This window comes from Lutra lutra, chromosome 8, assembly GCF_902655055.1.
Source record: "Lutra lutra chromosome 8, mLutLut1.2, whole genome shotgun sequence".
NCBI classification, from domain to species: Eukaryota; Metazoa; Chordata; class Mammalia; order Carnivora; family Mustelidae; genus Lutra; species Lutra lutra.
In genome coordinates this window covers 21,239,153-21,300,100 of record NC_062285.1, presented here as the reverse complement: position 1 = coordinate 21,300,100, position 60,948 = coordinate 21,239,153, and the positions used below count along the sequence as shown (strand labels likewise).

Sequence of the window (60,948 nt, the reverse complement as noted above, 5' to 3'; positions counted from 1 at the left end):
AAAAAAAACAAAAAAAAACCGTGATTAGAAAAATACCTAGATCAGGCATTTCCAAAGGAATTTTTTTTTAAGATTTTATTTATTGATTTGACACTCGAGAGAGATCACAAGTAGGCAGAGAGGCAGGCAGAGAGAGAGGAAGGGAAGCAGGCTTGCAGCTGAGCAGAGAGCCTGTTGTAGAGCTCGATCCCAGGAGACCTGAGCCAAAGGCAGAGGCTTTTTTTTTTTTTAAGATTTTATTTATTTGACAGAGAGATCACAGGTAGGCAGAGAGGCAGGCAGAGGGAGAGGGAGAAGCAGGCTCCCCGCTGAGCAGAGAGTCCGATGTGGGGCTCGATCCCAGGACGCTGAGATCATGACCTGAGCTGAAGGCAGAGGCTTAACCCACTGAGCCACCCAGGTGCCCCTCCAAAGGAATTTTTGCAGCCTCAGCATTTTGCCCATGGCACCAATAATGGTTGGAATCTGTATTTAGGAGAAAAGGGAGAAGAAGGAACAAGTTGGACTACATTGTAAATTCCATGAGGGTAGACTTAATCTCATCATTGCATACCCATTGCCTTAACATGTAATAGGCACTTAAACATTAAATGACTAGGTGAACAGATAGATGGGTATCTATGTGAACTAGAGAAAGAAAGTGCTGATAAAGCATGTATATGCTGGAAATTAGTTCACTAATTAAGCACACATGAAGAGTGCTGAGCACAATTAGACTGTTCTTGTCTAGAACGCTATTGTAGTGACAGTTATGTTGACAAAGAAACCTCTTGGTGTTCCAGGGTTGGGTTCAAGAAAAGTGTATTACAAATCTGAAGTTAGCATAGTGCAAACTGTCCAAACGAAGATTTCTATAGGAATACACCCTATAAGGGTCATTTAGGTTGTATTTTCTCAGTGGAGCGATATGGCCCCCAATGTGGTGGAGCAAAAAAATCTTAGATATAATCTTAAATCTCAGTTTATGGTGCTCCAAAGTTAACCTTATAAAAAAAAATTCCAAAATATTTACTTTCATGAAGAAGGTATGAGAGGATTAGGGAAAAAAGTTCTAGGAAAGATGAAAACCTTCGATCTCAGCTCATCTGGAGACTAAAGTCAAAGTGGAGATAATCTTAAATGCATTGGAGAGTTGGTTTTAAAGAGTAAATTCAGTTCCTAGTTGGCAGAACATGCTGTCCATGGTTCCCTTGGTTCAAGCCATGCAGGCAATTTATCTTAGCTAACAGTAACAAATTGAATTCAATAATTGCTGTAGGCAATTCTTCTAAGTATTTTCAGAGGTCAGTTGATAATTAGTTCCTTCTAAGAAATAGATATAGTTTGTTGTTTTTAATTCCCTAGTTCAATGTTTCATTTTTCCTTGAAATTTTAATTTGTTTTGCTCTAAATACATTACACTTTTATCTTTTTTCTTAAAATATGTTGCATTGGCATTCCATTTTAATTAAAGGAAGTTATTTCCAGTTAACACTTAAGAAAATAAGTTATAATCCCAACACTAGTATTATATTCCTTTTTTATGAATTTTTTCTTATTTCACAAATTCAAAATATATTTATACTCAAGTAGTAACATTTCATAGAACTGCGTTTCCTTCTTTGGATCTTTTGAAATTAGTTTTAAAAAAAATTAAAGGGATGTTTTCAGGAAAAAAAATGAATAGAAGTGTTTTAAGTGCTATATTTAAAAAGTATATTACTCAAAATTCTCTAATTTGATTAAATTCTTAACAAGTGTTCCTACTATACATAATACAAATGTACAATATGAACTAAAGTGTATCTTTTCTAAAAAAATAATTATGGTATATTAGTGTGATTTCTGTTCAGATGATTCACAACTATATTTTGTTAATTATTTTTTTAGTTGTGACTAGTTTTCTTTCCTTCCAGTCAGTAAAAATTTCAAATTCCTAAATCTACAAATAATATTTTCTAATGTAAAAAATATTTTTAAAATAAAGGGGCGCCTGGGTGGCTCAGTGGGTTAAGCCGCTGCCTTCGGCTCAGGTCATGATCCCAGGTCCTGGGTTCGAGCCCCGCATCGGGCTTTCTGCTCAGCGGGGAGCCTGCTTCCTCCTCTCTCTCTGCCTGCCTCTCTGCCTGCTTGTGATTTCTCTCTGTCAAATAAATAAATAAAATCTTTAAAAAAAAAAAATATTACAACAGTCCTGTTGTCAGGTAAATTGTAGAAGAGACGATAAAAATTAGAACAGTTCTTCAACATAAAAGTTTCAAATATTTTGGGGCACCCGGCTGGCTCAGTTGGCAGAGCATACAATTCTTGATCTCGGGGTTGTTAGAGCCCCACATTGGTGTAAGATTTACTTTAAAAAAAAAAAAATGTTTCAGACACTTTTGAAAGAGTAGAATCAATAGAAATATTAAATGTCCTGCTCAAATATATTCATTCCACTGAATTAAAAGTGAAACAATGGGGAACCTCGGTGGCTCAGTCATTAGACATCTGCCTTCGACTCAAGCCCATTGGGCTCTAAGCTCCTCAGGAAACCTGCTTCTCCCTCACCCCCTCCCCCTGCTTGTGTTTCCTCTCTTGCTGTGTCTCTTGCTGTCAAATAAGTAAATAAAATCTTAAAAAAACTAAAAGTGAAAAAATACTTCAAATTTACTTTCTAAAGTATCATTAGACTATCATAAAAATATTTAAGAAATATGTAATTTTTTGGCTTCAAAGATCTGCAAAAAAAAAAAAAACTGCTTTATTTCAGAAACTGTTTATTGGAAATCTGATACCCAGAAAAAAAAAAAAATAGAATGTGGTTTATATTTATGTCTAACAATTGAAGAAGCTAAGTTAGAGAATGTAAAGTTTTTTTTAATATAAATAATGAAACTAGGACTAGAAATGTCCCTTTGAGCCTCTGTTTACCCAAGCACAAAATCATCTATATTTGAGCCAATTCATGGTTCTGAAAGATAAACTAATTTATGTAGTCTCAGCACATACCTTTTCCTCCTTGTGGGAGATTATAACTTGTCTTTAATGTCAGAAAATTGGAGCACATTATCCCATATATGTCCTAAAGGTCTTTGAATCATCACCCTGGGAGGACTTCATAAGTCATACACTTCTCTTTGTAAAGGTAATAAAATAGTCTAGCATATCAAAAGGCCGCTCTTGTCTGGGTTAAAATCTACCTCTTGACCAAAGTCCATAGCTTTTCAATTAAGTTCTCTCCTTAACTGTGAATTAGGCTTCATCCTAGGCTGTGAAGCTTTTAAAATTTGTTGGTGCTTCAAACGTAACCTTATCAAAAAAACATGGAACCTAACCTGGAAAAGAAAGCAGAATTGTGTAATAGCGTTGTACCATCCATGACAGATGGTAGCCACACCTGCGGTGAGCATGGCATGATAGGGATGTTGACTCACTATGTTGTACACCTGAAACCAATGTAACATTGTGTCAACTATCCTCAAATAAAATTAAAAGTTAGATTATAAAGCGGAATGGACACAGGTAGGGGATTAGCTCTTGGATTTAAAAGGAGGTTAGCTGAGTAATAAATCAATTACAGCCGCAGCCAGTTCCTTCTAAGGCATATTAGATACATATTTTCTTAATTGCCTAATTCGACCTTTTCCCTTAAAATTTCAGTTTCTTTGCTCTAGGTAGAGCATGTTTTCCCCTCTATTTTGTTGAACTGAAGAGATTACTGGGATCCCATTTCAGTTAAAGGAAGTTATTTCATTTCGTGTTATTTGGGCTCCATGAAAATTCGAATGCATGGCAAAATTTGGAGGCTTTAAGTTAATCACATAACTGAACTCCGGGGCTACCGGCATTCCATGGATCGTCTCCCATTAATTCTATTTCGAATCACCGCGGAACCCCAAGCCTGCCTGCCTGCCCAGGGGTGACAGTTGAAGGAGAAACACCCCTTACTTTCCTGCGGTAACAGGGCAGCAAACGGCGGCTATTCGGTGGGAAGAACTGCAGTTGCCCTAGGTTTTGAGGGGACAGGGGCGCACCTGCCCAAAGCAGACTCAAGAACCGGAACGTGGGGGCGCCTGGGTGGCTCAGTGGGTTAAGCCGCTGCCTTCGGCTCAGGTCATGATCCCAGGTCCTGGGTTCGAGCCCCGCATCGGGCTTTCTGCTCAGCAGGGAGCCTGCTTCCTCCTCTCTCTCTGCCTGCCTCTCTGCTTACTTGTGGTTTCTCTCTGTCAAATAAATAAATAAAATCTTTGAAAAAGAAAAAAAAAAAAAAAAAAAGAACCGGAACGTGGCAAACGTTTGCAAACAGTGACCGGTACAAACGCTCACGGAGGGAAACTCCCCGACTCCCACGCCCCGAAACCTCCCCCTCAGCGGAGCAGTATAGAACCCGCCCACCGGAAGTGAAGCCGGAGGAAACGCCACGTCGAAAGCGTGGGTTAACGTAAGCGTGCCGACGTCAGGTCCCGTCCTTCCGGCGATGGGTGGTCGGGACTCGGGAGGGGAGGCGGAGCGGAGGCGGGGCTTGGGGGTGGTTGAAGCTCTGGTGGGTTGGTGGGTTCAGACCGAGGGGACTACGGGTCGGCGTTTGGCTCAGTGGCCTCGGAACAAAGGACTATCCGGTAGGGACTCGGCGCGGTGCCTTCTGACCGGTAGCTGAGCGGCCCATCGAGGTTTCTCCGCCAACCAGTACCCTCACCGCGCGGTCTCAGTAGGCTTCTCCTCGGTTCCCTACAGCCAGCGCCGTGGTGGGGGGCCCCGCACAGCGGCACCTGCTGCTGAGGGACCCCGCGGCCCGCCCAGGTGCTCATGATGGGGCTGATCTTCGCTAAACTGTGGAGCCTCTTCTGTAACCAAGGTGAGAAGGATGGAGCTGCGCAACGGCTCGACTCCAAGGGGGAGAGTCTGGTCGCCTTAGGGGACAGCCAGAGGCAGGGCTGTCGGTGGACGCAAATGTTTTGAGACGCAGAGAAGTGATTTTCTCGAGGGGGCGGGTAGAAACTCGGTAATTTAGGCTGGGAGAAGGTGCAGGAGAGACTGGATGTGTGGGAGAAATGAGGAGTGAAAAGAGGAGGCATTCGGGAGCCCAGAGTCCGAACTAAGAATTTTTGGATTTTAGCGAAGCAGAGCGGAAAGCACCTAGTGATTCCTGGAAGCATTTCGAGGGTCTTTTCTCTCTCTAATTAAGCGTCCTGTGGCTTTCCCCCAAGATAAGTCCGCCCAGAAACCTATCAACTTTTTTTTTTTTAATTATTTTTAGTAGTGCTGCTTTTTTTTCTACACTGTTCTTTAAGCCATTGCGCCTTCATGTTCTGATTTCTGCTTACTTGGACTTGGGAATGAGTTGTTCTGTGAGATGCACGGGTTTCCGGAAATCTGCATCCTAAACCTTTTATTCCTTTCCTAGGTATTATAATGAGAACTAAATGCTTTGGGTTCTGTATAGGAGATTGCGTGTCCGTAATTAGTCTAGAACGGGTTATGAGACATTTAGAAGTTGGAAGTCCAAAGGGCCAAGAAGTTGTAAAACCTGTTCTGAGTCAGAGAATGAGATGTCATGTCTTCTGAAGAGAGAAAATACACAGACAAAAAAGGGTCTGGCAATAAAGTTTTAGACATTCTTTGAACAGAATTCTTTCTTAGTAATTGGATCTCCTTTTAAAATTCAGTTTCGTTTTTCATTTAACACCCTACATAATAAAAACCAGTGTTTTGTAATGACAGCAATTGTTACTGCCAATGTGTTTTTTGTTTTTGTTTTTTGCGGGATTTGAGAAGTGAAGAAAATGAAAAAGCTTTAGTTCATTTGTTCCATAGGTCAGAACACAAAAATCGTCTTTTCCAAACTTATAAACACAGATATATGTATATACATATACAAATATGCATATATATGCAATTATATGTATATATGCAGTTACCACATGTATCACGCTTAACGTGATTTCCGAGTTTAACTTCTTAAATATATCTCTTTAATACATATTTAATACATGCTTTTTCAGTTTATATTTTCTAGTCCTCATTACATGAATTCACTAGTATATGTAAAGGAGTATTTTAACATGTTAAAAAGTATAAAGATCAACACAGTTATTATCTGCTTATCTTTTCCCATAGTTTAAGAAACAAAACGTTACCAAAGTCTGTTTCTCCTTGTGTTACCCATCCAATTCCTCTTTCTCTCGTTTTATTACTGTTGTTTTATTTTCTTGTACTTCTTTTTTTTCTATTTATTATTATTATTATTATTACTGAGCCTTCCTTGAATCAGACTAGAAGGGAACAGAGGATGTAGGAGATGAAGAAAACATTCATGGGCTGCTTAAAGCCCCATAATTGTTCAGGCCTTCTAAATCCCCATTACTATTTAGAATTTTTCTTTTCCTTTAACTTTCCTGTTGAAAATTTAGACCCAGTGGTTATGCTCTCCTTTTATCCTCATTCATTCATGCAGCTAACATTTAATCAAAGGCCATCACCAGTCTTCAGTTAGGCTTGGAGGTACAAAGATGAAAAACAAACAGAAAAGATAACATAGTTACTCACAAAGTACTCAAAGATCAGCAAATGAGACCTATGGGGAGATATCCAGTGTGGTAATTTTTTTAACAGGTATGTACAAAAGTGTGTTGATGATCACCGAGAAGCAAGTGATTGTTTTTTCTCACGTGGTTCTTGGAAGACTTTACCAAAAAAGGTATACTTACACTTGTACTCTGCTGTAAGTGGGAGTCTTCTGGGCATGCTAAGCAGACTGAGTAGAAGGGGCATATTATTCTAGGTTGAAGGACTCCTAATATGCAAATGGGAGAGGAATCAAATACTTGGGTACATTGGAGGAAGCTGAGGATAGTTTAGCTTGGCTGTATCTTAGTTGGCCTGTGGGGGAGTTAGAGGTGTTGAGGTTGGAGAGGTAGCTAGCGCCTGGAACCGGATCACAGAGGGCCTTGTGTGTCAGCCGACTAAGACATTAAACTGTACAGAGCCGTTGAAGAGATTGCTCATTGTATGTTATTTTTTAAGCTGGGGAATAAGGTCATCAGACTGATACTTCAATCCTGTATTTTTTCCTTTCTATATCAACAAAATTAACTGACATTCTCAGCATTTTCCATTTTCACACTATAATGAAACTAATCCGGAGATACTCAAATCACTCAGTCTTGGTTGCATATTAGAATAATAAGCCCATGGCCCTATCTCGGACCAATTAGAAATGAATGGGGCAGGGTGGCCTGGGTGTCACTGCCTAGATGATTCAGATTTGCAGTCAGAGTTGAGAACTCCATATCGCTTTACTCCTTCTCCTTATCTGTTTTTCACTACTTGCCTCCTATCTTTTTTTCCTGTAGCATTTTACAGCACAAAGCATCTTATAAATTTGATACCTTTCTGGGAATAAGTATGCTAAAGTGTGGTTGTCTAAGTAAAACTATGACAAAGTATACAACCTCAGCAATTTTGTATTACTTAATTATAAGCTAGAAGACATTACTTGGATGCAGTTATCAATGAAGGAAATAATTTCCAATCTGATTATCTTTTTTTTTTTAAGATTTTATTTATTTATTTGACACACACAGAGAAATCACAAGTAGGCAGAGAGGCAGGCAGAGAGAGAAGGGAAAGCAAACTCTCTGCTCAGCAGAGAGCCCGACACGGGACTCGGTCCCAAGACCCTGAGATCATGACCTGAGCCGAAGGCAGAGGCTCAACCCACTGAGCCACTCAGGCGCCCCCAATCTGATTATCTTTACAAATTTATGAATATATCTGTTACAGAACATACTTCCATATTTTTAATTGTATGCATATGTGGAAATTTTAAACATTATCATTTGTCTTTTATTGAAATATAATTGACATACAACATATTTGTTTCAGGTGTACTAATCATTTGTCTTAGGGTAGAAGAGAAATTAGTACTTTTATGCCCTTTTCCCTTATCATCCCAAAATATAGTGTTTTGCTTTAACACAGTCTTTTCTTTATTGTGACCGTAAAATTTAGTTACTCCTGTGCCAGAGTGTGCTAGAATTATGTTCCCCTTTTTCCTACAACTTTTTCACCCTAGAGTAAATAATTACAACATCTCATTGCCTTAGTTTTCTTTGTGTGTTTGATTAAGCCATTTCATTCTGTCCCAAAACTCTGTACAAAGTTTCCCCACATCACACTTAATCAGATGTTTTATCCCTTCTCCTGACCCCCTCAGTATTTGCTTCTCTTCCGAATTGAGCTTGCTTCCCTCTGCCTGCTCCACAGCTGTGCCAGACTTGTCTGTGCAGTCATGCCAGGAATTTCCTTTGCTTTTCTGTTTTATTAGAACATACGTCTTTCTTGCTTCACTACTTTTTGTTTGTTTTTTGAGGGTTTTTTTTAAGATTTTATTTATTTATTTGACAGACAGATCACAAAGAGGCAGAGAGGCAGGCAGAGAGGAAGGGAAGCAGGCTCCCCGCTGAGCAGAGAGCCCGATTTGGGGGTGGGGGGGCTCGATCCTAGGACCCTGAGATCATGATCTGAACTGAAGGCAGAGGCTTTAACCCACTGAGCCACCCAGGTGCCCTGTTTTTTGAAGCACATCCTACCAAAATTTCCTGCAAAGATGTCCAAAGCGGTAATTTTTTTTTTTTTTTCAATTCCAAATGCCTGAAAATGTATTGGTCTCACTTTGCTTTTGATTTATAATTGGGCTGAATATAAAATTCTGAGTTGGAAAACATTTCTTTCAGCAGGCATTTGGAGGTATTGTCATGGTCCTCTAACTTCCAGTGTTGTTAAGAAGACCAGTATCATTCTTATTCTGAGTTTTTCTCTTTTTAGTAGATTTTAGAATTTTTCATTTATTCCTGGGGTTTTTAAATATGCGAGGTGTGTGCCTTGTAATGTGTCTTGTTTTGGTTCATTGTGCTAGGCCTTCTGGACCTTTTCAACAGAAAGTTGGACGCTTTTTGGTTCTAAGAATTTTTTAAATTAAATTTCGCTTAAGGTGATTTCCTCTACTTTTCTGGAAATCTTATCTGTTGTATTGTGCTGCTTGATTATCTAGCATTTTTTCCATTTTACTGTCTTTTTTTCTCAGTACTTTCTGGGGTATTTCCTTTGTCTTTTAATCTTCCTATTGAATATTTTGATTCCACTATCATAGTTATGCCACAGTTTATTAATTTGCATCATGATGAATTATAATATATGAATACTTTCAAGTATGTGAATACTCTTTGTAAACATGTTTTCATTTCTCTTAGATGAGTATCTAGAAGTGCAATTTTTAGATCATAGACTGAATATATGATTAGTTTAATAAGAAACTATTAGATTGTGGGGCACCTGGGTGGCTCAGTGGATTAAGCCGCTGCCTTTGGCTCAGGTCATGATCTCAGGGTCCTGGGATCGAGTCCCGCATCAGGCTCTCTGCTCAGCAGGGTGCCTGCTTCCCTCTCTCTCTCTCTGCCTGCCTCTCCATCTACTTGTGATCTCTCTCTGTCAAATAAATAAATAAAATCTTTTAAAAAAAAAAAAGAAAGAAACTATTAGATTGTTTTCCAAAGTGTCACACCATTCTCATATTCTCACCAGCAGTGTTGGAGACATCCACTTTTTTTTTTTTTTTTTTTACCTTTACCTTGCGGAGAGCACAGGTGCACACACACAATTGGGGAGGGGGGTGGAGGATGGGCAGAGGGAGAGAAGCAGACCCCCCTCTGAGTGTGGAACCCAATACTGGGCTCAGTCCCATGACCAATAAGATCATGACCTGAGCCAAACCAAGAGCCAGCGGCTTAACCGACTGAGTCACCCAGGCACACCTTAGACTTATGCTTTAACATCCTTACCTACAGATGTCGCCAGTCTTTTTAATTTTAGTTTATTCAGTTAGATGAGTAGCAGTATCTCATTTTGGTTTTATTTTTTTATTTTTTTTTTAAGGTTTTATTTATTTATTTGACAGAGAGAAATCACAAGCAGAGAGGCAGGCAGAGAGAGAGGAGGAAGCAGGCTCCCTGCTGAGCAGAAAGCCCGATGTGGGGCTCGAACCCAGGACCTGGGATCATGATCTGAGCCGAAGGCAGCGGCCCAACCCACTGAGCCACCCAGGCGCCCCTCATTTTGGTTTTAATTTGCATTTTTCTGATGACTTTTGGATGATAAGCACTTTTTCACATGCTGGCTGGCCATTTGTATTTCTTTTGCAGAATGTTCAAATCCTTTTCCTGTTAAATCATTCTTTTATCTATAAAATTATATATATAATTATTTATATCTTCTGGATTTGAGTCTTTTGTCAGATACGAGTTTTGTGAATATTTTCCCCCAGTCTGTGCTTCCTTATTCATTTTCTTTTTTTTTTTTTTTTTAAGATTTTTATTTATTTATTTGACAGACAGAGATCACAAGTAGGCAGAGAGAGAGGAAGAAGCAGGCTCCCCGCGGAGCAGAGAGCCCGACGCCGGACTCGATCCCAGGATCCTGAGATCATGACCTGAGCCAAAGGCAGTGGCTTAACCCACTGAGCCACCCAGGCGCCCTCCTTATTCATTTTCTTAATGCAGTTTTTGCTGAGTGGAAATTTTTAATTTTGGTGAAGTTCTGGTTTTTCAACTTTTTTTTTTTTAAAGATTTTATTTATTTATTTGAGACAGAGACAGTGAGAGAGAGCATGAGCGAGGAGAAGGTCAGAGAGAGAAGCAGACTCCCCGTGGAGCTGGGAGCCCGATGCGGGACTTGATCCTGGGACTCCAGGATCATGACCTGAGCCGAAGGCAGTCGTCCAACCAACTGAGCCACCCAGGCGCCCCAGGTTTTTCAACTTTTTTTAACAACTATTGCTTTTTGTGTCCTATTCCTTTCACCTACAAGCTTTGGCTTTTATGCTTAGGTCTGTGAGCCATCTCAGATTATTTTGCAGTTATGATGTGAGTCAGGGGTTGGGATTCATTATTTATTTGTTTATTTTTACATGGACATCTACTTGTTCTAGCATAATTTACTGAAGACTTTCCTGTCCCAAGGGCTCGCCCTAGAGCCTTTGTTGAAATACTGAGTCTCATCTCTGGACCTTTCTCTTGCATTGTTCTTTATGTCCATCCCAATACCATACTACACTATCTTGATTACTGTACTACTTCCTGATAAATTTTGAAGTCTTATAGTGTCTGTTAGACTATTGGACTAAGTCAAACATGTCTGTTGATCATTTCAAATATTTTTGTCTGTTTTCTGCTTTTTATTTTACTAATTCCCTGCTGTTTATTTCTTTCCATCTAGTTACTTTGGACTTAACTTTACATCCCCCTCTCACAGTCTTCTCAATGATGGGCTATTTTCAAGGGTGGGGCGCGTGTCATTGTTTTTGTCTCTTATTCCTTTCATATGGAACAATTTAAAGCTAAAAGTGTCCCTCCTAAGAATTGCGTTAGCTTCATTCTACAAATTTTAATTTGTTGTATGTCATTCATTCAGTTTGAAATATTTAAATTTTGTTTGTGATTTTTTTTTTTGACCTATGGGTTACTTTTAAGTGTTTAGTTTTCTATTTATTTTTCTAGATAGCTTACTATTCATTCCTAATTTAATTCCATTGTGGTCAGAAATATACTCTAAGATTTTCATCTTTTGGTCAGATTTTTTTTCAGGTTCTTTTTTATTTATTTGACACAGAGAGACACTGCAAGAGAGGGAACACAAGCAGGGGGAGTGGGAGAGGGAGAAGCAGGCTTCCCACTGAGCAGGGAGCCTGATGCAGGGCTCAATCCCAGGACCCTGGGATCATGACCTGAGCTGAAGGCAGACTGAGCCACCCAGGCGCCCTGGTCAGATTTATTGAGGCTTTTTTATAGTCTATCCAAATGGTCCGTTTGGTGCATGTACCTTTTGTGCTTGACAAAAATGTGTTATCTGCAATTATGTGCAATACGCTAAACTCTGTAGGCTAAGGTTATGCCACTCTGTTAGTGGTGTTCAGATATTCTATATCTTAATGTAGATCTCTGCTAGAGAGCATACAGGGTGATCTTGTGTTTGTTTGTTTTTAATAGATTTTATTTATTTATTTAACAGAGAGAGATCACAGGTAGGCAGACAGGTAGGCAGCGAGAGAGGAGGGAAGCAGGCTCCCTGCTGAGCAGAGAGAGCCCAATTCGGGGGATCTATCCCAGGACCCCGGGATCATGATCTGGCCCAAGGCAGAGGCTTATCCCACTGAGCCGCCGAGGCACCCCTGATCTTGTGTTTCTTAATCTGGTATGAAATTCTCCTTTAACTGTAATGTTTAGTCAAATTTATTGATGAGGTTCAATTTATGATACAGTCAGATATCAAGGTATGCTACTTTATTATTTCCTTTTTGCCCCATCTGCATTTGTTTTGTTTAGTTGTTTTCTGTTCCTCCTTTCCCACTTTGCTTTGGGTTGTTCTTTGTTTTCTTAAAATTCCATTTTATTTTATTTACTGGCTACTTTAATGATTTGCATTATTTTGCATTATTTTTATGGTCCTTAGAGATTGCAACATAGGTGTTACCTTTCCTCAGTCTACTTAAGAGTTAGTAATGTAACACTTGTAAAATGGAAGAACCTTGAAACTGTGTAGTATACCCTCCCCTCCCTTAGTCCTTTACAACCATGCAGGTTATATGCCATAAGAATTGTATCTACAAGGACACCTGGGTGGCTCCCGTGGTTAAGTGTCTGCCTTCAGCTCAGGTCCTGGGATTGAACCCCAAATTGGCCTCCTTGCCCATCGGGGAGCCTGCTTCTCCTCTGCCTGCAGCTCCCCCTGCTTGTGTGCGCACGCTCGCTCTCTCTCTCTCTCTGACAAATAAATAAGTAGAGTATTAAAAAAATTGTATCTATATTATTTATAAACTGTACAATATAGTTATATTTTTGCTACAAAGAATCACATGTTCCTGAATAAATATAAAGAGTAGAATTTTCTCTTATATTTACTTACATTACTATTTTTGATGTTTTGAGTTTCCATCTAGTATAATTTCCCATCAAGCCAAAGAATTTCAGCATTTTTGTAGTGTAGCCCTGTTGGTGATGAATTCTCTTGGTTTTCTTTTATCTGAAAGTGTCTTTATTTTGCCTTCATTCTTGAAGTATATTTTTCCTGAATATAGAATCTTAGGTCAATTTCTTTCCCTCTTTAGTGCTTTAAAGTTGTCATTCCATTGTCTTCAGACGTCCCTATTTTTTTCCTTGTGAAAAGTCAACCAACGTTCATATTTTACTTCCCTTTATATAGCTTGACATTTTTCTCTTACTGCCTTCAAGATTTTCCCTTTATCTTTAGTTTTCAGCTGACTGACCGTGATCTAACCTAGCTTTGCTTTTTTTTTTAATCCTGTTCAGAGTTTGCTGAGTTTCTTATATTTGCAAGTTTTGTATATTTTTGCACTCACCCAGTTCACTTGTATTTCTCAAATACAATTTTTCCTCAAATTGTCCAGTATAACCCGTTCTATAGAGTCAATTTAGTGAGGACTACCATTAAAAGAAGGAATGAGGGGCACCTGGGTGGCTCAGTGGGTTAAAGCCTCTGCCTTGGGCTCACGTCATGATCCCAAGGTCCTGGGGTCGACCCCCGGGCTCTCTGCTCAGCAGGAAGCCTGCTTTCCTTCCTCTCCCTCTGCCTGCCTCTCTGCCTACTTGTGATCTCTGTCTTTCAAATAAATAAATAAACTCTTTAAAAAAAAAAAAAAGGAATGAACATTTGAAACTATTACAGTGTATCTCAGTGAGTAAAGGTATCATTGTGTGAAACTTTGGTTTCAGTTGTGTGTGTCCTGGGTCATAATGCAAAATATATTTATATTGTATATATATAACCGTGGTCATGGTACAACAAGTATGAAAACCATGCATTGTCTCTGCCCCTTAACATTTGTTTCCCATTGTAACCTTCCCCTGGGCAACATTCGAATTCTCTAGAGAACTGTGTTGAGTTAAATCAGTTTCAGTATTTCCTGTTGAAGCCTTTCTAATCATTCCTTTGTTCAATGAGTGTAGTGGGGGCACGGGTGGTCTTTGGTCTTCACTTCACTCTGGACTGGGACCTTAGAGTATTCTACCTACTTAGACTCTTTAATCTTCTTCTTTTTTAAAATCTGTATTTTTTCCCTTATCTACCAGAAAAGTGTTTTTGTTCAATCCAATAAGCTGTTCTTATTTGTTATTGTTAGATACTAAGACTTCATTTTGTCATAAAGATGGGGAGGCATCACACTGGGAGACCATTAGCCAAACTTCCAGCATGTTATTGAACTTAAGACTCCATTTCCTCCTCAGTAAAACAAAGAATACCACCCCTTTCTCATGGCATGATTGTGAGCACTAACTTTCACAGTGCACTTAAATTACTCCGATTGAAATTCTGTAATATTCTTTTTTACCCTTGACATTTATCTCCTTCCCTGAGAGCTGGATTCTAAATCTCAGTTTTCCTTGAGAATATTACCATATGATACTTCCATATCTGTTGCTTTGTACTAATAGTGCTGTACTGTAAGTGCTTATTTCCATACCCGCCTGTAAGATTTTTTAAGGGTAAAGAGCTTGCCTTGTTTGTCTTAATCACAAATGTTAAAGTCAGGCATAAAATGAACTCAATAAATACTGAATTGTTGATCCTCAGATTTACATAGCTGCTCTTAGCAAAATTCAGGTATCTAGGAATATGGGAACTGGGGTGGGAGTGGGAGGAGACTGAAGAATTTGGCAGGGGAGTTAATACATTAAAGCAAAAAAGGCAGGAAAACAAATGCAGGCTCTTATCAGTGTTAAGTAGAACAAATTACTTAACTTCATAGGACCTTTAGTTTCCTAATCTGTAACATAAGCAAGAAAACAACCAGGTCATTAGTTAGGACCTTAATTTCCTAATCTGTAACATAACATGACAAATTGTGACATCACATCTTCCAGCTTTTTAATATCTACCCCTTGGAAGAATTCAAACTCATTTTCTATATACACAAAACCCCAAATTTGACAAAGGGCATTTTTGTTTGTTAAGTTATGAAGTTGTTTACATACTCTTGTGTTCATATAAGGCTCTCCTCTTCTATCTAGAAGGTAACGATCCCTATTTGATGCTGTCTTTGGGCTTTCTTATATTTTAAAATTAAAAATTGATCATTTTATCACATCTTAACAATATCCAGTTTTAACATGATAAATGTTAACACAGTTTTCCACTTTATTGGCACTATAGATGTTTAGTGCTTTTCTAATATTTTTCTTCTCTTGTGTTTATCAATTTGAATTATTTGGTATTCTGTGTAAAAACTACATATTTTTTTTTAATTTGGGAAAGGGAAAAAGGTTTTCTTTGATTTTTTTCTTCCACTTATTTTTTAAAGTTCCTTTTACTATCTTTTTTCTTTTTATTTATTTATTTATTTTAAAAAGATTTTATTTATTTATTTGACAGGCAGCAATCACAATTAGGCAGAGAGAGAGAGAAGGAGGAGGAGGAGGAAGCAGACTCCCCGCTGAGCAGAGAGCCCGATGGGGGGCTTGATCCCAGGACCCTGGGATCATGACCTCAGCTGAAGGCAGCAGCTTTAACCCACTGAGCCACCCAGGTGCCCCTCCATCTTTTTTCTTTTTAGCCATCTTTTATCTGTGCTTGTTCTCATGCAAGTGCACTTACTAGTCTTTTGAAGCCTTATTCTGTATAGGCTTTATGTCTTTATGCCCTTTTTACAAAATAGTATGATCCAACTTTTTTTTTAATTTTTTTTTTTAATTTTAAAGATTTTATTTATTTGTCAGAGTGAGAGAGAGCACAAGCAGGGGGAGCAGCAGGCCAAGGGGGAGGGAGAAGCAGGCTCCCCGCCAAACAGGGAGCCCAATGTGGAGCTTTATCCCAGGACCCTGTGATCATGACCTGAGGTGAAGGCAGACGCTTAACTGACTGAGCCACCCAAGTGCCCCAGAACCAACTTTTAAGGACATCCAAGAGAGCAAATACCATAGCCAAGAGTGCAGAGAAACTTTTGTGTAAACACTTGGTCAAAATTAAACAAAAGCTCTGCAGTTGGACCTTCAATTAGTATAAATAAACATGCTTTGTGTTGCCTCTGGAGATGCAGGGATTAGTAACATTGGAAGTGCTCCTCTCTCAGACCTGTGTTGTGTGAAGAGGTGGGGCTTGGTTCCTGGAAGAGATTTCTGGTGAAGTATGATGGCAAGGTGACTATCTCGTGGTATGCAGGCACATTTTACAAACATTCAGATTCAGAGTGCCTGTCTGGCTCAGTCGGTGGAGTGTTTGACTCTTGATCTCGGGGTTATGAGTTCAAGTTCCAGGTTGGGTGTAGAGATTACTGAAAAATAAAATACTTAAATGAACAAACAAACCCATTTGGATTCAGTGTAACTCTGCTACTTACGGTAGTGTCTTAACCCAAACTTTACTTGGCTATCCGCGAAAGTTTTGAGTTGTATACACTCTATCCCCAACATAAACATTTCTGCCCCCACACATGGGCAGCTTCTACTCTGTCCCCAAACTGATTTTAATAATGCTACTGAAAAAAAACAATAAAGAAGTTAAACTTACATAATTACATCTGCAAAATTCATTCCAACCAAAGAATTTTGTATCCCTGTTCATAGTTTTCCTTATTTAAGGTTACATAAGAATGGACTGTGTCTCAGCCTATCAACTAAACATTTCATTTTCATGGAGAGTAATTGGAGGAGTTAGAAGAATCTATAGCTTATGTGTGCATGTTGAGGACCGGTTGAAGTTGTAAAAGTATACAGTTGTATAGTTTTCCCCTCACACCTTGAGACATTTCAGTGGGTCTGTAAGTAAAAGTGATGCTAAATGGCTAGTACTCCTCTGATTGCCAGCAATTCAAAAATCTGACCGTAAGGATCATTCTTTCTTACCTTAACCAAGACTGAATTGGAACTATGATCATATATTTTGAATGGTTTTTTTTAAACCTATTAGGTAAACAAATAATAAAAATTATTGCTTGGAGATATAAATAGTACAAATTTACAAGCGTCTCCTTACATCTGCTTTCATTAACTATGACAGGTGAAGGAAATTGTTTTATCCTGACTGTAGGAAATCACTAACGTGGCTCAGTTGATATTTTTCCTTTTCAGTACATAAGATTTGGATGTGACCTGTTGATTCTGCCCAACCAAAAAGACAGCGATACAGAACAAGCACCTTAAGTCATGTTTTTAACATCAACCAATATCTTATACCACCACATGATTTGTACTTTATTAATCTAGACACCACTGGTGGTCATTTAAAGCAACACATTAATTTCCTTTTCTGCTTACAACAAGCATGTGTCATTGTCCCATGTTTTTCTCTTTGTCCTTTGAATAGGTTAAAAAAACTCTATTAACTAGCATTTCGGAACTAAAGTCTTTCGGTCATTGGCGTACTCCAGTCGCAGCTAAGGACAATGGAGGCATTTGAAGGAAGACGGAGGAATTACAGTTATGCCACAGAATACAAACAGCTCTTATTTTGTGCTTGGCTTTTTTTTTTTTTTTTTAAAGATTTTATTTATTTATTTGTCAGAGAGAGAGAGGGAGAGAGAGCAAGCACAGGCAGACAGAATGGCAGGCAGAGGCAGAGGGAGAAGCAGGCTCCCTGATGAGCAAGGAGCCCGATGTGGGACTCGATCCCAGGACGCTGGGATCATGACCTGAGCCGAAGGCAGCTGCTTAACCAACTGAGCCACCCAGGCGTCCCTTGTCCTTGGCTTTTTAGTAAATGCCCTTTGAACTTGATTTCCCTCTTACAGTGCAGATAATGTTTAAGAGTTGTTTTTTTTTTTAATTCAAGGAAAAGATTTAAAATAAATTCTGTTACTTGATGCTTTTCAAAAGCATTTAGCTTTTTTCTGTTGGTTTTGTTCTATAGACTCAGGTTGATGGTAATATCAGAAGATGGGCCTTGGTTTAACTGAAGGATTGATGTTAATACCTTCATTGTAAGAGTTGAAATTGTGTGCTTTGTTTTTTTTTTTCCCCCAAGGTTTTATTTATTTATTTGAGAGAGAGAGAAAGAGAGAGAAAGCTTGAGAGGGGAGAGATCAGAGGGAGAAGCAGACTCCCCGTTGAGAGGGAGCCTTATGTGGGACTTGATCCCCGGACTCCACGATCATGACCTGAGGTGAAGGCAGTTGCTTAACCAACTGAGCCACTCAGATGCCCGTGTGCTTTGTCTTAATTGCTAGAATGCCCTGTCACTGAAGGGAGAAAGGGAATCTGAAAAAGACCTTAAGTTAATCATGCAGTTGAAACTGTAACAAAACTCATACTTTGTCCCCCTTCAAAGCTTGTCACCTCTGACTTAGTTCACATTGAGCACCAGTCTTTCAAAATGATGCACTGTGTATGAGATTTGCCATCATATGCCTTAAATATTGTGATCATCATCATCATCATAGAAAATGTGAAGCAGGGAGCAGGACTCTGAAAATGGCCCTGGGTGTTGGTTCACTTCAGTTGCCTCAGCAGTGGACCAGCCATCTGGTACTGCTTTTGTTCCCCTATCTGCCCCTCAGTGTAGCCTCCTTCCACACTAGTGGCTTCCTTTTTACTCCTGCAGGGACCCCATGGGTTCCAGATGCCAGGCAGGTGGTTTCCAGCTGTCACCAAAATCTAGAATGCTTGTTCTTCCACGAACAAGAGGGTTCTCATTCTTGTACCAGAAGGGAGAAAGATAGGGCGACACTTAAAGATTGGCTGTGTTAGAAAATGGGGGTTATGAACCAAAAGAGTCAAAAAAGGAGAATGATAGTAAGTTACAATAAGCAAACAAGTTTTGTTCTGTTTTTTTTTGTAGAGCAGTTTCTGCCATAGTGGGAAAAAGCCCTTCCAGAGGACCGTGGCATTTGTCCTGCAGTATTATAGGCAGCACTGAGAGTGTTCAGGTCATTGGAAGGCACTAACATGGTTTGTCACCTAGGAACTTGTCTGTGAATGATGGCCCCTCTTTTTGACTGATACAGTCAAAGTAACACTTTAGAGTAGGAATACCAGATGATATTTGATGAAACGTATAACCAAAATTTTGACATTCATCATAGGTTAACAAGAAGAGCAGGGTTGTGGTAGGAAATTTGTCAGATCATTGGCTAAAAATAAATCGATTGTGTTGTGGTTCGGAGGTTCACTAGTAGTTTTTTAAGCATTTTGCCCTGGGGATGAGAGGTATCTTCTGTAAAGGTTAACATCTAGAAAAGATGATTCTAGAGTTTTCTCACAACTGTGTTCAAAGGAGGTTTCAGATTATGTACCATTTTTTTTAAAGATTTTTTATTTATTTATTTGACAGAGAGAGATCACAAGTAGGCAGAGAGGCAGGCAGAGAGAGAGGAGGAAGCAGGCTCCCTGCTGAGCAGAGAGCCCGACTCGGGGCTCGATCCCAGGACCCTGAGATCATGACCTGAGCCGAAGGCAGCGGCATACCCCACTGAGCCACCCAGGCGCCCCACAGATTATGTACCATTTAACAGAATAATTAGGTGGGCTTTAAAATTTGTGAAACAAGTGACTGTTCTGTGCCTGGCACCAGAAGAAGATGGAAGTTTTTGTTGCATGAAGAGCAGAGATAGTACCTGCTCAAAGGAGTTGTAACATCCAGGACCACCTGGGTGGCTCAGTTGGTTAAACACCTGCCTTTGACTCAAGTCATGATCCCAGGGGGGGAATCTGCTTCTCCCTCTGCTTCTTCCCCTCCTTCCCATTGTGCTCTCGCTTGCACACACTCTCTTCTCTCTCTCTCTCTCTCAAAATAAATAAATAAAATCTTTAAAAAAAAAAAAAAAGTTGGGGGCGCCTGGGTGGCTCAGTGGGTTGAGCCTCTGCCTTCGGCTCGGGTCATGATCCCAGAGTCCTGGGATCAAGCCCCGCATCGGGCTCTCTGCTCAGTGGGGAGCCTGCTTCTTCCTCTCTCCCTGTGATCTCTGTCTGTCAAATAAATAAATTTTTTTAAAAAAATCTTTTAAAAAAAACAAGTTGTGGGGCGCCTAGGTGGCTCACTCGGTTAAGTGTCTGCCTTTGGCTCAGGTTATGATCTCAGGGTTCTGGGATCGAGCCCCATGGGGCGGGCTCCCTGTGGAGCCTACTTCTCCCTCTCCCTCTGCCTGCTGCTCCCCCTGCTTGTGCTCTCTCTGTCAAATAAATAAATAAAATCTTTAAAAATTTTTTGTAAAATCCAGATTAAACAATCATTGTGGACTAAGTAAATGCTTATTTATCTGTTGATTAATGGAAGGAATAAGAAACTGAGAGAGTATGTTGTGTGTCTTGTTAGTGACTAGGAAACCTTTTCAATTTTATGTTTTAAATTGGATTTCTTCATGAAAGGAAGAAAGAAATCTTGGTTATATATAGGTGGGAGAATTTCCAGGTGTAAAAACAACTTGATAAAAAGCTAATCTGATTAGCAGAGTTGACAAGCAGATGCGTAAAACAATTTTTTTAAGATTTTATTTAGTTGAGGGGGAGGAGGGCACAGAGGAGCAGAGGGAAAGGAACAAGCAGATTCCCCAATGAGTGCAGAGCCCAATGCAGAGCGGGATCTCAGGACCCTGAGATGGGGACCTGAGCCAAAATCAAGAGTCTGGTGATTAACCCACTAAGCCACCCAGGTGCCCCAAAACAATTTTTTTTTAAACTTACATTTTAAGTCATAATGCCTTGTCAGGACCAGAATTTGTGTTTTTCCTCCCAAACAGTATTGTGAGCAGGTTCTGTTGTACTTCCCTCCTACCCATAGCTCAGTCTCTTACAAGACAACCAGGTGGAAGACATCATACCAGACTGTCTCACTTAACGCAGGTGACCTTGACACCATGAAGTTCTCTTCACTCTGTATTTTAAGAATCCAGTAATAAGTATCCAATGAATGATTCTCATTAGAAAGCTGACTAATAATAATTTTGAAAGCATGTAATTGTAGTATGCAGTCGCGTTAAATGTTTATGGTTTGTTTTCTTTTTGTAGAACACAAAGTAATTATAGTGGGACTGGATAATGCAGGGAAAACCACCATTCTTTACCAATTGTAAGTATAGTTATTTACTTAAACAGTTTTCGTTATTTTAGTTATTAGAACTAGTTTTATGTAATTAATAAGGGGCCATTGTAATAAAACAGAAAAGCTCCAGCATAAGGTTTTGTATTTTACCAAACATAAAATGTGTTTAAAAAGTGAGTAAAACTTCTGTGTGTTTGCTAGAGCCTTCACAGAAACTTGTCTTATTCTGGCCTTGAAAGAAAGAATATTAAACTAAAATGAATAAAGTACACATAATAGTGCTGAAGTGAAGTGATAAAGTGCGTTTCACTTAATTCTTCCTGCATCTGCGGTTCTTGTGAATAGAGGAAGCTTATTACTACTCTCCTGATTGATAGCTCTGAATTGTTGCATGTAGCCAGACTTGTCAAATCCAAAGAAATGAAGATCGCCCCGGAAAGTACTGCTTTTCTAGCTTGCAGCAGGGAAAGGCTTGAGACTTCCAGAGAAATACATTAATACTTGCGAGGAGTTTTAACATCCCATCAATCTGCTTGTCAGAGTAGCTCCCATTATCGTTCCAGTGTTCATGGAACAATCTACATTAAGCAGTGGAAATGGATCTGTGTCCCAAGCATTTTAACAAGTAGTTATTAGATAACAGTGCACCGTTGTCAGGTTCTTCTCTCTTTCCACCTCGTGCTAAGTGTGTCAGCTGACGACTCTCCAGAAATACTTCACTTACGCAATGCCTGTAGTTTTCAGCAACTTTGCTAAAAAGCTCCTAACTTGTGGCCTGTTGTTTTAGAGGCGAATAACTACTTATTTTACTTTAAAATATTCATTGGCCATTATGTATTTTAATATGATTTCGCCTTTAACATCAGATATAAACATCTCAGAAACCTGTCAATTGTTGAAATAATTTTCCACATAACTGCAAAAACATACATAAAACCCAAGAGACAGTGCAGTTATAGGCTTCTGTCATACTTGCCTATAAGTACTGACTTATAGGCAAGTATGTATTTGTTGAATGAACTAATTCTCTTAGCCAAGAATTATGATAATCTATGTGGGTATGAGCATTGGTGTTCTAAACGTATTTATAGTTATTCTAATTAAAATTTTCATTTGTCTATAGCCTTATCTTTTTAAAGCTGTAGTTTAGGTGGACAGGCCTGAGTCTCAATTTTCTCACCTAAACAATCTTCACAATTATACATAGCATAACCTACTGATCAGTGGTTGCTACTTTGCAAATAAATATTGATGTCACAGTCACCAGGAAACTTGCTCTTTCAGGAAGAGGCACTGGGCACTGCTCTGATAACAGGGCATGGTGGTACTGGAATCTTGGCCACAGAAACACAAATTCACACCATGGTGTTCCTTTCTCTCCAAACAAGGCTTTAATTTATTCCAGTAAAAGAAAAAAAAAAGTCTTCTTCAGGAGTTGTTCTTTGTCTAGATATTTGTTTGTATAAATGTGCTCTAAGGTTTTGATGTTAATGATTACCATCATCGGTGCAATTGAGGAAGGGTGATTGATTCTCAAAATAGAGAGATAAAACTTCCTTCAGATTCTCAAGATTTACCAAAGATTTTTTTATGCTGTCTTTCAACAGCTTGATGAATGAAGTGGTTCATACATCTCCAACCATAGGAAGCAACGTCGAAGAAATAGTTGTGAAGAACACTCATTTTCTCATGTGGGATATTGGTGGTCAGGAGTCACTGCGCTCATCCTGGAACACGTATTACTCAAACACAGAGGTATCTAAGTTGCCTTCCGAATATTAATACAAAGAACCAAAGAGTCAGCACAGAAAAGAGGCTGTACATGAAGGCATATTGACAGTTGCTTCTCAATAAGATCGTGTTCTGTAAGGAATGTGAGGTTTTCAATTAGAAGAGAAAAGGCCAGTAGAAAGAGTAACTCTCACTGTTTGTTGTGGGTTTGCTGTATCGCGTCTGTGAGTTCCAAGCAAGGACGGGGATCAATCAGATAATCCGTCTCAAGATCTCACAGCTTGATGAGGCTCTGGTTAGGGGAGGAATAAAATATTTTAAGCATAATTTAACACAGGATTTCCAAAATTCAAATATTTGGTGAGATTATATTTTAGTTTTAAAAAATGAATTTATAGTCCCTCCCTCCCCCAAATTCTCTGTCAGTTATTTCATTATTTTACTACTTCAGACCCAACCTGGGAAACCGTCTGGACTAGCTTCTATTTCTGTTTTTTATTTCTTGTTGGAGGCAGATTTTTTATTTAAACCAATGCAGTGCTATTAAGAGATTTATCTTTGCGTACACTAATGTACAGTTGCACCCATAATTTCTCTTTACAAACAGGTACATCTAACCAATTTTTTTTTTCTAAAATGAAGCCTATTAAAAATTGAGTGAGTGTTTTGAAGGGGATGTGCTGAGGAGGTGGGAAATGTAACTTTTTTAAGATAAATCCTTGAGATGATATTGCAATCACATGAGTATCTGTGGATATATTCCAGTGCAGTTTGTGACTGACAGAACCAAATGACATATCATAGATTTTTAGCAGTGGTGGCAGCACTTAATTCTTTTTATTTGCAGGGGAAGATAGGATGGTTAGCAAATATGGTTATAGATTAGCTTAATATATACTTCTTTTTTTTTATTTTATTTTTTTCAGTGTTCCAAGATTCATTGTTTATGCACCCCACCCAGTGCTCCGTGCAATACGTGCCCTCCTTAATACCCACCACCAGGCTCACCTCTCCTCCCACTCCCTCCAAAACCCTCAGTTTGTTTCTCTCATGGTTCGTCTCCCCCTCCAACTTACCCCAATTCGCTTTTCCTCTCCTTCTCCTAATGTCCTCTGTGTTATTCCGTATGTTCCACAAGTAAGTGAAACCGTATGATAATTGACTCTCTGCTTGACTTATTTCACTCAGCATAATCTCCCCCGGTCCCATCCATGTTGATACAAAAGTTGGGTGTTCATGCTTTCTAATGACTGGGTAATATTTCATTGTATATATGGACCATATCTTCTTTATCCATTCATTTGTTGAAGGGCATCTTGGCTCTTTTCACAGTTTGGCAATTGTGGCCACTGCGGCTATGAACATTGGGGTAATATGGCCCTTCTTTTCACTACATCTGTATCTTTGGGGTAAATACCCTCTAGTGCATTTGCAGGGTTGTAGGGTAGCTCTACTTTTAATTTTTTGAGGAATCTCCACACTGTTTTCCAAAGTGGCTGCACCAACTTGCATTCCCCACCAAAAGTGTAAGAGGGCTCCCCTTTCTCCACATCCCCTCCAACACATGTTGTTTCCTGTGCTGTTAATTTTGGCCATTCTAACTGGCATAAGGAGGTATCTAAATGTGGTTTTGATTTGAATCTCCCTGATGGCTAGTGATGATGAACATTTTTTCATGTGTCTGCTAGCCGTTTGTATGTCTTCTTTGGAGAAGTGTCTGTTCTTGGAATGTTATTTTATGACAGAAATATGTATTAAGGGGCAAAAAATGAGCTTAATACATACTTCTATCATAAAATAACATTCTGAAATGAAAACACGTTGGGAATTAAGAGATAAACAGTCTCTTATGATGACTGCAGTTGCCCCTGAACAATGTGGGGGTTAGGGACACTGACCCACTTGCACAATCTAAAATCCGTGTATGACTTGACTCCCCAAAAACTTGACTGACGGCCTGCTGTTGACCAGAAGCCTTACCGATAACATAGAGTGGATTAACACATATTTTGTATGTTGTACAGACTGTATACTGTATTCTGACAATAAAGTAAGCGAGAGAAAAGAATGTTATTAAGAAAATCATAAGAGAAAAGGTATGTACAGCTCTGGCTACACAGTTAAAAAAATCTCATTGAAGGGGATCTGTTCAGTCAGTCCCATGCTGTTCACCTGTGTTTAAGTGGCAGAGCTCAGTGTGTGTGACTGCAGGTGTGAGAAGGAGAGCCGCAGCTCTCATGAGTAGGTTAGAGTTGGTGGTCCAGAAAGAAATATGTTATTAATGACACCACTTGTATGGAATGTTTCCTTAATAAACTCTTTCTGTAAGAATTTCAAAATTGGTACACAAAGACCCTCTGGCCTTTGCTGCAGCACGCCACCGCAGCACGCCAGCCCAGCACCTAGCAGTTGTGATCTTAGATGCCAGGTGGGCATCCTGTCTGTGTGGTGTTTCCCTGCTGGTTTTGTTCACCCTCGTCACCTTCTTAAATTCCTTACCTTGAGACCTCCAAAAGCCGAAGGTCTCCGTCATAATGCAAGGAGTTCAGCTGTTGGCAGATTCCTGACAACTTCTGTCATTAGTGTCACTTCCCCGTATTCTGTCCCTGCTCATTTTGCCACTGTTTTTACATTTCTTCCTTCTAGTCTCTTCCCTTTTATCCCCTGTGAAGCCCTTCACATTGTATATGCAGATCACTCTCTTTGTCTCTTTCTGAACAATCTGGTGTCACCCTCCCTCTCCGTTTATTCTGCGTCATTCCTCTGTTACAACCTTAGCTTTGCTTAATCTCACTTCTTAACTTTTTCTTCTGAGATATTCAATTAGGGCCCCTTGGCACTGTATCTTCTTATTTTTCTTACCAAAGATCCTTTTATTTCTAATGTGTAAGACCCACCTTTCGCTTTCTCCAGTGCTCTGTGCTTGCCCCTCTTTAGTTTCAGCTCCATCCCCTCTAGCATATTAACCCCTAAATAGGTATGTTTCTATTTAGCACTTTTTTCTGGGGCTCTTATTGTTGATCTTGTGTTAAAACGACTTGTTTATCGGTTGTTGTTTTTTTTTCTAAATTTGCTTCTCTTTTTCTTTAAAACTTGTGTGCTCCTTTCTAGTGGGCGGGAGACTGTCTGAAACATAAATAATTACTGATTGCCAAATGAGCAGTCGTCGAGTATTTTCAAGTTTTAGTAAAAGTTATTTAAATTACTGTGACTTTCCCTTTGAAATTCATTTTTTGTTACCTGCATTTACAAATAAATCTTCGTGTTACAGAGTTTGATGTTTTAAGAGATCACCTTTTCAAAATAAACTTTGGATATAGCTTTTGTCTTTTGAAATTATGAGTTATTTTCTTATTAACATTTGGATTTTACAGTAATATAAATTCCTTATGATGAAAAAGCAGTAGACCATTTTATGGTAATGATGATGTCTTGTGAAGAAGGTACTCTCACTGAGAGTAGTTTTGCATAAAACTTCAAGGTTTCATTCAATTTTCTTTCTTTTTGGTTGTCTTCTAGTTCATCATTCTTGTTGTTGATAGCATTGACAGGGAACGACTAGCCATTACAAAAGAAGAACTCTACAGAATGTTGGCTCATGAGGTAAATTTTGAAAGCAAACATAAACCATGGAGTAAGGTATCTTGTATACTGGTTGTGCTTTTTTACAAAGATTATGGGCTTTGCTGTTGGTTATTTCATCATTAACAGAATTTTATATTTTGATGAAAGTCTTAAAGTCAAAAAGTTTCATAACATTTTCAAACTTGGAAAAGCTCAATACATTAATTTGTAGACTGTTACTGACGAGATTTTTCAAAGTTTAAACCACTTATTAATGCCTTAAAGGGCCTGATAAATTAAAGCAAGAAAGACAAAAATTTAAGTGTTTTTTCCCCCAAGAGTTTATGACTGAAAAGCCTTTAGTGAATAGTCTGAGTTCACTGAATTCTATTTCAGATATACAAAAGACTTAGAAAATAAAACACATTTGTCCACAGCCATTCAGTGTTAAGATATGAAATATCTTATGTGACCCACCAATCTCATTTTCTTCCTTTCTGTCAAAGAATTCTGAGAATTACATTGTCTTAAAAGTAGTGATTATCAATCCCATGTATATTTTTATACTTTCCCTACATTTTTGTCAGTTGTACGAAATATTACATTTCATTGTTCATAAAATCTTATATAATGATCAAGATTATTTTTTTCCGGGGCACCTGGGTGGCTCAGTGGGTTAAAGCCTCTGCCTTCAGCTCAGGTCATGATCTCAGGGTCCTGGGATCAGCCCCACATCGGGCTCTCTGCTCAGCAGGGAGCCTGCTTCCCCCTCTCTCTCTGCCTACTTCTCTGACTACTTGTGATCTCTGTCTCTGTCAAATAAATAAATAAAATCTTTAAAAAAAAAAAAGATTTTTTTTTTCCTCGTAACTCAGTTTTGGGTTTTTTTGGACAATACTGTGATTATCCATGTCCATACATAGAGCTCTAGTTCATTCTTTCTGACAACTCTGTAGTCCTAGTGTATGATTAAACCACAGTTGATCGATCTTCTTCTTCTTTTTTTTTTTTTTTTTTTGATCTGTTCTTCTATTAATGAACATTTAGGTTACTTCTGAATTTTGATAGTTTGAACAGTTCTACAGTGAACATTAATGAAATACAGTTAGTCTGGTCCAATATTAGTAAGTAAGATAAGTATTACCCAGCTCTTACCCTCAGTCCTCCTCTTTAAATTTGGAGAAATTCTGTAGTATTTGGTAACATATTACCATATTTGCCCGTTAGAGTATCATTGCTCATAGAGTTTTAAATCAGTGTTTAAGATGCATGTTTATTTTACTTTTGGCTCAACAATATAACTTTTGATTATCTAGCTTATAGTTAAAAAGCCTATCTTTGTCAGAGTCAATCATTAAATTACTATTATTTGAGAAAATTTATTTTCATTTCAGTACAACTTTTATTTATTTATTTATTAGTTTTTATTTTTTAAGTAAGCTTTAGGCCCACTATGGGGCTTGAACTCACAGTCCCAAGATCAAGAACTGTGTGGTCTACCAACTGAGCCAGCCAGGTGCCTATCAATAAAATTGTTAAATTTAAATATTACTGCCTAATCATTTTAAAGTAGAAGGATTTCATTATAACTGTCCAGTTAGGCATATCTGACCTTCCTGATGCATTAGTTTAATTTGAATTGTGGTCTTTCGTGTATTAGAAATATTTCATATTGGTTGCAGGATTTACGGAAGGCTGCAGTCCTTATCTTTGCAAATAAACAGGATATGAAAGGGTGCATGACAGCAGCTGAAATCTCTAAATACCTCACCCTTAGTTCAATTAAGGATCATCCGTGGCACATTCAGTCCTGCTGTGCTTTAACAGGAGAAGGGTAAGTGCTAAACGGTATGAGGGGAGCTATGACTTCTTTCAAATTTCTGTCAACTTTTCTTCTTTGATCCTATTCCCTTTTTTGTTCTTAAAAATAGTTTCCGTATTGTATTTCAATTATTTAAGGTAGAAATAATTTTAGTCCGTTGCTGTTAATTTACATTTTAGCAGAGTTATTAACACATTTTTTTGTAGTTTTTAATATAAACAAAGTATTTTAGCAAAAAAGTCAGTAACAAATGTCTGGATGAAGTTGTCACAATACAGATTTTTAGTTGCTGTTTTGTTTCTCGCATACAGCATTACAGTTAACCTGAATTAAAGAGGAAGCTTCAAAGCAATTTCAGATTTTCTGTAAAGCCTTAATAAAGCATGAGCTCTCAGCTTTCCACAAGAGTACATCTCCTTTCTAATCAGGAATCCTTTCAGGGGACATACTTCGAGAGAGGAAACATTTGAGATAACTGCTTCCTATAGCTTATTCTTCTTTCCTGAGAACTTGAATTTGGATGGAGTAGGCCAAAGAGAACCCAGCGTGTTACATGTGACTTATCTAGTTGATTTCCAGGAGCTTATTTGTCCTTTGATCAACCTGACCTTCTTTGTTATGCTCCTATTGGAAATAGCTTGTAATAAAATAGCTCCATGTAGACTTTTTGACCTATCCTAAGACTGGGCCATAAGCATTCCATTCTTTAGAATTTAGGTGCGTAGGGGAGAGTTCCTGTTGTCTTTCTGTAGTGGTTTCAGTTTTCATCTTAAAAGGGGGAGAGGAGTATTTGCAGTCTTGATTGTAGAGCTGGGTTATCTTCAAGATGAGACTGAAACCATTTCCCAATTACTCAACTAATCTGGTCCCCTCATTTTGTCTAAGTGAATCTTCCACTTAAAAATTGCACTTCTGGGGGCACCTGGGTGGCTCAGTGGGTTAAAGCCTCTGTCTTCGGCTTAGGTCATGATCCTAGGGTCCTGGGATCGAGCCCCGCATCGGGCTCTCTGCTCAGCAGGGAGCCTGCTTCCTCCTCTCTCTCCCTGCTTCTCTATTTGTGATCTCTGTCTGTCAAATAAATAAATAAATAATTTTTTTTTTTTAAAAAGGCTAAAAATTGCACTTCTGGTGTTATCTACATATTTTACTTGCCTATATAAATCATTACCGCAGTATCAACATTTGGGTAAGACTTAAAAATAATAAGTATGCTTTCAATTTTAAGTATTTCTATTTTGAAAATACTTCTGTCTTTTGTTTCAGGTTATGCCAAGGTCTAGAGTGGATGACCTCCCGGATCGGTGTGAGATAACTTTTTGCTTGAAAAGAGACTGCTCTATTTATTCTGTGACATGAACATTTTCCTAGTACCTTTGGCTGCTAAGGCAGCAGCATGTTTAATTTATAACAACACAAACCTCTATGAGCAACACTTGAATCAAGTGCAGCTGAACTGGAACATAAAAGATTTTTTCTTAACTTTTTTTTAATGCACTAATCTTCAGTTGGATGAACATAATGTGTAACTATGTTTTCAGCAACATAATTCTTCTGACTGCTGATTCTAACTATTCAATGACTGCCTTGTAAGAAATGTTTGTCATATGTTTAATGTTTTCCAAAGTATTGTAATAACTTTAATGACCAATTTCTTTCATTTCTTGACCACCCCCTCTCCCTACCAGATAATTACTGGTTTGACATGCTAGTAGTGGAAATCATCAGGTTCTGCTTGCAAACTTAACTAGCACTAAATATTTGCTGCCTCTTCAAACCACTTACCTTTTGAACAGAACTTACTATAGAGAAAGAAATCTACCTAGAAGATACTTACATATAAGGAAGACTGACCATCATGAGAACTGCCTTTAAGTTAATTTCTCCCACATTATTGCAAGTCATGGAATAATTTTAACTTACTATTAGCGTGGAAATTAAGTAGGCTGTTTATCTAAAAGAATTAAATTCACTTTTCTGCCTCTAACACGAGATTAGTTTTTACTGAAAACTAATCAAGGAAAAATATCTGAAAGCCCAACTTTGATGGTAAATATTTTGATAAATCTGATATTTTAAAAATGTCATATTATTCAACAGATAAATTAACTACCGGAAATTATTAAAGCATACCAGCACTACTATCAAAACAAGGCACTTGGAATATATTTTACTATCAATTATAAGCAACTTTTATTATCAGCAGAAAGTTCAACTATTCCATTTGCAAGGGAGAGCACATCTGCTTTGGGCAATAGCTGAAGCAGAGTATAAACATTTCATTTCTTAAAAATTTGAAATTGTGTGTGAATTTGAAGTGTTTCTACCACCAGCAGTATATTATACTTAGAAAACCATATGACTTTTCCTTAAATCTATCCGAGGTTATAGTTTAATAGTCTTAAAACAGTTGCCATCTTTATAGAACGAGATGTTCTAAAGTCTTTTGCTGGGTTACAGGTAACTGCTGAATTTAATCCTAGCTTTTAAAGTATTACTAGGAGACTGAAAGTTAACACTAACATCTTATAAATTTAAAAATAGGAAGAAAAAGTCATATGCTATCAGAAATTTATTACATATCATTGAAAAGTTTCAAGGCAGTTGTCTAATATGAACAGTAATATAGTGCATACATTAGAGGGAGGACAAATATTATAATTTTGATCCTTTATTTCATATGTGTGATTTTGCTATAATGAAAGGGATAAAATGCATACTTAGAGAATAATAATTCATTTTTGCAGTATTTTTTTCATTTGGGTCAAAAATAGGATTCAGTGTTCATAAGAATTTCAAAATACCTGTTCAAAAGTGGTATTTTAATTTTAATATTTTTATTGTAAATTGGTTTTACTTTTGCTCTGTTTTCAGATATACTTGATTTATTATATTTAGTCTAATTGAATGTGGTAACATTTTCTTTCTATTTAGTGGTAGCGCACCCTAGAACTGAAAAATGGCCGGAGGAAAGCTTTCTGGACTTTGGGAACTAGTGGTCTATTAACCTTGTTTTGAACCTTTTTCTTAGTGATTCTATACCAAGTAGAGGGTAAATTTTGTTTTTAATAAAATCCATAATCTAGAACATGAGAGAAAAAGCAAACATAAATCAATATGGATGCTTCGTGTTATGTGCTTGGGGGCAGGGAGCAGGAAGAATTATGAAGACAACCATTTACCTAAAGCACACTTTGCCAGAATTTCTGTCTTGGTTGTAGAGTTCAGCCATAAATACTGAGGATAATTCTCTTAGCTCCATCCTGAGAAAACGTATTTATACCCTTGTATCCATCCTTATTATGAAATTTATCTTCTTATATCTAGTAAGATTGGCTGGCTCAGTTTTCTTCTATCAAATTATACGGTTATTTTTTTATATTACCACATCAGCATTATATTGAAAGTGTTTTTTTTAGTTGATTGTATTTTGTCAAACAACTACTAGTATAGATTCAAGTTTGCTATTTAATTTTTTAAAATACAATTTTCTAAATTTTTTTAAAAAGCGTTTTGTTAGTTTGGGATTAGAAATGGTTTATGTTAGCTGCGTTGATAATGAAATCGATATCCCACTAGTTTTTGTGGCAGTGATTGGGAAGAGTTTAAATAGAAAATTCATGTAAGACTTTTTAAAGGTGTTTTATAGGTTCTCATTAGAGATTTCCTGTTACGTTGATAAGAAAACTGATTATCCTTTACTCCAAGAGAATGTTTTGTTTGACCCAAGCGGGTACCTCATACTAAAGCATTGATTAGGACATTCATTGTCAATCAACTATAAAATATTGTTTGATGAAAAATGTAAATTTGTAATTAGTGCCTTTATTCACATTTTGAGATGAATTCTCAGTTTTGTACTATACCTGTTCTCTAGAAGTCAGATTAACGGCTGATTAACTTGACAATGAAATAATTCAAGATTCACCTCCCCACCAACCCTTCAGTTGCCTAGCAAAGTGGAAAGCAGGAGACCCACCCACATTACTTTTGGGAGATTATTCTAGGTTTTATTTTTATTTTGAGGATGAAGCAATGAAAGTTTAAATATTTTATTAGAACTGAAATGTAACTGCCACCCAAATACGGTATTTTTCTCCATTTTGAACATGTTACATTCTTAATGTTTAAACCCACTGTTGTTATTGCAGTGCATTTGGGAACTCTCAGAATTAACAGGCCCCTTTATATGGGAATATACTACATAATTTGTATTCTTAGTGTAATTTAATTCCTTAAAATCTGAAATTATATATATATGTATATATATATAATCTATTGGAAAACTCATGGTTAAATATGTAATTTTTGCTTTTAGGTTCTGTGTTAGGTGTGCTTTAAGGTATAATTTTATTCTATATTCCTTAGAAGAAAGATAATAAATTCAAGTTTTATTGTTAAAAATAATTTTTAAATGGGCACTTACCCTTATAGCCAAAGTCCTTTTGTTTAAGCATAAATTAACTTTTATTTTCTATAGCATAAAGAGAAAATTATTTTCCTATGAAATGGTGAGTGAGACAGGCAGTGCTGTAAACAATAGTCTCTGAAGAACTATGGGGAGTCAGCAAAGAAAATTTTAAGGAAATCAATAAATCTTTATATTTTTAAAAAATCTTTTTCGTGTAGTATCTTAGGACAAATTTAGACATGGGATTGCTTGTGACCAGCACTCATTTAATTCTTAGCTATGGAAAACTATATCAGTAGATAAATGTAGTGGTATTATGCCTGTGAATGGGTAAATTCCATTGACCTTTATGTTTGAAGACCAACTTCCCGATTCTAAAGTTTTCTCTGTGGCTTTGGATCTAAAATATTTCATATTCAGTTCAATTCTAAAAGAGGATCTTTTATGTTTTGTTGGGATAAAGTCACTTCAAGATGTAGTCTGTTAACTTGTATCTAATAGAATACTGTGCTGGCTGTCGAAAGAGGTGGATTTGAATCTTAATTTGGCCATTAATTGTCTAGTTGACCTTAGATGGTTACTGTTCACAGCCTTTTTGTTTTCTCCCATATTGAGAAACTTAAGCCAACTAGAACTCCATTATCTTGGTTTTAAAGTCCTAATTCCTTATATACTACATTAAAGTCCAAAAGTTAAAATACCAGGAAGGGATATGTAATATGAAATTAAATTCACTTTTGTCTGTTCTTTGATTCTCACCTCATTTTCATTTCATTTAGTTCATGAATACAATCAAATAAGAAAACAAAGTATCAACTAGTAACTGCTACTCAGCTTAAATTGAGCTAAGAGCTAATGATAATGCAGAAGAGAATATAAGCCACATGGCTAAGAAAATTATTTTAAGCTGCTGCTAATAAAACACCAGTGTTGTGTTTAAAGTACTCTCTTTCAGAGAATATCTTGCTTATTTTCCTGGCTTTTATTAATTAGAAGTGGTCAGTTTGTTCAGAATCTATTGGCGTTAGATGCTTCCCCAAACTCCCAGTTCTGTTTGCCTTTCAGTATTGAAAGGAGCATGTAGCCAGGCTGTCAATATTTTACTAAACGTCTCTGTAAATCTGAGAGTAGTTTACATTCAAGGTTGGTTCCTTCAGTAATGTCTCGTCCTTACTCATTTAGCATTACTGTGAAGCCTGAAATCCAAGGTTCCCAGAAAGTATTTTTGAAAGAATTCCAGGTAGCCAAAAGTAAATAGAGAAGATCGATTTAAAAAAAATTTTTTTCTCCATTTATTTTTGTTTAAATTCTCCATTTAAAGTAGAAAAAATATTGTGTTCAACAGATCCAAAATCACTTTTAAATGTATATGATTTGGTAAAATGTTTGGGAAAGGTTAATTTGGGGTATAGAGTTGTACCTAGAAATGAAGTAGAAGCATTTGGTAGTAAAGATAAACATGAGGTAGAAAAACCTTCAAAAGGATATTAAGTAAGACAAAATGTGAATGAAAACAGTGAATTTCCCTCATGTAAGGCACTTAAAATTGCTAGAAAGTATAGTCTCTTTACTGTAGAGCTAGATATCTTACTTTTAAAGTGGCCAAACGACCAAAGACTGATCAGGTTTTTGGAATTTGTTAGTGTTGTCAGTCACATCTTTTTTATTTTTTTCTTAAATTGGTAATCTGCATCATCTCCTAGAAATGGAGAAATAATAAAATGTGCCGTACATATCTTTTAGAATAGATGACAGAGTTCTAGAAGAATGGAAATGTTCTCTTGCACAAACTTGTAAAATCTTAATTAAGAAGTTACCTCATTTTTCAGTCCATAAGGTGCTTTGCTGAAGCTTGTGGGATGTTACACCCATAAATACTCCCCCTTCACTCCAACTGTATTTGAAATATGCAAAATTCACATATAAGGGATAGCATTCTTTGGAGATTCTATTTCGTTTTATTCTTGGTTGCAGCTGGCAGGGCTGGCATGGTATAGCAGATTCACGTACTGTCTTCATTAAAGCATACAGGCAAGTGCTCAGTCAGTACTTAATTCATTTCATTAAAAATCAAATAAGGGCAAAAAAAAAAAAATCAAATAAGGGCAAGGAAGAACCCTAAAAGTTGATCAATTATATTATACTGTGACCATATTTCATTACGTGTTGGGAGGATGTCAAATGACTATCATTTGATCTTAGTTGTGCCTAATTTCTTTGCATATTTTGTCCCTATTCATAAGTGATTATTTTAATCCTCTTATGTTTTCCCTCAGGAAGTTCAGGGACTCGACAAGCCCCTCTTTTATTCTCTTGGAGTAAACTGTTCAGTGTAGTTATGAAATTTTTAATTTCAATTTTAAAAAAGTTTAGCTGCTATTTCGTTAAAAGCGTGAATTATAAAATGATGGTTATGATTTTTTTCCAATTATGTGATAGCATTACATTTTACCCTATTTATCTGTTGCACAGAGTATATGGTTTTTAAAAAGAAAAACAAAAACTAAAAGCTATTACAGCCTTGTCCCTGGATTTCTCCTAAGCAGAATATAATGGTTATAATCACACATTGCCATCTTCACATAAATTGGTGCTTTAGAGCATTCAAGAGGAAACAGCAGGCCCTGTAAAATATACTTCTTGCCTCAGAATGTAAAACTACTTTAAAGTGTATTTATATTTATGTTCATTTCTTAAGGCTGAAATACAAACTGTTGTTATTCATCAAGCTTCAGGCTTTCTACAAAAGCTGTAACAGTATCTTTGCTAATCAGCTTGGTCAAAATAGATGGTGTTAATATGGACAAAATTAGGAATTAGATCTCTCTGTGGGTCCCTTGGTATTGCGTAGAAGGGAAAAAAGAATGTTTTTCATGCCACAAACTGTGCTTCTTAACCCCAACCAAGCAACTGAAATGTGTGCGAATGGTCTAATATATAGCATTAATAAAATAAAAAGAGCAAACCAATTACTTAGTGCATTTACATCATCACTTCTTGAAAATGGTTCAAAGCATGTTCTACTAATGGTGGGGCTGTTTAAAGACATGTTTTAAATTTTTTAATAGCTTTGTTACTGTCATAAAATGCTTCTTTTATATGTTAAGTTTAGGTTGCTGGTACTTAACGGATTTTTTTATTTCTGCAATTATGTTATAATGAGTTGCTTGCATGCCTACTCACACAAGTAAAAAGGATGCTGTTTGCTCTGGAATGTTCATCTTTTAGACAGGTTTTGGCTCATTTGCAATCATGGTGCAATACAGTGTAACATTCATTTGTTTTCAGTCAACAGTTTTATTTTTGTCATAATAAATAATTACTTTTCCAATATGACATGAACCCAGTGGTTTCCTTTAATCTGTCTTAACAATCTGTTGCAAGTAATAGAAACCTACCTAAGCTAACAAAGTGATGGGAATTTATTACAAGAGTAACGTCCTATTGTGGGTTCTAATGGAACCCAAGGAAGTCCTGGGTTTTGGGGATAGGCTAGGGCCAGAGACCCAGACTCCGGGATACTGAGGAGAAACCAAAAAGCTCTCTTTCTCACCCATCTCTTTTTCACTTGTTTCCTAGGAAGTCCACATGGCAGATAATGTCCAAACCAAATAGTTACCATAGTTTTATCTTTGTACAAATAAGAAATCAGATCATCATTAGGTTCTTAGTTACAGTGTTGAAAACCAACCTCCGTGCTTTGGAGTCAAAATAGAATGCGAAGACGGAGTTTAGGATAAACAGGAACAATAATGATGTAGGAAAAGATGTTAGGGTTTGAAGCCGACGGCCAAGAAGAGAATTCTTAAGACAACTTGGTGCTAAAAGGTGGTTTCATTAAAACACAGGGACAGGACCCATGGGCAGAAGGCTGCATGGGGGCGGTGGGGGGGGGGCGGAACCCTGTCATGAGGAGTGGCCCATTATATACTTTCAAGTTGGGAGAAATTAGGGAGAGCCTAAGCCACCCAGGTATTTTGGAAACAAGGTTTCCAGGACCCTGCGGGAACTAGCTATCATTAGGAAAAGGTCCTTTATTACTGTTTAGTAAAAACTCAGTCCTGAGACTCTTCAGATGTATATCGATAGGTGGGTCATATGCTTGGGGGCTGATGGCCAACATGGATCTTGGGGAGTAGAGATAAAGGAAGTTTCCAAATGAATGTTTTTTTATGTTAAAGAAGACTTACAGGATTCTAGTGGTCAGGCTAAGATTACCTACTGCCGGCCTTGTTGGTCAGGTTTTCAGGGTGGTTCAGGGTTCCTGAGACAAAAGACCAAGAAGGGACGGGGGGAGGGGCGTGGAAGAGAGGAAAAGGTTATTTAGTTTAAAACTGAGCCTTGCCCATGACCTTAATATGGCCATTTTTATTTTTTTTCCAGCTTTATGCTTTTAATTGGTTTCAGTTACAGTTTCATATTCCCCAAGAACATTGTTCATTTCCCTGCAGTGGGTCAGTTTCTCTTTCTGGTCTGAACAGCTGGGGTTTGGAGGAAGGTACACTTAGTAGAGAAGGGGAATCCCTGGACTATAGGCAAGCAATCCAAGAGGGGTGTGTGTGGTATAAAAGGAAATATATTCAGTCTTTGAAATCTGGTCCTGAGACAAAGCTCCTCAAACCCTGGGAATTTCCTGAATGATTGGAGTGTCTTTTGTCATTCATAAGAAGGCTCTTTAGCTCATGTAAATGAGGTGACTCAGTGGGCTTCTTGACAGACTCAGAGTGGAGCTGGTCTGCAGGAATACCAAATGATTAGAAGGTTGGAGCTTTCAGCTCTGCCTGCCAGCCTCTGGAAGGGGAAGATGGAGGAGGGGTGCTGCTGATCAACCTCTGAAAGCCTTTTTTTTTTTTTTAAGATTTTATTTATTTACTTATTTGACAGACAGAGATCACAAGTAAGGAGAGAGGCAGGCAGTGAGAGAGGAGGAAGCAGGCTCCCTGCTGAGCAGAGAGCCCGATGTGGGGCTGATCCCAGGACCCCGGGATCATGACCTGAGCGAAAGGCAGAGGCTTTAACCCACTGAGCCACCCAGGCGCCTCCCCCACCTTTTTTTTTTTTTAATCTTTACACCCAACATGGGGCTTGAACTCACAACCCTGAGATCATGTGCCCCATGCATCACTGACTGAGCCAGCCAGGCACCCTTCTGAAAACTCTTGGACAAGACTGATAAGCTGAACACATCCAGATGCTGGGTTGGTGGTACACGTCGGTTCCAAGGGGATCCTTTCAGACTTTGCCCTATGCACCTCTTCATCTGGCTGTTCTGTATCCTTTATAGTAAACTGGTAAATATAATTAAAGGTTGAGTTCTGTGAGCCACTCTAGCAAATAAATTAAACCCAAGAAAGAGATTGCAGGAACCTCGCGTCTAGAGCCAGTCAGAGATACAGGTGACAATCTGGACTTGGCATCTGAAGCAGAATGGGAAGGGGGCAGATTTGGGAGTGAGCCATTAATCTGTGGGGTCTGCCCCATTCTCCAAGTGCATAGTGTCAGAATTGAGCTAAATTTTAGGACAGCTAAGTTAGTGTCTGCTGAGAATTGAAATTGCTTGGTGGTGTTAGAAAAACATACCTGCATGTGTACTCCACTGTGAAGTGTAATTGGGATCTTCTAGCATTGTGTGTTCTTATTTTTTAAAAAAGTTGAGATATAATCTCAACTTGAATAAGATCTAAGTTTTCATTATATTCATAATTTTACATTCATTAATATTCATTAATTCAATTTCATTATATTAATTATATTCATTCCTCGAAAGTAGACTCCCTCCTTATTTCAAAGCCTTCTTTGAGAACGTGATTCAAGGTATCTATGTTGAGGGCGCCTGGGTGGCTCAGTGGGTTAAAGCCTCTGCCTTCAGCTCAGGTCGTGATCCCAGAGTCCTGGGATCGAGCCCCATATCGGGCTCTCTGCTCAGCAGGCAGCCTGCTTCCTCCTCTCTCTCTCTCTCTCTCTCTCTCTGTCTGCCTGCCTCTCTGCCTAATTGTGATCTCTGTCAAATAAGTAAATAAAATCTTAAAAAAAAAAAGATATCTATGTTGAAAAGTTAAACATACATACTGATATAAAATCTTGGGGTCCAGTCAAGAAAGAATTCTTGAGACGTCTTCAGTGGAAAAAAGATGGTTTTGTAAAACACACAGAGAGGACCCATGGTCAAAAAGAGCTGCACTGGTGTTGTGACAGGTGACTAATTATATGCTTTCAAGACTTTCAAGCAGAAGTCTCTAAGGAATTTGGGAGCAAGTTTTCCAGAACCTTAAGGTGTCATTTAATATGTCTAGTAAAACGTTAGTCATGAGACCCTTCATATGTACATCAATGGGCCATATGCTTGGAGGATGATTCCAACATATATGGGGGGGGAGGGAGTAGAGATAAAAGGAAGTTTCCAAAAGGATTTTTATATGTTAAGGAAGATTTGCAGCATCCTGGAGGTCAGGCTAATGTCAAGCTAAGGTTGCCTTTTGCCTTTAGCCAAGTATTAACATTGAAGCAGTTTAATTCCTGGAGGTAGTTCACCCTGCTTATCTTAAGTACTTATCAATAGCTGCAAAGGAAATTTAATTTTTTTTTCTCTTGCCTCTGTTCTCCACATCCACACAAAGTTACAAATTTTGTATAGGTTGGGAACATAGGATGCCTTAGTTTAAGAGTTCTGCTACTCTATAGGACTTCATTAGCCAAACATTCCAACATTCCAATTTCTACTGAGAAACACCAAAATCAGTAGCCTATTTATTAACAGCTTTACATAGGTACAATTAACACATAAACTATATAGGTATAAGGTGCACAATTTGAAAAGCTGATGTGTATACACTCATGACACCATCCCCACAATCAAGATAATGAATTATCTTGTTTATCACTCCAATATTCCTACCGTCCATTGTAATTCCTCCCTTCTGCTCAAATCCCAACCTCTGAGCTACTTTGTGTTGCTTTCATAGAATTTTATACCATCACAGCACAATTACTTTGAGATTTACTCATTTTATTGTATATATCAGTGGTTCATTCCTTTTTCTGCTGAGAAATATTTCATTGTGTCGATAGAGATCACAGTTTGTCCTCTCCCTATTAGGGACATCTGGGTGCGTCTAGTCTTTCACTATTACAAATGAAGCTAGCTGCAAGACTGCTAGAACATTCATGATCAGTCTTTGTAGAAACATTTGCTTTCATTTCTCCTGGGTAAAGCACAAAAACTAAGAATGGAATGGCAGGGTCATATGGTAAGTGTACATTGAACTTTCTAGGAAACAACCACACTTTCAGAGTCCTCGTCCCTTTGATCACATCCCCACTCTTGGTGTATGAGAATCACAGTTGCTTCTCATTCATGCCAGCTCTTGGCCTGGTCACGGATTTTAGACATTCTCGCTGTCTCATTGTGAGTTTAATTTGCATTTCCCTAATGACTGCTGACGAACATCTTTCCTGTGCTTGTCTGCCATCCCTATATCTTGGTGAAGTGTGAAGTGTTGGTTCAAATCTTCATTTTTATTATTATTATTTTTTAAGATTTTATTTATTTGACAGAGAGAGATCACAAGTAGGCAGAGAGGCAGGCAGAGAAAGGAAGAAGCAGGCTCCCTGCTTAGCAGAGAGCCCGATGTGGGGCTCGATCCCAGGACCCCGGGATCATGACCTGAGCCGAAGGCAGAGGCTTTAACCCACTGAGCCACCCAAGTGCCCCTCAAATCTTCATTTTTAATTGCATTTTCTTATGATTGAGTTTCAAGAGTTGTTTAGTTTGCCTATAAATCATTTATTAGATATGTTATTTAAGTTTACCTCCCCCCAAAAAATAAATAAAAAATAAAGTTACCTCCCAGTCTAAGGCTTGCCTTTTCATCCTCTTAACAATATCTTTTAAAAACACTTTGTTTTTAATGCTACTCCTCATATATATATATATATGTGTGTGTGTGAGTGTGTGTGTGTGTGTGTGTATGAGGAGTAGCACACACATATATATATACATACACATGATGTATATATATATACACATCACCAAACATTATATATATATATATATATATATATATATATATATATATATGTTTTATTTTTAAGATTTTATTTGACAGGGGCGCCTGGGTGGCTCAGTGGGTTAAAGCCTTTGCCTTCGGCTCAGGTCATGTTCCCAGGGTCCTGGGACGGAGCCCTGCATCTGGCTCTCTGCTCAGTGGGGAGCCTGCTTCCTCCTCTCTCTCTGCCTGCTTCTCTGCCTGCTTGTGATCTCTGTCTGTCAAATAAATGAATAGAATCTTAAAAAAAAAAAAAGATTTTATTTGACAGAGCAGCAGAGGGAGTGAGAGAAGCAGACTCCCCGCTGAGCAGGGAGACTGACGTGGACTCCATCCAAGGACCCTGGGATCATGACCTGAGCCGAAGGCAGATGCTTAACGGACTGAGCCACCCAGGCGCCCAACTATTCCTCATTTATAGATGAGCCAAATACAGGGGCATCAATAAGGGAGTTCAGGTTAATCACATGGTTAAACTGACTTAACAATCCTCTGTAGCTTCCATGTACAATTTATATGTAGTTCTCTTAATATCCATGTAATTTTCTCATCCCTAGCCTAAGCTTGCTTGGCACATGCTTCATGGGAGTGGAGTTTTTTGTTTGTTTTCTAAACCAAAAAAGTCTGATGTCGAAGTATATTTTTTAAAGTACAAAACTCTCTCGTAAACTATAAAGTGAGCACTTGTCAAAGATTTATTTAAGTTGGTAATTAAGGAAGCAGCAGGCTATAAATCTGATTCAAAGGATTACACATCAGAAGAATTTACACTGGCTACATGTTTCCAACTAACTTTATATAGAGTCTGGGTCCTAACTCTTCGTAACTAGGAGATCAAACAGAGCTGCATCACCTCGTAGAAAGTTGGATGGTCCCTTCAGAGACTTGCAGACAATGCCCTAGTAAGACTTTGAAAGAGCATAGTAATCTTTCTGCCTTATTTCTGAGTTTTGGATAAAAAAAAAAATTTTTTTTTTCTATTTTGTTAAAACCCTGGCCTATTGAAATATGGGATACAAAGTTGGCTGTGGGGAAGGGAATCGGCCAACCAAGGGACAGAATGTTTTTGGTGAAAAGGGTGAAATGCAGTATAAATATCCAGCTAGTGCAAAACAGGCTCTCTGACTTTGCCCTCTCAAAACCCAGGATGGCTCAAGCCAGACCTATGATGCCCACTATCTTCAGCAACCCACAGCTACTGGGAAACCAAACTAGAGCGTGCTCTGGGCAGTGGTTTGGTAGCTCCCCAGAACTTGCCCCATATTCCAGTTGATTCAGGAAACTGCCATGTGTCAGCATCAGAGACTGTTTTGGGTTAGGACACCTTTTGCTCAGGAAGCTGAGAAAGGCAGAGAAAAAGATTGTCCCCAGAACCCTTCACGTAAAATGCAGCCCCGCTGGCAACTGGATTTTAAACTGTAGTTCTGGAATACATTTTTGTTCTTTTAAGCCACTAAATCCGTGACAATTTGTTACAGCAGCAGGAGGAAATGATGACAGGACCATATGTGTTTTCCCAAACTATTAAAGATCAGGAAACTAGAGAAAATCTAGCAGAGATTTTACTTGGGAGACTCGGTGTGTGTGGTTTGCGTGGCTCTTCCAGACAGAAAAAAACTACTAAGGTATTCTATGAGTCGAGCTTTATCAATTCTAAAATCTAATTTTTCCTTATTTTTTTTAAAGATTTTATTTATTTATTTGACAGAGAGAGCGTGCGTGAGTAGGCAGAGCAGCAGGCAGAGGGAGAGGGAGAAGCAGTCTACCTACGGAGCAGAGAGCTCGATGTGGGGCTCAATCCCAGGACCCTGGGTTCATGACCTGAGCCGAAGGCAGAGGCTTAACTGACTGAGCCACCCAGGCGCAGCCCCCCCTTACATTGTTTAATTTCAACTTTTTTTGTTTCAAATTTTTTTTTTTTTTAAGATTTTATTTATCAGAGAGAGAGAGAGAGCGCGCACGGGAGAACACAAGCAGGCAAGAGGCAGAGAGAGAAGCAGGCTCCCCACTGAGCAAGGAGCCCGATGCGGGACTCGATCCCAGGACTCTGGGATCATGACCTGAGCTGAAGGCAGCGGCTTAACCCACTGAGCCACCCAGGTGTCCCTTTTGTTTCCAATTTTATTGAGATGTAATTGACATTACAGCACTGTGTATTTGTTTAAAGTATACAGCATCGTGACCTGACTTACATACACTATGAAATGATTATCATGATAAGTTTAGTTAACATTTGTCATCCTATATAGATATAAAAAAAAAGGAAAAAGTTTTTTTCTTTTTTTTTTTTAAAGATTTTATTTATTTATTTGACAGAGAGAGATCACAAGTAGACAGACGGAGGGAAGCAGGCTCCCTGCTGAGCAGAGAGCCCAATGTGGGACTCAATCCCAGGACCCTGAGATCATGACCTGAGCCGAAGGCAGCGGCTCAAACCACTGAGCCACCCAGGCGCCCGAAAAAGTTTTTTTCTTATAAGAACTTTTAGAACTTACTGTCTTAGCAGCTTTCAAATATACCCTCTGGCAGTGTTAACCATAGGAATCATGATATACATTACATCCCCAGCATTTACTTATCTTGTAATTGGAAGTTTGTACCTTTTGAACTACCTTCATAAGTTCAATTTATAATCTTAAATTCATTTTTGAATAACCATTAAAATATTCATCGTTCTAAGAGTTGGTTTCAAGGAAAGTATTATTTCATCAATGGATGAAATCATTAAACATAGTTAATTAGGGGTGCCTAGCTGGCTCACTCAAGTTAAGCGTCTGATTTAGTTGGAGGTCATGATTTCAAGGTCCCAGGATGGAGCCCACCTCTCAGTTGGGCTCCATGCTCAGTGCTCAGCAGGGAGTCTGTTTGTCCCTCTCCCTCTGTCTGTTCCCCCCAACCCCCTACCCACTTGTTCTCTCTCAAATAAATATAAATAAAATCTTTAAAAATACATAATTAAATCATCTTTTTTTTTTTAAAGATTTTATTTATTTATTTGACAGACAGAGATCACAAGTAGGCAGAGAGGCAGGCAGAGAGAGAGAGGAAGGGAAGCAGGCTCCCCGCTGAGCAGAGAGCCCGATGCGGGGCTCGATCCCAGGACCCTGGGATCATGACCTGAGCCGAAGGCAGCGGCTTTAACCCACTGAGCCACCCAGGCGCCCCATAATTAAATCATCTTAACAATTTTTCAGTGTATCTAAAGATAGCTTTGAACATTTTTAAATACTTCAAATCTGACTAAAACTTCCCATGTACTTAGATAATTCTAGTAAATCTAACAAATGTATTAAATGTAATAGATCCTCTCTTTCTTAAATATTAGCAAAATTTCCTGTAACTTCTTAAAACCAACAAATCTAAAATCATTTATCCATTCATGTAGTTTACATTAGAATTGTAAGTTAGTGTGTTAGATTATTTAATATGACAAATCTTAAATATTATATGTACTCTACATACTAAGTAGGCATAGGCTATTCTTTTTTTTTTTTTAAGATTTTATTTATTTATTTGACAGAGAGAAAGAGATCACAAGTAGGCAGAGAGGCAGGCAGAGAGTGGGGGTTGGGGGTCGGGAAGGAGGCACCTGCTGAGCACAGAGCCCGATGCAGGGCTCTATCCCAGGACCCTGGATCATGACCTGATCTGAAGGCAGAGGCTTAACCGGCTGAGGCACCCAGGCGCCCCGGCATAGGCTCTTCTTAAACCTCACACAAAAGCATTATACTATGGGTTTGTCTTACTTAACCCCTGTCTATTGATTCTTGGTTTAAAAGACCCTTCTTTGTTTAAAAAGGGCCCTTCCCGCTGAGAAAACAATTTTATAGCCCTAAGCAAAGTTGACTTCTCGTGTTACTGGGCTGAGATGTTTGAGGAGGTTTTGCGACTTGGTGGTGTAGTTACCCAAGAGGATTCTTCTGGTGCAGAAACAAGTACAACATGAATTCCGTGGTAGAGAACCCATACCTTCCAAATGAGGTTGGTTATTCTGTCATTTCTTTCTCATTAAGCACCTTACTTTTTTGGTAGATGGCATTGTTTATAACTTGAAAGTCAGGAAACTCTAAACTTGATAGGAATTGTCTAATCTATTTATATCTTGATTCTATTCTGAATTAATTTCATGTTCTATTTAAATTACAGCTGATTGAATTCTGCCCATTTTTTAAAAATGGGATTGCTTCTGGCACTGGATCCAGTTGCTGGGAAATGGGAAGCCTTTAGATAGTTACTGGGGAATTGGTAGATGGATGAGATGGAAGTCACAGTTGTTGTTTTTTTTTTAAGATTTTATTTATTTATTTGAGAGAGAGACAGTGAGAAAGAGCATGAGCGAGGAGAAGGTCAGAGGGAGAAGCAGACTCCCCATAGAGCTGGGAGCCCCATGTGGGACTCGATCCCGGGACCCCGGGATCATGACCTAAGCCGAAGGCAGTCGTCCAACCAACTGAGCCACCCAGGCGTCCGGGAAGCCACAGTTTTTAAGAATGTGTTTGAGCAGGTAACTGTCATGAGTTAAAATAACATCTGCCATTTTGAGCATTCCACATGTCACGCCCTTTGCTAACCACTCTATTATATTAGCTCATCTTGCTACAACAACCTTATGGAGGCAAAAAAGTATTTATTCCTATTTCACAGTTAGGAAGCCGACTCTGAGAGGTAAAGTGACCTGCCCAAAGTCACAAGGTTAGTAAGTGGCACAACCAGGATTCAAAACAGGTATGGGTCATGCTAAAGCTGTTAACAGTCATGGAGAAACTTCTAGAAGCTTTTCACACTGGCTTCCTTTCCTCCTAATAACAGAATGAAAGGGAAATGGAAACGTTCCCTATAAATATGCTTTGCCTGATAAGGAGGCACAGACATCATGGAAGTTCCTTGGCTAGAGTTTGGATTCTGAACATAGATCCTGTGCTCAGAAGAGACAAGACTGGAAAAAGGATTCTCATTCTTGGGGTAGTCTTAACTCTATGCCTGACAGAACTACATAAGGACTCTCTAAATTCCTCTGCTTAAAAATGAAACAGAAGTAGAAACAAGGAAAACAGTGGTTCTTTTTTGAAACCTGTTCTTTTTTGTTCCTTCCTTCCTCATTGGCATTATAATTTCCTTGTTTTTGTGAATTTGTAACTTATATAAAGTCCGTAAAACAGTGGTACAATAAATAAAGTGAATGTAATGTCCCCATTACTGGTCATTGTCTTCTTAGTCTATGCAGTGTTCCTCCCTGAAAATGGCCACCTTCATAGGGTTGTGGGTACCACTGTCATTGAATGTATTCAAGACCATCTTCTGCCTTCAAGGCTGGACCTGGGGCTGTGACTGATTCTCCCCAAAAGAACCCACAGAACTCCTCTGAGAAGGGTTTTTACAGTATTGTGTCAGGGAAAAAGCTCTAATCTCTCATCTGTGTCTTTTATTTCCTGGATCCCATGGCATAGAGATTGTTCAGATTTTCAGAAAAATTGAGCCAAAAGTAGAGTTCCCATATAGTCTTTTTCTCCACCTCCCACAATTTTCCCTGCACACTTTGCATTGGTGTGGTACCTCTGTTACAATTCGGTAACCAGTATCAACACATTATTATTAAAATGTGTAGTTTACATTAGAGTTCGCTCTTTGTGTCACACAGTTCTATGGTTTTGGCAAGTGCATAATGTCATGTGTCCACCATTCCAGTACATTCCAGATGTCTCTGAGGACATCTTCTTGAAGATTTTTCATCTTAGTAAATGGCCCAGTTATCTAGGTGTAAAGCTGGACAATTCAAGGTCATTTTGATGCCAACACAGAACACCCTTTTACGCCCATTTGGGATGACCAAGTCCTTATCTATCTTAGTCCATTCAGGCTGTTATAACAGAATGCCATAGATTGGGTGACCTGAAACACAGATATTTCTTTCTCGAAGATGTAGAGACAGAAAGTCCAAGACCAAGGTCCGGGCAGATTTGGCGTCTGTTGAGGACCCGCTTGCAAGTTCACAGACGGCATGTTCTCTCTTGTCCTCAGGTGGTAGAAGGGGTGCAGGAGCTCTGGTATTCCTAATGGGCACAAATCCCATTCCTGAGGGCTCCATCTTCATGATCTAATCACCTCCCAAAGACCCCACCTCCTTAAACCATTACATGATTCTGGGGGGAGGGGCACAGTCTATATCACTACCTGTTTTCCCTCCCCCAGGACTGAAGTAGGCCGCTACCCAGCTCCAGGAGACACTACTGACCCAGACTGCAGTCCCATGGGACTTGTCTTCTGCCGTGACACTGCTGTACAGCAAGCTGTTGTCACAGGTGGCGTCTTAAGGCGTCTTGTGCTTGGTCCATTCTTGGCTCCTTTCTCTCTGTCACTCACTGGACCCAGACTAGTCTTTCAAAAGTGCAAATCTGATTAATTCTCTCTTCTTGAAACTCTTCATAACTGGCTCATTGTCTGTCATCTGTCTCCAGATGATTAGACCCCAGGCAACCCCTGCACACTCAGCCATACCCATTTCCCACTAATCTTTAGTTCCACAAGAAACCTCCTTCCAACCCAGGGCTTTTGCCAGTGCTGTGCACCCTTCTGGGAATGCTCGTTCTTTCTGCTTTGCTTATCCTTTGGATCTCTGTTTGTTTGTTTATGTGACAGAGAGAGAGAGAGACAGTGAGAGAGAGAGAACACAAGCAGGGGGAGTGAGAGAGGGAGAAACAGGCTTCCCACTGAGCAGGGAGCCCTATGTGGGGCTTGATCCTCAGACTCCAGGATCATGACCTGAGTGAAGGGCAGTCACCTAACCAACTGAGCTACCCAGATGCTCCATGGATCTCTAATAGAATAACTTCTTTAGAGAAGCCATACCTAATCTCATGACTAGACCAAGTCCTACTTCCAGTAAACTCTTCCTTAGTTCCCTGTATTTTTATAATTTTATATGATTGATTAATGTTTCGTCCTTAGCAGACTATTAGCTCGTAGAGAGCAGGGACTCTGTCTCTTTCATGTGGCATTTCCCCTTCAGTGCCTATCACAATGCTTAGCCCATAGTGGGCATGTATTAAATATTTATTGAATGAATAGATAAATGACCTGAAAACAAAACAAACAAACAAACAAACAAACAAAACACAAAAAAACCTGGACTTAGATTGGGCAATGTGGGCAGGAGTGAAAGCACCAGTAACCAATGTATGATGTCGAACAGAGTATAGAATGTTTGTTGACTTCAGTTTCTTCCACTGGAAATGAAGAGATTGAAGATTATTTTCACTGTCCCCTTTAATTACGAAGCTCTTTGATTATATGAATGGCCACCTGTTCCCTGATTTTTTTTTTAAAGATTTTATTTATTTACTTGACACACAGAGAGAGATCACAAGTAGGCAGAGAGGCAGACAGAGAGAGGGGGAAGCAGGCTCCCCGCCAAGCAGAGAGCCCGATGCGGGGCTCGATCCCAGGACCCCCTGTTCCCTGATTTTTTAAGAAAGTATATATTCGGTTGTAATAAACTCTGAAAAGCAAATACTTTGTACCTATAAAATGCCACTCTGCAATTTAAAATACCACTTAATGCTCGGTTTATATATTAGGTCGGGTAATTTAGAAAATTTTAAAATGTGGGACTGAAAATTTCAGTGGAAACCATCACTAAAAAGCTTCAGTTTTAGCTGATGCATCAACAATGACTGGCCAGGGCCATGTTCTTAGAAGATGTACCCAAGGTGGGGCTCTGCATTTGCCGAGGGCCAAGACCTTGGAAGCTAGATGGGGCCAAGCAAATTTGGCAAGGTGTACATGTCAACTTGATGCTGATCCTCAGTAGTTTTTTTTTTTTTTTAAGATTTTTAGTTTTATTTATTTGACAGAGAGAGATCACAGTAGACAGAGGCAGGCAGAGAGAGAGAGAGAGGGAAGCAGGCTCCCCGCTGAGCAGAGAGCCCGACACGGGACTCGATTCCAGGACCCTGAGATCATGACCTGAGCCAAAGGCAGTGGCTTAACCCACTGAGCCACCCAGGCGCCCCCACAGTAGTTGTTTTTAAAGATTTTATTTATTTAAGAAAGAGAGAGAGAGAACACACGAGTGGGGAAGGGGCAGAGGAGAGGGAGAAGCAGACTCCCCCCCCCCCCCACACACACACACTGAGCAGGGAGCCATTGTGGGGCTCAATTCCAGGACCCTGGGATCACAACCTGAGCAGAAGGCAGATGCTTAACCAACTGAGCCGCCTAGGTGCCCCTCTAATCAACAGTTTTTTAAAAAGTGCTTTTTAAACAAATTATTTTTTCTGTGTAATGAAATCTGATAGTGTCTCAGAGAAAAACAATCTCTTTCACAATTCTCCCCCCACCCACTTTCTTTTAAACAGAGTATCTGTGTATTTTAAACTTCAGGAACCATTAAGATTGAAAATATTTTTGGCCATTCTAACTAGTATAAGGTGATATCTCAATGTGGTTTTGATTGGTGGTGGGTATTAAGGAGGGCACATATTGCATGGAGCACTGGGTGTGGTGCATAAACAATGAATCTTGGAACACTGAAAAAAATAAAATTAAGATGTTAAAAAAATGATTTAAAATATTTTCTAGCAGTGTCCTCTAGATGGCAGAACAGGATTTCATTTTGCACTGTTGAAGCCTCTTAGTCATTAATTGAAGGTTTCCTATTGCAGAAAGTTCTTAGTGATTTTGTAACCGAAAGACTCAATATATGTCTAAAAATTTCTTTTGTCCAGATAACAAGTTGACCAATCCAAAGTTGCAAGAAGAAGAATCAAGGTGCATTGGTAGAAAATCTGAACAATGAGTTTTTTTCAAATCCAAAATATTTGGTGTTCTTAAGCTACTTACTAAATTATTTTGAATAAACTCCTTATTATTTTGCCAAAATGTAGATCCTGCAAGACTGGCTTTAATGGACAGACAAGGCTTGTTGTTAATTGACCTTTATTGTTGCTACTTAATAAATGTTGCTGGAGTGGAGTCCCTGAAGAGTATTCTCTTATATAGGTTAAAAATGCTGTTACATTTGCCCTTCTGTTGCAAATTTGCTTATTAACATAATTTTTCCCAAAGACATTTCAAAAACAAACTTTAGAATAGACTTGCCTTAGTTATTAGGAATTTTGGATTGGTCACATCTGAAGGATGAGGTTTACATTAGCCCCTTACACCATCGTTTATAAGAGTTTATGATATTGGGGCACCTGGGTGGCTCAGTGGGTTAAAGCCTCTGCCTTCGGCTCAGGTCATGGTCTCAGGGTCCTGGGATCGAGCCCCACATCGGGCTCTCTGCTCAGCAGGGAGCCTGCTTTCCTTCCTCTCTCTGCCTGACTCTCTGCCTACTTGTGATCTCTGTCTCTGTCAAATAAATAAATAAAATCTTTAAAAAAAAAAGAGTTTATGATATTATGGAAAGTCATCTCTGAACACAATCTCCATGGGGGCTCTATTAGTTTTCTTCCGTCTGTTAGTATGGATTCCTACCAGGGAATACATTTTCCATAGAGCAGACACTCAGTAAATATTTGTGAATTTGAATGGACTTGAACACAGGTCACCATCAGAACTTGGATGTGAAACATCTCAAGAGATGAGTCTGAGAGGGATCACATTTCCCCCCCAAAAAAGCTTGGATCACGTGTTTCCAAAATGAAGACCACTGTATCCGCTAACATGGAGAAAGTAACAAAGACCAATATCTAGATTTTAGGTTTGCTTATATTGAGGTGCAAGGTCTGTATATTTTGTTTTAGGTAGCAGACAAAAGTGATGAAGTCTGTGCTTTCTCTGTCTCTGGTCATTTTGACTATGAATGATGACTCCAAGCAACAATGACAAATAACCATTGCCTAGAGGATGGGCATCTGGGGCTTCTAAGACAGCCTTGCTGACGATTCTGAGGCCAAGTCTGCTTGCGGAAGGAAAGACCCTGGGATTGATGAGCTCTTTCTGTCATGGTAGAAGAACAGGGAAGCAGGGCAGGCACCCCAGGAATCTGTCTTCTCTGGGTTCTGGCTGTGATGTCAGAGGGATCTCAGGGTCATTTCTTCAAGGGAATTCAGTGATAGGTGGCTTTTGTACTACAGGATTAGAGTAGTTTCCCTAAGAAGGCTTTTTCAGGGATGCCTTTCAGAAAGCTTTGCCAGACCTTCTCCAGTTACATATTTTTGTTATTGGTTTGTTTTGTTTTGTTTTGGTTGGGCATGCATTGGGGTATTAGCTGAGAAAAACTAGTTTATTACACATTTTAAGAAGCAATAGCACTGATTCCTTTCAATTTAGGCATTTGTTCATTCATTTCCCCTACAGATATTAGAGAGCAAGGCACTGTGTTAGGGACGGGGTTTATGTTGCTGGGGAAAAGAACATTCTCACTGTCCTGGGGAATCCTTTCAGATTTGAGTTTCTTTAAAGTTACTTTATTGGAAGGACCTTTGAAGTCCAGTTGACTCCCAGAATGTGCCGGCTGGTATTCTAGGTGCTGTGCCAGTAAAACACAGTTCTGACTTTCATGAAGCTTTCGGTTAAATATACAGTATGATGTCAATCATGCGTGTCATAAAGGATAGCAGAAGAAGGTAATAGGAAGGGAAAGGCTGATCAGGGAAGTTCTCGCTGTGGATTTTTTATTTGTTAAACAAACAAGTTCAAAACATGAACTTGACTCAGAGGTATGAATGGAGATCTTTGTGAAGTCCCGTGAGGAGAGAGAAGGGAAAAACCAGAGAGAAGGTCATGAGGTTCGCACTCGATGAGCGCAGCGCCCCCTGAGGAGGCCATGGATTCAACCAGTGAGCCCCAGAATACTACAGGGAAGGGGTAAGAGAACAAATTAGAGATATAGCCAGATACACCGCAATGGTAAGGACTTCAGCTTTTATTCAAAGTTTTTTGGGAGACATTGGAGGGTTGTGCACAGAGCAATGATACAATCTCAGTTCGTGTTAAAATATTCACACTGAGGGCACCTGGGTGGCTCAGTTGGTTAAGCCGCTGCCTTCAGCTCAGGTCATGATCCTGAAATCCAGGGATCGAGTCCCACATCAGGTTTCAGCTCCACAGGGAGTCTGCTTCTTTCTCTGACCTTCTCTCCTCTCATGCTCTCTCTCTCTCTGTCTCTCTCTCAAATAAATAAATAAAATCTTTAAAAAACAAAATATTCACACTGATAGAGTACAAGCCAAGGAGAGAACTAGATTAAGCGCGAAGACCAGAAAATAAAACTCTATTGTAAAGAGTGATAAAGATTATTATAAAACAATATATTTTGTTTTTATACATTTTATGAAACTATATATAATTATCAAAATTCTCGGAGATTAAAACTTCATGTATTTTAAAAGAAATTCTAAACTAGTTAGCCCTTGTATTGTTTAATACACTATAGCTCAAATATCTATACATCATATAACATTTAGAATTCAGAAAATATATAAAAATCAGTGATTTCTGAATTTAGATATTAAGAGACACGTAAGAAACACCCAGGGCCCAACCTACCAGATTTTGCACAAATACCAATGATGCTCAGCTTGAGATTACTGATGACAAACAAACAATATCTAGGCTTCATCAGAACCTGTATTTGGGGACCTGAAGGTCCAAGCAGTTTGGATGGAAGTTCCAAGAATATATAGGGTATTAAGAAAGAATATTAACTGTTATTATTACAAACCCAAATATGAATATAGAAATAGGATTATTTGACCTTCAACTTGGAAATAAAGAGATTTCCTCATAGTAATTTTTTTTAAGATTTTAATTTTTTATTTCACAGAGATCACAAGTAGGCAGAGAGGCAGGTGGGGGTTGGGAGAAGCAGGCTCCCCGCTGAGCAGACAGCCTGATACGGGGCTCAATCCCAGGACCCTGAGACCACCTCATAGTAATATTTGATAAGGTTAAGAGGGAAGGGAGATTAGTGTTGTTTGCAAACATTTCTGGTTCTCCCCCACTCTGGGCATGTGAAAAAATTGAACTTCCTGATGCCTCATGGATGGGAGCCATGTACGTCCGTTTCACTTCTCCAAAGATACTTTAATTGACAGAGCAGTATCAGCTGGAATTTTAAAAACTAGCTAGTCCTATAAAGGATTAACTAGGAAAGTATACACAACACAACACAAGTAGTACTAGATAGCTGAAGAAAGGCTATATTTGTCCTTTTTTAGATGGCTGTACAACTTGAATCGACTATAATTTTCATAAATTGCTTGTTCACTATTTCCATCATCTATAGGCCATCTTCACCATCATAGCCTGAGAAGAACACCAAAGCCACGGTTCTAAATCTTATCTGATTTCTACCACTAAAGTAACCCTATCAATCGAAACTTGAAAACAAAATAAGGAACAAAACAATTGAAAGAGGATGACCAAACCTAAGATGTCCTGGAAGAACTTCAGTGGTTAAGTGGTCTCTGAGATGACCCCCAATGATCCCAGCCCCCTAGTATTCATGTCCTTGCGTGATCCCCTCCCCTCGAATGTGGACTGCACTTGGAGACTCACTTCTAATGAATGGAGATGACAACTATCACTGCCACTTCTGGATTAGATTACAAAGGATTGGCCTCCATCTTTGGCTTCTCCCTCTTGTTTTCTTGCTCACCTGGTCAGAGGGAAGCCAGCAGCCATGTTGGAAGCTTCCCTGTGGACAGGTACCTGTGCAAGGAAATGAGAGCGGTCTCCTCACAGCCAGTGAGGAACTGAGCCAGGGAGGAACCAGTGAGCCAGTGAGGAACTTGACGCCCTCAGTCCAGCAACCCATGAGGAACTGAATCCTGCCAATAATCACATGAGTGGGCTAAGAAGTGGATCCTTCTCCAAACAAACCTTCAGATGTTGGCTGGGGAGCCAAGAGTGTGACTGCAAGGTCAGGAAAGACCTTCAGCCAGCCACATCCAAATTTCTGATTCCAGAAGCTGAGATAATAAATGTTTTCTGTGTCAAGCTGCTAACTTTTGAGGTAATTTGTTATATGGCAATAAATAATATAATACCTTAAGTATATCCTGGAGTACAATGCCAGAGAATATAAATGCAAAACTGTGGACTTCTGAGAGTATATTTTAAACATGTCTGGGCTGAATCCAATTATCATAAAGGAAATAGTCCTTTTAGCTAAATCATGAAGACCATGTGTCAAAACGCAGAATTACTTGTTAAGACCAAACAACGACTTATTTATACTCACCCTCAGTCATGTGCAGCTCTTCGTTTCTCAGATTCTCTTCCAGCTGGATTCACCATGTGGCTAGGTCTGTCCAGTGGAACATAAGTTGAAGTAAACTGTTTTGTTTCTGGTTGATTTCTTCCCCCAATATCCTGGCTCAACTTGAAGCCAGAGGATGGTGAGACCCCAAGATGGAAGGAGCATGTGGCAAGAGGGAGAAAAAAACTCAGTGGTATTAAGCTACTAGGGTTTCACGTTTTATCTGTTACCATGGTGTAGCCTATCATACCCTGGCTACTATATCCAGCAATAGTTACAATGTAAAGTGTAGCATGTCCATTGAAATAACAGTTTTTAAATTTCCTGACTGGAGACACTATCTCTTGTCTAATTTGTAGGGAAATATATTTTTATTTTTTCCCTTAGTGAGAACACATTTCTCCTCTTCTACAGTGGTTTGTTTACACAGTCTAGAGGGGACCTAGATGCAATCTGTGTCCTGGAGGTCAGTGCCACTTGCATAGTTCATTCCTGTTGCATTTGAGTTACTGGTATATGAAACTTATGTATTTTTTGGTAGTGTTTTGTGTGCTTGGTTTTTTTTTTTTTTTTTTTTTCATTTTTTTAAGGATATAGATATATTCTTAGATTCCTTCAGCTCTTTAGAAACTGTCAAATGGGGACGCCTGGGTGGCTCAGTTGGTTAAGCGGCTGCCTTTGGCTCAGCTCATGATCCCGGCGTCCTGGGATCGAGTCCCACATTGGGCTCCTTGCTCGGCGGGGAGCCTGCTTCTCCCTCTGCCTCTGCCTGCCACTCTGTCTGCCTGGCTCTCTCTCTCTCTCTCTCTCTCTGACAAATAAATTTAAAAAAAATCTTAAAAAAAAAAAAAGAAACTGTCAAATGGGAAAAGTAAGTGCTTTAATAAAGAACTTTTTTTTTTTCCAGGATTTTATTTATTTGTGTGAGAGAGAGAGAGCAAGCACAAGCAGGGGCAGCAGCAGGCAGAGCAGGCAGAGGGAGAAGCAGGCTCCCCACCAAGCAATGAGCCTAAATTGGGGCTCAATCCCAGGACCTGGGAGCATGACCTGAGCCTAAGACAGATGCTTAACCAACTGAGCCACCGAGGCGTCCCAAGAAATGTTTTAATAAAGAACAATTTCTTAGTATTTTTGAAAAAAGTAATCTTTATGCCCAATGTGGGGCTCGAACTCAGGGACCCGAAATAAAGTCACATGTTCTACCAATTGAGCCAACAGGCACCCCACAATTTCTTAGTCTTGATTGGTGTGGAAATAGCCCAGGACAAATGGTGGCCCTTTGGCTTTACTTTTATCTTTTAGGCCACATGTAAACACCTTGTGTCTAGACATGAAATACATTATGAAGGGCACCTGGGTGGCTCAGTGGGTTGAGCCTCTGCCTTAGGCTCAGGTTATGATCTCAGGGTCCTGGGATCGAGACCCGCATTGGGCTCTCTGCTAGGTAGGGAGCCTGCTTCCCCCTCTTTCTCTCTGCCTGCCTCTCTGCCTACTTGTGATCTTCCTCTCTCTGTCAAATAAATAAATAAAATCTTAAAAAAAAAAAAGAAATACATTATGGAGACTCTGAAATCCCTATGATGTCATGTTTCAAAAAGGAACAGTCTCCTGGTGCCAATCAGAATGCCTGTTATTCATTCATATGTTAATCAACTAATCCAGGAAGTATGTATCGAGTACCTAAAATGTGATAGGCTTCATGGTAAGTGGTAGGGACACAAAGATAAGGAAGACCTGGTCTCAGTCATCAGGGACAGTAGAGGCCACAGGAAAAAGCTATGCTGAGGAATCGTTAACATGAAGAGCATTCCAAAGGCGTCGGGGGGCAACAGGTGGTAGTTTGGGGTGTGAGGGAAGGAGACCTGGGTCAAGGGGACACAGTGTCCGGAATGAGAAGAGTGACGTTTAAGTTGAAATTGAAGGGTAAGCGGGAGGGAAGGGTGTAGAGAAAGTTCTGCACTGAAAGAACATCAAAGGTAAAGGCTCCAAGGTGAGGGAAAAAATGGATGAATTAATTATAGGAACTGAAATCATACCAGTGTGGCTGGAGGTAGCTGGGTCTTTCAGGGCCTAACCTTGATAATACATCATATAGTTGGAGAAACTTGGCAGAAAGGATTTCCAAATTCAACAGGGAAAATAAGAAAAGTTTTTTCCTTTCTGATTCTGACTGCTTTCTTCCATATTGTCCATGTTCTACAAAATGAACTTGACTGAATGCACTATTTTCTTTCTTTCTTTCTTTCTTTTTTCTTTCTCAAGTTTCACTGATGGTTGAGTTTAGGGTACTTGGCTCAAGCCAAGTACATTCCTGGCCATTTTATTTTTTCAGCATCATCTGTGACATATGAACATATTGGGGAAGCTGAGAGTTTAAAGCCTGAGGCTTTAAACCATTGTAGAATAAATTCTGTGGTAAAGATGATGTCACATTTACAGTACAAATGTTAATCAAAGGAGTCACTCAAAATTCTTGTAAAAAAAAAAAAAATACCGCTATAAAGCTGTGTGTGTGTCTACCCCCTGACCCTGGAAACTCTCATTCTCAAACTTTAGTCAAAACCCGATCTTTGATTTTTCCTGATTGTATCCTGGAAAATGTGAGCTACCGAAATGGTCCATTATTCTGCCTGTACTAGGTGATTATGTTTGCCAGCGGTTTGGAAATGAATCAGTTGGCCTGGTCTAGGAAGGATCTTTTTAAAAGCAAACCATAGAATAATATTAGAGCGTATTGTCCGATGCTAGTCAGTGGCAGGCAAGGCTGGGTGCCCTGAAATGAGACTGCCAGGTGCCATCAGCCTGAGTCCCAGGTGCTGAGAGATTCGTGGAATGACACTGTTTTCCCCACGCTCATCTACCCGTGGTGGCAGAACAAACTGTGCCTACAGCTCATTTATCAGCAACCAGCACCATTCGCACTGATAATGTCTGCAATTAGAGCCTATTAGTTCTGATTGAAAGTGAGGGATCAAAGGTGTTATGTAATTTGGGAAAGGAGAAACAACATCTGGAGCCCTGTCATCTTGGTGGGAGAGACGGGCTTCATTCCAGGGAAGAGTAAATGCGAGCTTCTGTTAACACGTTGGGGCGGGGGCGGGGGGTCGATTTCTTTAGGGACTGGATTCCATGTAACTTTAGAGCTGCTTAACCGTACCAACTAGGGTGGACCGAGTGCCGCAAGGACTGGGCTCAATGTTGACGTGTGCGAACTTGCTGAAAGCTCCCCACAGCCCTGTGAGAAGGGATACTGTCATTGTCCCTTTACCTTTGGAACTCTGTCAACAGGGAGGGGCTACAGAAGTCAAGGACGCACTCAGGGCCCAAGGATGCAGAAGCTGATGCTGTGCTGCTGAGGACCACGATGCTGGACCGTGATGTTAGCCCCAGTGTCCTGCTTCTCTGCCCTCATCTCTATGCTACAGCACATTTCCAGCTCACCAACAGCAACACAGGGGATGAAGGACCCTGAAAGTATCAGGAACACTAGGAAGAAGGGCGAGCTTATTATATACCAGGTCAAGGTGCTCGTCCATGTGGTGGATTAAGGACGAGCTGCTTGGCTATCCCCAGATATTCTCTGCTATTTGCTAACCGATGCCTGAAATTCCAAAGCCTCAAACATTAGGCTTTAATCCTGCCAGAGCATTTTCCTCTTTGTTGTTAAAATGTAGGAAGGTGAGATCTTTAAGCTCTTAATGAGTAGTGGTATTTGTATAATGTGAATGAAAGGTAAGAGATCTGTGTTTTCCAGGATATGGGGGCATTGTGAGGCCACTGAATGGAAGAGACTAAGGCAAGAAAGGCGGGGGGGGGGGGGGGGGGGGGGGGTCACAGGGTGGTGATGAGGGAGCAGAAGGCAAGCTGAGGACAAAGTCCAAGCCCACACCCAGCAAGCCTGTCCTCCCACTCCTGGATAGGATCTGTGTGATATTCCTCCCAGAGGCTCCCAACTGTCTTAATGTTAATGCTTTGCTAGAGGTAAAAACCTTAAGTTGACAATGGCGAGGCTTTCTGTATCCTGTGAGGCTTTAACATATGAAAATCCTTTTGAAATCTCCCTTTTCCTTACCTTCTCCAACTCCCAAGTATATAGTCAGCCGCCCCTCACAACCCCAGTGCAGCGGCTCTTTCTGCCCATGGGTCTTGTCCCTGTGGTTTAATAAAACCACCTTTTTGCACCAAAGATGTCTCAAGAATTCTTTCTTGGCTGCTGGCTCTGGATGCCCTCCCACCCCCCGCCCCACCAAATCTCATGTATATTCCAAAACCACATCAGATGGGAGCATTTATTTAGACTATAATGTGAGTGGTGTCCCCAGAAGTACCCAACACTGCGGTGGGCAGGAATTTGGGGATGCGTGTGCATGTGCGTATGCATGTGTGTGTGTGTAACAGAAGATGAACTGAGAGCATATTTTGCTTCTTTGTCAAATACTTCTTACAGCAGTTTCCAAGGCATTTCCTTTTTCAACTTTAAAATGTGCCCTTCTTTTACAGCGGGCTGAGTTCAAGGAGGTTTCTGCCACCCGAACTGACCCATTTATTTCCTGAAGTCCAAGAGACTTAACAACTTGTCCATGTGACCACAGAGAATGTATGGGACATTGATACTCGGTATTATCCCATTCTGGTTAAAAAATGAAAATTAACAAATCATCAACCTCTGTAGTTATAAATATTTCATTAAGCTTTGATTGTAATGGGAAATTCTGAAAAAATTGTGTAACATTGAAATTAGTCTTTTAAAAATTGTTCCTACAGGCAACCTGCTTTGAATTATTACTAAGCAGTAAAAACAAGGGCTGTGTTAGGGCCAGATGATAGAAACTGAAAGCTAGATGTGGTTTTTCTAGCAAGCATTCCCAAAGGGGCCCTGGTGGCTAGGTACATGCTTTTGATTAAATTCACTGAGTTTCTTCTATTGTGGCTACAATGCTTGGGCTGGTTACCAAATGTGCTCCCTTTGTGGGGATTTGCGCATTAAAAATCACAAAAAGGTTCCTTCTTAAAATGTCATATTATATGAATGTTTTATAATATTTTGTGAATGCTGACCATTTTGGGTAAGGTTTTTAACTTCAAGATAATCACACCCGGTGTACTCGGTGTGGGCATCCTGAGGTTAGCAGGATGGAAAGTACATCGTAGTCACCCATTCCTGAAGGTTCCTTCTCCTTGTGGTATGTGCGTGATGCCCCTTTGCTGAGCTTGATTTTGCTGACAAGTAGACATTAGAGCCCAGTTGCCTGGGCTGGCGTTCTGGCTCCATCATTCCTTAACTGCTCAACTTCAGCCATTGGTTTAACCTCTGTGTCCCGGTTTGCTTCTCCGATAGAAAGAGAGAGATAATGGCACTTTCCTTGTCAAACTGTTGTGAAAATTAAATGACAGAATACATATACAATGGGCTTGGAATTATGTCGCTTATAACAAATTCCCAAGAAATATTTATTATTCCTCTTGCCCTTTCTAATTTTCTTTTCCCAACCTTTCCCCTCAACCTCTTCCTCCATCAGTCTTACCTCAAACACGTCTTGACACCTTATGACATTTCCTGTTTCATCTTTGAGATTCCTTCCAACTCTGAGTTTAAGATTCTAGGATTCTTTGATATGTCAGGCATTGCAATAGGTGTGCTGGGGAGTACAGATGAAGAGATGTGGTCTCTGCTCTCAGATTACAGCCCTGCAGTGGAGAGAAGACAGTTTCAGCTAATGGCTGCGTTAGATAGAATGTGATACATACTCTTACGTATGTATCAAGTGCATTGGTAATAGAGAGAGAAAAGAAAAATTTCAGCTGGAGAATGAAATATGATTTGGGATAGCCTTTCAGCCATCTTGGCCTTTGCATTCGATTTTTTTTTCCTTCTTTTTTTTTTAAATTTTATTTATTTATTTGACAGACAGAGATCACAAGCAGGCAGAGAGGCAGACAGAGAGAGAGGAGGAAGCAGGTTCCCTGCTGAGCAGAGAGCCCGACGTGGGACTCGATCCCAGGACCCTGAGATCATGACCCGAGCCGAAAGCAGCGGCTTAACCCACTGAGCCACCCAGGCGCCCCTTTCCTTCTTTTTTTGAGATTTTATTTACCTATTTTAGAGAGAGAGAACACGAGCTGGGGGAGGGGAAGTGGGAGAGGAAAAGAGAGAATCTCAAGCAGATTCCCTGCCGAGCAGGGACCCCAGCGAAGGGCTCAGCACGAGGCTCCATATCATTACTCTGAGATCATGACCCTGAGATCATGACGTGATCTGAAACCAAGAGTCAGATGCTCAATGACTAAACTACCCAGGCCCCCCTGCATTCCATCTTCAATGAGGACATTTGAAGGTGTGGGAATAGGTGAGCAAAGCCTTAGGGGCTGGAAAGCGGAAGAATGAGTCTGGAGAACTTGAGTGAGTCTATGGAACTGGAACCTAGGGAGTCATGCCCAGCAATTGCAGCCTAGGAATTCGTGATTGCTGGAGGAAGAGCCGGACATGCTAAGACTGGAGCTCGTTTTACTGGTAATAAGAAGCGCTTGAAAGTTTAAAATAAATAGGGCCAAAATCAGTCCTTATTTCTTCTGTTCTGTTCCTTCTCCTGTTCCTTCCTTCTCTTTGCCACTGATTAAAGGAATGCTTTTCATTAAAGCAATTGGTCAGCCCTACCTAGCCTTTCCCTTTGCCTCACATTAAACTTGCTAGGACTCCCCCTGGACAGGGAGGACTCTGTCTTCTGTTAAGGTAATTTATTCTTCTCTGGGATCTTAACTTACGCTTATATATTCTAAATGACAGATGCTTCCAAGTTTTTGGCAATTATGAATAAAGCTGCTATAAACATCTGTGTGCAGGTTTCTGTGTGGATAGAAGTTTTTAATTCATTTGGGTAAAGAGTTAAGTGGTATAATTCTTGGATTACATTGTAAGAGTATATTTAGTTTTGTTGGAAAACTGCCAAATTGTCTTCCAAAGTGGGTGTACCATTCTGTACTCTCACTAGCAATGGATACAAGTTCATGTTGTTCCACATCCTTGTCAGCATTTGGTGGTGTCAGTGTTTTGGATTTTGGTGACTCTAATAGGTATATAGTGGTGTGCCATTGTAGCTTAATTTGAAATTTCCTGATAATGTATGATATTGAGCATCTTTTCATATGACGATTTGCCATCTATACATCTTTTTTT

At 39.3% G+C, this 60,948-nt stretch overlaps 1 protein-coding gene across 1 annotated transcript; it reads left to right on the top strand.

Moving 5' to 3' along the window:
* The first annotated feature begins 4,442 nt into the window (after positions 1 to 4,442).
* On the top strand, positions 4,443 to 35,861 carry ARL5B (ADP ribosylation factor like GTPase 5B). The gene is made up of 6 exons (XM_047741352.1): positions 4,443 to 4,816; positions 20,967 to 21,027; positions 22,608 to 22,755; positions 26,251 to 26,334; positions 27,978 to 28,129; positions 29,381 to 35,861. The coding sequence occupies exons 1-6, from the start codon at positions 4,768 to 4,770 to the stop codon at positions 29,427 to 29,429; spliced, it is 543 nt and encodes a 180-aa protein (XP_047597308.1). The 5' UTR covers positions 4,443 to 4,767; the 3' UTR covers positions 29,430 to 35,861.
* The last annotated feature ends 25,087 nt before the right edge of the window (positions 35,862 to 60,948 follow it).

Coding starts and splice junctions, on each gene's coding strand:
- ARL5B (XM_047741352.1), top strand. CDS start 4,768: ATGATGGGGCTGATCTTCGCTAAACTGTGGAGCCTCTTCTGTAACCAA. Junction 21,028..22,607: donor ACCACCATTCTTTACCAATT/GTAAGTATAGTT, acceptor GTCTTTCAACAG/CTTGATGAATGAAGTGGTTC. Junction 22,756..26,250: donor CGTATTACTCAAACACAGAG/GTATCTAAGTTG, acceptor GTTGTCTTCTAG/TTCATCATTCTTGTTGTTGA.